This window comes from Typha latifolia, chromosome 11 (assembly GCF_019914945.1).
Source record: "Typha latifolia isolate L0001 chromosome 11, TyphaL0001v2, whole genome shotgun sequence".
Classification (NCBI taxonomy): Eukaryota; Viridiplantae; Streptophyta; class Magnoliopsida; order Poales; family Typhaceae; genus Typha; species Typha latifolia.
In genome coordinates this window covers 3,540,595-3,612,683 of record NC_133096.1, presented here as the reverse complement: position 1 = coordinate 3,612,683, position 72,089 = coordinate 3,540,595, and the positions used below count along the sequence as shown (strand labels likewise).

The 72,089-nt window shown below is 39.2% G+C and overlaps 2 protein-coding genes across 2 annotated transcripts; one reads left to right on the top strand and one right to left on the bottom strand.

The window, feature by feature from the left end:
- The first annotated feature begins 17,655 nt into the window (after positions 1-17,655).
- Positions 17,656-64,609, top strand: LOC140797645 (adenylyltransferase and sulfurtransferase MOCS3-2). The gene is made up of 11 exons (XM_073151253.1): positions 17,656-18,170; positions 21,726-21,818; positions 22,025-22,080; positions 26,395-26,459; positions 26,603-26,677; positions 26,778-26,856; positions 29,623-29,661; positions 29,741-29,849; positions 45,176-45,294; positions 49,693-49,812; positions 63,933-64,609. Exons 1-11 carry the CDS (start codon positions 17,894-17,896, stop codon positions 64,311-64,313), a joined length of 1,413 nt encoding a protein of 470 aa, XP_073007354.1. The 5' UTR covers positions 17,656-17,893; the 3' UTR covers positions 64,314-64,609.
- A 5,574-nt stretch (positions 64,610-70,183) lies between these two features.
- Positions 70,184-71,795, bottom strand: LOC140797721 (uncharacterized). The gene is made up of 4 exons (XM_073151358.1): positions 71,472-71,795; positions 71,032-71,257; positions 70,517-70,881; positions 70,184-70,435 (listed from the first exon to the last, which is right to left on the bottom strand). Exons 1-4 carry the CDS (start codon positions 71,793-71,795, stop codon positions 70,184-70,186), a joined length of 1,167 nt encoding a protein of 388 aa, XP_073007459.1.
- Between the last annotated feature and the right edge of the window lie 294 nt (positions 71,796-72,089).

The window sequence follows — 72,089 nt, the reverse complement described above, 5'->3', positions numbered from 1 at the left end:
TCCTCTATGAGTTGAAACCTAACGCAGTTAGAATCTCATTGATCGGACAAGTAGATTGAAAGTTACATATAAAATAATGATTGAAGGTCAGGAGGTAGCTAGATGAACGTGGAATATGTGGTTGGGGTTATGGGAAATGATTATGGGTATGTGGATAGATTTGTGCTTCGAACTAGATGAAGTGGGAGAAGGGAGCTTCCAAATATGGCTGGTCGCTAGAGGGAGGAGGGAGGAAGGAGAAGTGACGAAGGATTAGCCTCGGTCGAAGACGAGAACTTGGGATAGATTGTGAGCGGGAGAAAGGAGAAGGGAAAAGAAGACTCAAGCCTAGATGACAACCAATTCCAATGTTTAATAATCCAAAGAGGCTGCTTTTCCACATGTTTGGAGGCTAGCTAAATATTCACAAACCCTAAACAAATCCTATTACAACTCTACTTACCCGTTGTGCATTCGAACGCATCCCGATCACATTTGAACGCCCAAAACACATTCACCATATATGCGAACGCGAGATTAGGCATTCAAACGGCTAAAATGAGTTCTCTGTTTATGTGAACGCGAGATCAGGCATTTGAATGGCCAAAATGCATTCTCTATATGTGTGAACGTGAATCAGGCGTTTGAACGCCATCTATTTACGTTCGAACGCACCTGCCATAATATATTTTATTTTCCTAAAATATGAATAGAAACTGATACAAATTGAAGCGGTTTAATCATGTTTCACTATGCATCTAAATCAAGAACTGCAACAGCTCACATCTCTTTCGCACTGTAGACTCAGTAGTTGGTGTCGGGCTATTACTCCGACCTTTCTACCCAAAAGCCAGCTCCATTCAATGGGTCCTTCTCTCTTACAGATGTTGTTGTCCGTGAGTTCCCTGATGTCTTCCTGAATGACATTGAATGACTTCCCCTTGATCGTGGAGTCGAGTTAGCCATTACCTTAGTTCCCGACGCATGGCTTGTCTTGAACCGGATGGCACCTTTGGAGATGGCAGAACTTTGAAAGCAGATTGGCGATCTTCTTCATAAGGGATTCATTCACCCTATTGTATCCCCTTGGGGTGCTCCGGTCTTGTTCATTAAGAAGAAGGACGATACCGTATGCCTATGCATCGACTACCGGGAGTTGAACTAGGTAACTATGAAGAATAAATATCCTCTCTCGCGCATCGAGGACCTTTTTTATCAACTTCATGGTGCCCGAGTTTTCTCAAAAATTGACCTGCAGACAAGTTATCACCAGCTCATAATCAAGGAGGAGGATATTCCGAAGATGGCATTTTGCTCGAGGCATGGTCACTATTCGTTCTTAATAATGCCTTTTGGCTTGACCAACGTGTCGTCCATCTTCATGGATCTAATGAATCGAGTTTTTACCCGTTCTTGGATAGGTTTGTGGTGGTGTTCATTGATGACATTTTGGTTTATTCATCTAGTGAGCTGGAGCATGAGCAACATCTCCTATTGGTGTTGCAGACCTTGAGGGAGTAAAGTTTTTTTGCCAAATTCTCAAAATGTGAGTTTTGGTTGGAGGAAGTGGTCTTCCTAGGCCACGTTGTTTTGGGAGATAGTATCTGGCTTGACCAATAGAGGATCTCGGCCATGTTGGAGTGGAAGTGATCGGCTAGTGTGCTTGAAGTTCAGAGTTTCTTTGTCGTCACCTCCGACCACCCGATCCATCACCGGGAAGCCATTGGTGCTCCCTCATCCCCTCCCTTATCCTCTCCCTCTCTCTCTCTCTCTCTCTCTCATTCTCTCACATGGGCTTGGGCTCACCGGAGCCGAGCTGCCAGCGAGGGGCCGGCTGTTGGCTAGCCAGCAGTGGCTAGTACCCTCCCCGCCAACTCGAATCCGACCTCCTTCCCTATGCTTCCCTTCCCTTTTCTCTCCTTCTTTCCTTCTTCTTCTACTTCTTCTGTTCTTTTTCTACTTCCTTTCCTTTCCTCCTCCATTCATTTTTCTCTCTCTGCTAGCTACAGTGCTGGGTTGACCCTAGCACTGTAGCACAGACAGTGCTGGACTCGGCCCAGCACTATGACTAAGAGCTCTTCTTTTTCCTTAATGGTTTATTTATTAATGTATGTAGAGGAATTAGATAAGTAATTATTATTAAACGATATATATATATATATATACTCATTAACATAGTTATTAGCTAAGTATAATTAGTATAATAATTGATTAATTATAATTATCTATATAAATATAGTTATAGCTTATACATTGTTATTAGATTAATATATATATATATATATTGATAATAATCTGATATTCATGTTTATATTATATATAACTATTTTAGCATTTTATTATTATATACTATTTTGTATAAAATGAAATACTAAGATAGGATAATTATTTTTATATAAATAGATAATAATTATTTTATGTATATCAGTGACTAGTTAAGTAAGTGTAGTAATTGTAAAATAATTGAATTATACTTAGTTTTTGTTTGTACATGTATTTTTAATTATATTATTGTACATGTGATTCTTTTATAATTTTTTTATCAAAAGAGGTTAATTATTATATGCCTATTATATAATTAGAATAAGGATATCATGTAGTTTCTATTAGCTAGTTGGGTACCCGGGTCTAGATGATGATGATACCCTTAACAGTTGGTAGGGCATGATTATATGATTGAGATATGCTTAACGGTTGGCGGGGTATACTTTGAGCCTTTAGGCTGGATTTTGAGACTGGGTACCGGATGTAGGAGACGTGCAATGTATAAATAATGGATAAAATAACTGTAGTCTTGTCGAACCATGCTTGCCATTTCATGACATGTACAGTTCAATTTATGTTATATATACACTTGCATAGTACACTTTCCATTATCTTATTTTAAGCCGGGTATATTATTATTCATTATGATTAACTAGTGATAGTGTCACTTGCTGAGCGTTGGGCTCATTTCGTATTGATATTGGTCATAGATTGACTTGTACCCTAGCAGGATGCCTGATAGTGGTTAGCTAGTAGGGCGATACACCTTTTACTTTCATGCTTTATTTTGAACTCATGTTAAGGGATTTATGTCTCCTTCTTGTAGCTACTCTGAGCATGTACTTTTGTAAGGGATGTTTACCCCTTTTATTATATTATAGATGGATTTGTTGCGGCCTATAAGCCCCTTTTTTTGCTTTTCGCTTAATTTGTTTAGAGTTCCTTATTTTGGTGGCATGTTGTTGAGCTCCTAAACCCCCGCTCAAGTCTCGTGAGAGTCACGTGGCAAGGTTTGGTTATTATATATAGAGTATCCTGTTGTTCAACTAATTAATATAAATGGTGAACTTGGTAAATTTCTAAACCAATTCGTAGTTATATAACAACATTCAGAAATATAATAACAACTTGTCTTCAAACGACTAGTTATAATAACAGATTTTGTAAATATAATAATAACTTTTGCGAATATATAAACAATTTTACTTGTATAACAACGTTTGCAAATATAATAACAACTTTCATAACTATATTAATAATTTTTTAAATTATATTAACAACTATTAGAAATATTCACTACAGAATTCGTAAACTTCACTATTACAATTTTGATATGAACCAAGCATCCTTTCTCGATCAAGCTCGGATGCATAGAAGTAGCCCGTGCAGTTAGAGGAGAATATTCTCAAAATATTCTCCCATAATTAGAAAATTATGAAATTAGTGGAGATTGTTTTGTATCTTCTTGATCTACGTTTTTTATATTCACGCCCTTCATAGATTTTGACTGCACCTAGTGAAAAAAATAAGCAATATTGCGGTGGAGGTGGAGATGATGGGTGATGGTGATGATGGTGATAAGGGTGGTGATAATGGTGATAGATTTGGTGGCAAGAGGTGCTGAAGGGATAAGGATGAGGGAATAAAAATTGGTCGAGATCCCAAGGAAGAGGGAGGACCCGACAGTCAAGGGGAATTACGGGTAACTGGCGTCGAGATGACACACAATTAGGACTTAAGCGAGGAGAGAGAAGAGCTAGGATAGAGGATGAAGAAAACTCAATATTCATTGATTATCCCAATTAGGTTGCCATCCACATTTTAAGATGCTAACTTAACAAACCAAACTAACAAATGATAAACCTAGAAACAATGCATTCTTGCTGATTGATTTGCATCCTCTGTATGTGCGAACGTAAGCAGGCGTTCGAACGAGGGTGTTCAAACGTGACCTCCACGTGTTCGAATGTTCAACTCGCATTCTCTTTATATGCGAACGTATGCAGGCGTTCATACAGGGCGTTCGAACGCGACCTCCCCACGTTCGAATGCGACATCTAGAATTCTTATTTTCTAAAAAAAATAAAAAAAAAACCAAAACAGGAAATAGGGTCCATTGGTTGTATCCATGCATGAGATGACAGTGTGGTCCAAATCACATCACTCCGCCATGCTTCCGCTCACTTTGTCCTTAAAGTGCAAATCCAGGATAATGGTCCATCAATGTTACCTCAAATTCCCATGTGACTTGCTCCTATGTTTGACCGACCTAGTTCACCAACACCTCTGTGACTATTTGTCCCTTACGTCTAACCCTTCTTTATGCTAGGACCTTCTCTAGAGTGAGCTTAATTGCCTCCGACTCGGGCTCGGGTAGTTCTACCACAACCTGCTCAACTGGACCAACCCAGGCTCTCAAACTAGATACATGGAAGACCAGGTGAACTCGGCATGACTCGGGTACGTCCAGCTTATATGCAACTGCTCCCACCTTCCCTAGAATCTGAAATGGACCAAAGAAGCGATGTGCTAACTTTTGGTTCTGAATGGATTGTACCGAGATTTGTCGATATGGTTGGAATCAAACATAGACTCAATCGCCAACTTCATAACTTTTATCCTAGTGTTTGTTTTGTGATCATACACTCGCTTCATTTAGTTTTGTGCCGCTATTAGGTGAAGCTTGAGCCACTTGAGTACTTCATCCCATTCCACTAGCACCTCATCGATGTCGAAATGGTCAAGTGCGCTCAGTCAGTCATAGAATCGCAATGTGGAGGACACGCGTCCATGAACAGCCTCGAAGGGGCTCATCCCAATAGCGGTGTGGTGAGTTGTGTTGTATGAGTGTTCTGCCTAGGGTAGGTAAGCTAGCCATCTCTTTAGTTGCTCCCCGGCGAAGCATCGCAAATATATCTCACGGTAGTGATTAACAACTTCGGATTGCCCGCCAATTTGCAAATGATACACCGAGCTCATTTTTAGTTCAATACCTTGTTGCTTGAAGTACTCCTGCCAAAAGTAACTCATAAAAGATTGGATCACGATCTAAAACGATAGATCTCAGCATTCCATGCAACCGAGCTATTTCCTTCACAAAAATATTTGCTACCTTCTTTACGATGTACCGCTAGAGTTGAAAAGTGCACATCCTCAGGTCTCACTCGAATTTTATGGTAGCCGGCTCGCAAGTCTAACTTGCTGAAGTAAGAGGCCCCCTGAAAGCTCGTCCAAGAGTTCTTCAATGACAAAAATATGATACCTATCCTTTATCGTTATAACAACCTAGCCCTAAAAATAAATAAAAAATAAAACGAAAAAGATAATAGTTGGGCACGACGTGACCGGCCACATTGTGGCTGGCCTCATGCCCAAGTTGAGCCCAGCAAGTTAGAAAATTCTCACCTGTCGTGGCAAGCCTTAGGGCCACCAGCACTGAAGTAGACAGGTTGCACCGAGCCCAGCACTATAGCAAGGGATTGCTCCCTTTTAATTTTTTACATTAATTATATGATTTATTTTCTAAAATTTAGGTAAATTAGTTTATTTAGATGGTAGATTGTTTTGATAATTTACATTCACTAGAGGAGGATGCACCATGAAGGGTTGATGATCCCTCCTTCGGTTTTGATTGACTCGCCATGGTTCTGGATCGTATTGACCCGCCCACGGATCTTGATCTCCAATGTGATCTCCATAGTGGTTCGCTCGTCAGATGGGTTCACCTAAAACTGGGCCTGGTGTAACCATCCTTCCTTGTCTCTGCCCATAGGGTGGCGGCAGCAGCGGCTCTTGTGGTTGCAACGGCTGAACCGGTGGCAGTGGGTTCATGGGTGTAGACTCACGTCGTGGGGTCAATGGTGCATTCCCGTTCGCCATGGCTTCCCTTGTCACCCGTAATTCCCGCATCATCTCCATCATCATCTGGTCGTTGATGGCTATTTGTTCGGATAAAGACCCCAACACGGCTTGAACACTAGGTTCTTCCGTATTCCGATTAGATCGGGTGGTTCCGTGGGTGGAAGTCCCCGCAACCGTTTCCCCCTCCTCTATTGGAAGAATATCTTCTTCATCTTCTCGCCGTGCAACCATGGTTCTGGTGGTCGTCATAGGAAGTGCTTGTCCGAGGAACGGTGGCTCTGATATCAACTTGATACGATCTTCCCTTAGGCTAAGGTTCGATCTCTTCCAATTCTTTAATCTGAACTATATCTGGCACGGAATATTGAAATAAGATCCCGAAATATGCCCTCGTCGGATCGACGTGAAATTTGGATATGTTGTAGAGCCGGAAAAGAATTTCCAAAAAATTAAGTTTCAGGCGAATCGGATGTGGGGATCTTGAGATATAATCTGATTAGTGGACGAACGTCAGGGTGGTCTATTTAGAATCCGTGGACGGAGGCACGAGATCCTAGGAAGATGGTAGTTGGAGGTGGACCGGCATTTGTGGGGTGGCACCGGTGAAAATTGGTGATGGAAACGTTATGGTTGATGGAAGGGTTAGGCAAATGCTGGATAGATTGGAAGAAGGGGAAGGAGAGGCTCGCCCGTAAGGGTCTAGGGTGATTGGCCGGTCAAGGGAGGTTAGAAGCGGCGTCGCCGGAGATTGAGAGAACGAAAGCGAAGAAGACGAAACAGGCAAGGCAAAAAAACTCAATTCTTCAATAATGACTCTCTGATTGCCATCCATATCCCTTTAGAGGCTAATCAAACAACTCAAAATTGACCCTAACCAATATATTTTCGTCGACCGCGTTCGAACGCGATCAGTTCGATCTTCTCTGGATTTGCGAACGCGATGCAGGCATTCGAACGCGCGACCGAACGCGCCTGTTTTCCACTTCTCTAGATTTGCGAACGCGATGCAAACATTCACAGTGTGTTCGAACGAAGCGTTCGAACGCACAATGCACACTCCCACAACCACGTTCACAACCGCGTTCGAACGGACTCCACACGCGTTCGAACGCAACTTATAGAAAACTTATTTTCTTGGAAATTAAACATTAAAATAAGAAACAAACACTCCTAAAGTGAATCAATGCTCGAGACGACATCGGTGAAGTCTGAATCGTATCATCCTTCTAAATGATAAATCATATGCATATATTCAGTACGATAATAAGTCACTACATAACAAGAATTTAGGTGGAATAGGAATCAAGAGAAAAATGATATAATGTAGTCTCCAACAATGTAGTTAATACATGCATACTCATGCTACAGATCAATTGGACATAACCTTACAACAGTATAATCATCTCTCATCATCTCTATTTATCATCATCATACTTATATCCAAGATTAGTCTAATTATATGCATGATAAAAATATGCTCGATTGTAATCATCTTTAAATGAAGTCATATAATCATGCTGGAGACCAAAACATGCATGTACATAATATATAATATAACATAATTTGAGAAAAGCGTCTATGGAATAAGACTACTCACAGTCTGATCAGAAGATATGAACTACGCATCTCTTACGTCCGTTAGTCAACTCATCGTTAGGGTCCACGGGGTCTCACATAAGGGGATTTGAGATCTAGAAATATTTAAGTAATATGATGTTAGCCGTTTATCCCATTTAAAATTCATTGGTGTAAAATATAATAAATTATTTGATTTTATTAAATAACTTGATATACATTACATATATATAATTATGATAACCTTATTCTAATTATATATTAGGCCTATAATAATTAATCTCTTTAATCATAAAAGAATCAGATATACAATAATATAATTAAAATATATGTACATAAAATAGCTAACTATAATTCAATTATTTGGCAATTACTACTTTTACTTAACTAGTTACTAATCATATATATAATAATAATTATCCATAAATATAAAAATAATTATCTGAGCTTAGCATTTTATTGCATAGAAAATAATATATAATAATAATAAGGTGCTACAAACATATTGTATATTCAAATATATTAAATATATGCATGTATGAGCATACATAAACATTAATAGAAACTTATACAATTTAATTATTTTTAGTAAAACTAACTATATAAAATATAAGATTATTATCAATATGATTACATGTATTAATCTAATAAACAATGGCTAAACTATATATAATCATATGCAAGTATTTATAATTATAATTAATAAATTATTATACTAATATCCTCACTAGCCTCTCATCTAGAAAGTTATATGTACTCCCCGAATCGATGAGGATGTGCACACAATGTTTTCTAACGAGTTCGTCTACTCATAACGTCCTCGGCGTAGAAGTACCCGAATATACATTCATCGATATTTCAGCTTAGATATCTTCCTCCACGCCCTCCTCAATAGTCTCCTCATGGACCTCCTCTGGACACTCTTCATCATCAACAACCTCATCATCCTCCTCAATACCGTCGATAAGCATCACACTCCCGATCGGTTTAGAACACCGATGATCGGGGGTGAAACACTCATCACATCGAAAGCAAAGGCCTTTCGCTCTTCGCTCTTCGCTCCTCCACCTGGGCAAGTGTGAGAGTTTGAACAGGGGGTCTTGTACCTCCTCTAACATCGGAAGGTCTCAAAGGTGGTTATGGTCTAGTACTCGTAGTCGCTGTTTTTAAAATCGCAAAATTTTCAGCCGGCATTCTAGGTGCAAACCGCCCATCTCGGTTGTAACAACCCAACCTTAAAAACAAAAAAAATTGGGCACGATTGTGGCCGACCTCGTGCCCATGCAGCTTGATGCTGCATGGGGGCGCCATGTGTCAATTGCCCGGCTAGCTGCCCGCGGCGGCTACCACGGCTGCCGTCGCCACCGCAACCCCCCATCACCGTCTCTTTCTATAGCTTTCTCTCTAACTCGCTCGTCCTCTCTCTAACTCGCTCATTCCCTCTCTCACTCCCTCTTACCCTCCTCTCTTTCTCTCTCTCTAGCACCTCTCTTTTTCTCTCCTTTTTGCCGATGGCTTCTCGCCATCGCCGTCGTCACCGTCACACCCCTCACCGCCTTCTCTCTCTTTTGTGCTCTCACGCTAACTCTCTCATTCTCTCTCTCTCTCTCTCTCAATCACCTCTCTCTCTCTCTCTCGAGCTCTCTTTCCCTTCTCTAACCGATGCCAGCCTATCGTTGTCGCCATCACCGCCACCACCGCCGCAGCCTAGGTGAGCCTCCCTTCCGTTCCCTTCTCTTCTTCTTCTTCTTCTTTCTTTTTCTTTTTCCTTTCTTCTTCTTCTTCTTCCTCGGCTTCTTCTCCTTCTCTTTCTGCATAGTGTTGGGCTCGGCCCAGCACTGTAGCAGGCAGTGCTGGGCCGAGCCCAGCACTAATGGCAGTGATTTATTATTTTATTTATGTTATTTATTTAGGTATTTTCTCTTAATTAATGGAAATAGATTATTTAGACATTAACTATTTTAATAATATTATATATTCTTCAATATAATTATTATTAATTATAATTTGTATAATTAATGATTAATTAGGTATAAATATAGGTAATACTTATATTTATTATTTATATCTCAATTAGATTAATATATAGATTTGTAAATTATAATTATCAAATTTATATACTAATATTCTTATGAGATACATTTTAATAATTCTAATAATTTATTATACATTATTATTTTGTAACAAATAAAATACTAGGCTTATCTATATATTTATTATTTTATAAGGTAATGATTACATAGTCTCTAATTAATCAAGATATAATTATAATTAGATTTTTATCTTTATTTTTATTTTTATTTTTATTTTTATTTATAATTAAAAATTGAGGTAGTTATAAAGATAAGTAGAAATTCTAAAACCTACTAAATCATCTTATATTATATGAACGAATTTTAATTAGATAAACGGCTAACTTCATGCTACTTAAATATTTTCAGATCCCGAACCCCTTATTTGAGACCCCGTGGACCTTGCTAACGATGAGTATCACTCGGTTGATTGGCGGATGTAAGGGATACGTGGCTTGTGTCTTCTGATTAGTGTGAGTAGTCTTATCCCCTAGATGCCTTTCTCAAATTAGGTTATATTATATATTATGTACATGCATGTTTTAGCCTCTAGCATGACTATATGATTTTATCTAGAGATGATTATAGTCGAGCATATTTTATCATACATTTGATTATGCTGATCTGGGATATGAGTACATTGGTAATATATATAGAGATGATTGGAGATGATTCTGCTATTATGATTGTATACCGAGTTGATCTGTAGCATGATTTTATATGTGTTGACTACATAGTGGAGAGTACATTGTATCATTTTTCTCTTGATTTCTATTTCACCTAAATTCTTATTATATAGTTACTTGTTATTGTATTAGATATATGCATATGATCTATCATTTAGAAGGAAAGCATAAAATATGATTGATAGGATAGTTAATAGAAAGCGTGAGGATACCCGAGTGGGCGTGAGGGTTAAGATGCGCTTGGTGGATGATTGATCGCTCGACATAGTCGCGATCCTATTGGCCTTATGTTCGAGGTCGTTAGTCTGTGTGCGTAGCAAACATTCGGGCACATGCCGTTCGCGAGGACATATGTGGCGAGTTATCCTCACCAGGTTTCTATCAGCTAGAAAGGGTGCTCGGTCTAGATGAATGTTGATACCCTAGTGGGTGGCGGGGTATGATTATATTTAAGATACTCTTGCAGGTGGTGGAGCATGCTCTGAGCCTTCAAAAATGATGCTAAGACTGGGTACTGAGTGTTGAATGTGCATAGTGGTCTAGTATGATGATATTATACCAAGATATCGGTGATGATCGTGATGTTGAGAAATGCATATGATTTCATTATCATCTATTATACCTGATTATCGAATGGTTAATATGCATCATAGGTGATTGCATTTGATACCATAGCATGATCATGATCAGCATGTATCGTATGTGTTATATTTGAGAGAGAGTTATGATGATGTATGACATGGAGATTTATTTATACATTGTCAAGGATTATATATTTTATCAGTTATGACATGATGTCATCTATTTTTCATTTATGTATTATTGAGGAACATTCATATACTCATTCATGATATGATGCTCTTTTTAATTCATATTATCCAATACATGATTTACTTGTTTGGCATCACTAATAAGGTCTATTCACTGAGCCTTTTGCTCATGACTCTCTTATTTTTTTCTAACCTCTCAGATATGTGATACGTGATAGCGACTTGAAATATCTTGAGGAGATATTTTAGAGTGAGAATGAGGTGAGCTATAAACGTGACATGGTATAGAAGATAGTTTAACCAGATATTGAGTTGCACAATTATTTAATATTTATACTTTGTTGTATCAGACGGTGATTTGTATAATACATGTCAGATTATAGTGTACTCGTGTATCAGTTGTTTAGTTATATTTTGATGGTTTGTTGTGGCCCGTGTGGGTCCTGCCAGATTATATAGTGGTCTAGTGTATATTATTGTAGACTTAGATATTCATATATTAACAAGTTTATTTGGTTAATAGTATGATTTATTTGGTGTTAGATTATGTGAGCATGGATATGTTAGCAGGTAGTATTTGATGATGTCATGATATATGTGCACAGGAGTGTATTTGTGCGTGACGGGCCCCGCCCGTCCTATCGCGTGCACCGCGCGTGCCGTGTGGGCGCGTGGGTGTGCACATGCCTATGCTGGGCGGGGGCATTACATCGGTTGCCCCAATTTGTTTTCACTACCATCTTTAGAGCCCTATGCTTTTGTTCCATCCTCATAGCCTTCTCAAAAGCCTCCTAAAGAGTAGTAGGACATAGAGCACGAACATCCGCTTGTATCTCACCCCGCAGCCCTGAAATAAATGTACTCATCAATGTTCGTTCGCGCCAAGGTGGCTCACAACGACTACTAACTCTCTCAAACTCAACTTGGTACTCCAATACAGTCATCCTTTGAACCATCTTGCTTAATGTGGCAGCAAAATCTTTATATGCCGTAGTCCCAAATCTACGTGTAATACTCCTACAAAAATCAGCACATCCGATAAATCCACCACCATGAAGAATCGATCTAAACCAATGTAATGCCGTTCCTTGGAGGTGAAAGATTGCCATATGGACCTTTGCATCTTCCGTTGTACCTTGACAATCAAAATATTGTTCAACTTGAAACACTCAATCTGTTTGATCACCACCTTAGAATTTTGAAAAGTCCAAGCATGTGGTTCTCCCCCGAATAGCATTATCAGGTTCACGAAAGATCCTTGGTTCTAGTCTAAACCGTTGTGTAAGTTGATCACTTTCTCTAAATCCTCGAGCACGTCCACCACCATCTCCATCGAGATCAACCACATCCTCAAAATGCCAATTCTCCTCATCGACGAAGCGCGTCGGTGCTGCATGCCTCTCGGGTTCCACCATCACTGGTCTTTGGTTTTGCAACAAAGGTGGGGAATGATGTGTGGGCATAGGTAAGAGGGGATCATTGACGCTCGCATGACGCACCTGGACCTGTAGGGTATCAGTTTGATGGGGTCCCACCACTGGTCCTTCTTGGAACTCCGATCGTCTTCGAGGAGATAAACACTATGCATCAATGTATGGAGCATGGTCCGTTCTCTCCTCTCTACCCTTTCTTTCTCTCTCTCTCCTCCCCGTCGGCCCAGGTTCGCACCCTCCTCCCTTCTCCTTCTCTTCTCTTCTCTTCTTCTTCTTCTTCTTCTTCTTCTTCTTCTCCTTCTTCTTCTTCTTCTTCTTCTTCTTCTTCTTCTTCTTCTTCTTCTTCTTCTTCTTCTCCTTCTTCTTCTTCTTCTTCTTCTTCTTCTTCTTTTGTTCTTTCTTTCTTCTCCCTATTTCTTCTTCTTCTTCTTCTTCTTCCTTAGCTCTTCCCCCTTCTGCAACAGTGCTAGGCTCGGCCCAGCACTGTAGCAAAGGGGTTGCTCCCTTTTAATTTTTTACATTAATTATATAATTTATTTTCTAAAATTTAAGTATATTAGTTTATTTAGATGGTAGATTATTTTGATAATTTACAATCACTATTATAAGTATTAGATAAGTATTTAAGTATAATAATTTATTAATTATAATTATAAATGTAACAACCTAGAACTTAAAAAAATTATTACCCATGCAAAAGGGGAGCTGCCTAGGGGTGCCATGCTCCACTAGCGTCGCCGCAGCCATCCGGGTTGTGGCCAGTTGGCCGTGGCAAGCCCTAGTGCTGCCGCAGCTGCCGCCTACCCCCACCGCCTCTCTCTCTCTCTCTCTCTCTCTCTCTCTCTCTCTCTCTCCCCCTACCGACGTCAGCTTGGAGCCGCCGCCGCCTCCACTAAAGCGGTGAGCCGCCTCCTTCCTCTCCTCTCCTCTCTCTCTCTCTCTCTCTCTCTCTCTCTTTCTCTCCCACTCGCTTGCACTCTTGGGCTCAGGCTCGCTAGAGCCGAGCCGCCGACAAGAGGCCGACTGCGGGCTGGCCACCAGCGGGCTGGCCACCAACGGGCTAGCCACCAGCGATCGGTGCCCTTCCCACCGGTGCTAAGTCCTCCTCCTCCCTTCCTTTCTTCCTCTCCTCTTCTTATTCCTTCTTCTTCTATCTCTTTCTTCTTTTTCTTTCTTTTTTCTTCTTCCATTCTACTTGTCTCTTAACTCCTACTTCTGCAACAATGCTGGGCTCGGCCCAACACTGTAGCAAGCAGTGCTGGGCCGGGCCCAACACCGGTGACATTGCTTTTATTATCTACTTTATTTTATGTTTGTTTATTTATTTAATTAGGTATTACTTTCCTAATTCATGCAGATAAATTATTTAGACATTAATTATTTTAATAATAATGTATATTCTTCAACATGATGATTATTAATTATAATTAGTATAATTAATGATTAACTAGGTTATAAACTATTATGCATAAATATAGGTAATACTTATTTTTATTTAATTATATATTTATATTTCTATTAAATTAATAGATAGTGTTGTAAATTATAATTATTAGATTTATGTAACGATATTCATAATATATGCATTTTAAGTAATCTTAACAATTTAGTATATACTATCGTGTGTAGAATAAGATACTAGTCTTATTAATTAATTAATTAATTAATTTGCATAATTAAGTAAATACTATATAACTTCTAATTAATCAAAATAGACTAAGAATTATAAATTTATTATAAATAGATCTTATCTATACTTATATCTCATTCATAATTATTTAGCTTTTACTTTATAATTATATATTTAGAATATTATAAGTAAAAAGAAACAAACCTTTCTCCTTATGTTATAACTAGCATTTTATGATAATAATATAATTATAATATTTGAATCATATCTATAATATAGACCTAGTTATGTAATAAAAAATAAAAAAGAAGTGATTCTAAACCTAATAAACAGTTATATTTTACTTGAATTAATTCTAATTAGATAAATGAGTAACTTCATGGTACTTAAATATTTTCAGACCCCGAACCCCCTTATGTGAGACCCCGTAGACCATGACGATGAGTTGATATTTGACTGACGGACTTGACAAATGCATAGTTCGTGTCTTCTAATTAGACTATGAGTAGTCTTATTCCCTATATGCTTTTCTCAAATTAGGTTATATTATATATTATGTACATGCATATTTTGGCCTCCAACATTATTATATGATTTTATCTAGAGATAATTATAGTCGAGCATACATTTGATTAGGCTGAACTGGGATATGAGTATATTGGTGATATATAGAGATGATGAGAGATTATTATACTGTTATAATGTTATATCTAGTTGATCTGTAGCATGAGTATGCATGTAATAGATTAGCATGAGTATGCATGTGTTGACTACATGGTTGGAGACCATATTGCATCATTTTTCTCTTGATTCCTATTTCACCTAAATTTCTATTATGCATTGACATGTTATCGTACTGGATATATACATATGATCTGTCATTTAGAAGGAAAGTGATATGATCTCCCCTTTTGGCCAAGGTTCGATCTCTTCCAATTATCAGATCTAGACTGATTCTGGCACAGCACTTTGTAAATAGTTCTCGAAAGATACCGCTATTGGATCAATGTGAAATTTTGATATATTGTAGCCCCAAAAAAGAGCTTCCCAACAAATTAAATTTCAAGTGGATCGGATGTGGGGATCTCAAGATATCATTCTATTAGTGGACAAACATTAGAGGGTCTAACCAGGATCCGTGGATGAAGGCATGGGATCCTAAATGATGGTGGTTGGTGGTGGATCGACGTTAATGGGGTGGCACCGGTGAAAAGTGGTGGTGGAAGGGTTAGGGCAAGTGTTGGGTAGATTGGAAGTAGGGGGAGGAGAGGGCCACCCCTAACGGACTAGGGTGATTGGCCGATCGAGGGAGGTTAGAAGCGGCATCGCTAAGGATTGAGAGAACGAGAGCAAAGAAGACGAAGGAGGCAAGGCAAAACTCAATTCTTCAATGGTTGCCATCCACATCCTTTAGAGGCTAACCAAACAATTCAAAATTAACCCTAAACAGTATATTATCGCCGACCACGTTCGAATGCGCCTGCTTGCGTTCGAACGCACCTGCTTGCGTTCGAACGCACCTAGTTCGCTCTTCTCTGGATTTGCGAACGCAATGCAGGCATTCGAACGCGCGATTGAACGCACTTGTTTCCCACTTCTCTGGATTTGCGAACGCGATGCAGGCATTCACAGCGCGTTTGAACACGGCGTTCGAACGCACAATTTACACTCTTTGGACGTGATGTAGGCGTTCACAACTGCGTTCGAATGCACTCCACCTGCGTTCGAACGCGACTTATAGAAAACTTATTTTCCTAGGAATTAAATATTAAAACAAGAAACAAAGACACCCCCTAAAGTGTATTCGTGCTCGAGACGACATTGGTGAAGTCTGTATCATATTAGAAAGCATGAAATGCGATTGATATGATAGTTGATAGAAAGTGTGACGATACCCGATGGGCACGAGGGTTAGGATGCGCTTGGTGGATGATTGATTGCTTGACGCGCTTGGTGGACGCGCTTGGTGGATGATTGGAGGTGCGTGGCACCTCTACGGCATGCTGGGCACGAGGCCGACCAAAGCGTGGCCGGTCGTGTCATGCCTACCTAGCTAATACTCTTTTTTTTAGTACCAGGATTGAAGTGTCTATTTACAAAAGGAACGTCGTACCATTCCTCAATTCCTTTTTTATCTTTCGGATTATTCATGTCGAAGACTACCTTTTTACCATTTAAATATAATCCAAGATTTATGACAATTTCCACTGTCATCAATAGAAGCTTAAATTTCTCAAAAATAAATGTTCATCCACTCCTCCATCTCTTAATTACCTCTCGAAGGAGTGGTGTGTCCTGTGCGATATGAAGAAAGTTAAATAAATACTTGAAATGTGTTTTGGTGGTGATTGAGTGAGGCCTGTTGAATGAATAGGTAGGTTATGGTTAGAGAGTTTTAGTTGTTTATATATGAACGAGTAAACTGATATTCAATTTTTGAATCTAAATTTGACTAAACTATATAAAACCATATCCGAATTCGAATCTAATTTTTTCCCAAATCTCTATCCGTATCCAGATCCAGATTTAGGATGCCGTAGAAAATTTGCACCCATATTCGATTCGATCCGAATACACTTTTGGGTCGGGTCGAATTTAGTATGACATGTGAAATTCACCACTACATGCATATGTTATAATTTTGACATAATTCGTTATAGAAGGACTACTTATTTCTTAGAGTTACAAATAGGGGTGAAAATGGGTCGGATTAACTCCGACCCGACCCACTATCCGACCCGATTCGAAAAAAAAATTTCTATCTGATTTCTATCTGATTCGGATACGGATTCAGATACAGATAGAATTTTTAAAAAAAATTCAGATACGGATTCGGATACGAGTCAGATATATTTTTCGAATTCGAATACGAATATCAGATATCTGTTTACCCGCATATTTTTTTAAATGATTTACAATTTTTAGTTTGCTTATTTAAATAGTAAATATTAATATTGTTATAGAAATTTGACATACAAAAAAATTATTTGTCATAAAATTCTTAATAATTTTGTGTTAATTATATCTAAATAAAATATTATAATTATTTTAAATTTAATCAATATCCGTTTAAGATCCGATACTCTACCCGAAAATTATCCGTATCCATTTAGTTAGGATATGGTTTTAAATTTTGTTATTCGTCCAATATCCATATCCGAATCCGTATCCGGACTAAAAATATAGATCCAGATATGAATTAAACACTATCTGATCGGTATCCTATCCGTTTTCACCCCTAGTTACTACGGCTTGTAAAAAAAGTGAGGGAGTTGAAAGTGATAAGATTAGTAGTTTAATGGGTGAAAGTATAATTACATAATTATCTAATTTTAAAGTGAACTAGACGTGTACAAGGGCAGACTTAAAATAGTCAAAATTTGATCTCGATGGGAAAGGATTAGCACCTATTCCATCCGAATTAAGGCAAGGGAGCACCGACGCCGAGGACGGCGGCGCCATCTATTCAGGGCTCCTAGGTCCGGTTCCTCCTCCTCTCTTTGGCGGCTCGAGGATTTATCCGACTGTTGGACGAAGCTCGAGTATAGCAATCAACGCGCAAAACCCTCCGACCTCGTACGCCACCTTGTTCCTCACCTCTCCAAACCCTCGACTGGTTCAAATGGAGCCAAGCAGGGTCAGTGGAGCCTCAGCGGATTCCACTCTCGAAGAAATCAAAAGGCTGAAGGCTCAGAAAGAGGAGCTGGAGAACCACATCAATCTGCTCGAGGCCCAGCTCAAGAGCTCTGCTGCCATAGCGGAACCCGAGGAGAATACGAGCTCTTCGTGTCCCACTACGTTCGGTTCTTTGGTCAATGGGGCGTTAAGTAATGGCTTGACTCAGGAAATGGTCTATAGATACAGCCGCCATCTCCTGCTCCCAGATTTTGGGGTCGAAGGTCTGACTCTTGTTGACTTGTTTCTTTCCTAATTTCTTGATGTATATATGTTTGATTTGGAATGGAATTCCAAATAAAACAAAAAATAATGAGAGACTAGTATAGTTGGCTCATCCCTGATCAATAGAAGCGTGCAATTATTTGTTTAGGAAGAAACTAGGACTGGCATGCAGATTTTTCCTTGTTGGATGAAGATGTTGTACGTGTTCAGGGGCCATTTAACTCAGGTTAACTGAAATACAATGACCACTCATAGCATGCGTTTGAAAAATAGACAGGCATGAACATTTTATAAAAGCTGAAACGGAGGACTGTAGCATTGTAATGGGACGAGATTTGATCAAAGAAATGATACTTGTGATTTATTAATTGTAAGGTTGACACCTTGTGTAGGGATGCCATGGTTAGTTGGTTACTGAAATATGTTTATTGTTGGACCTTAGCAGATTTTGAGGATAATTTTGATGTGGCACAATATTCTTAAGCTGCAAAATTGTGTTTTTGAAAGACAATCATATTATCCTTGTCAAAAGCTCATCTACCTCTCAATTGAATATAGCAAAACAACATATAATGATATCTGGAAATGAGCTGGTTGGTGTAAATCAAAGTGATGTTTTGAGATTGCTAGTCTACTATACTGTTAGTTGTTAATTGATACTATGTAATTTAACCTAGTAAGTAAGATAATAATCAGCCAATGGAAGTGTTTCTGTTCCTCTGAATAAAGATTATGGGGTCTTGTTTCTTTTCTGTTTTATATATATAAAACATCTAGGAGTTAGACAGGACTACCGACCATATAGGTGATTTGTAATATAGTTTGTCTACTTGGAATTAACTCTTGAAAGAGAAAGCCTCAACATTATCTATGTAATTCATAGATATACTTGATTGTGCATTAGGGACAAAATCTAAAAACTAGAGTTTTTTTTTTTTTAATCTTTTCAGTTTCCACTACATATTTTTTCATTTCTACTTATCTCCAAGACTTCCTTATATATAGAGGGAGTAGCTTGTACAATCTTTTAAGAAGCTAAAGAATAATGTATTCTTTCGTTAGCCCTCATCAGTTTATACTTATGAAGATAAGATCCATGTATTGAAAGCTAAAACAAATTGGCCATGTGAGATTTTGTCTCCAACTTTGAGAAGAGCTCCAATCGAGATGGTTTTCGGTCTAATACGGCAAACCCAAGAGCCATGATATTTCACTGCCTTCTTTAATTTTGGTCAACAATACCAAAGCTAAATATTCTATCTTGATCTCTGACTTTCAGGTAAAATTTCAAACTGTGTATATTCTTTCATCACTTGTTGGTTGTAAAGTTTGCTAAAAGAAGAGCAACCCTGTTGATGAATAGAGTTGTTTTAAACTTCTTTTTGCTGCTGTAACGAATTCATTTTGCAAAGCAGGTGCTTTATAACTATTGCTGGTACTTGTGATGCAAAACGTTGTCCGCATCAACTTGTCTTCTCTTTTTCATTTACATTGTCTTTAATCTTTAGTGGATGTTCTGTGTTAAGTTGGCCTGTGCCATGCCATTCTGACACATGAAAGGATTGCTGTAGTAGGGTGATGCTGACTGTTATGAAGGTTGGCATAGCGTGTGACATGTTTTTCTTTTTTGTTAGAGAAAAGCCTATTGCCACTCATAGAAGTTTGGAAGTATTTGAGTATTAGATACAACAAAGAATATCAAAGCTTGATACAAGAGAAAGAAGAGGTAGAGATATGGTCCCTGATGAAGCCCCCTAATCCCAAACAGATTCGAACAATAAAAACATGTATTAAGCCCATAAATGGTCAGAAAAATGAAAAATCAGAAGTAAGATATTACCCATTAAATAATATAGGCTCGAAACATTGTGGCATTGGTGGTTGTTGTGTTGGAGTGGGATAGGAAAGTAGAAAACCCTCCCTGCACCATTCCTTGCCTTTGGCAGGCTAGCTTAGTTAGGGAGGAGGGATAATAAGAGAGAAAAGGAGATCTTGTGACAAGAACAAAGCTGTACGATAAACTTGTTACTGTACTTATGTGACATAGCATATAAATGAAGCTCTATTCCATGTACTTCATAGCTTATACTGTTAACCAAGACCCAAGTGTCTAAGCAATTGCAATAAACATGGATTGATTTGACAAGCACTATGCAGTCGACCATCAAGATGACTAGTGCTACTTGTCGCTTCTTGATTTTATAAACCCATTTATAGCTAACATATTCGATGCCACTTGGTAGAGAAAAAAACAATCCCATATCTGAGTGTGTGTAAAAGTCTGAAACTCTTCATTCATAGTATGCTGCTACTCAGAATGGACTACAATCTCCTGACAAGAACTAGGCTCATGATCTGCGTGAAGAATTATCAGAAAGGTGTGAACATTAGAAGAATAACATGTAATATCAGAAAGGTGCTCTATATGTGTTTGTAGAAAATAAGAGAGGTTGAGGACTAGTTTGCCAGAGAAGAAGATTTGATCAAGAAGATGAGAGCGGGTGAACTAGAGTAGTGGGGTTGAGATTGTTGAGGATCTCCACTAATTTGATAGTTAGCTAAGTGAGCTTTGCTGGAGATCACGTAGGAGGAAGCAAGCTCCTCAACTGTCTCTGTTGTCTTCATCGTTGTCGACCTCGATAGCTTGATCTAAAGGCCACGGGGCAACTTATCGTGCTCAAGAAGATACTACTCTAAAAATGGACGAGGATGGAATCCCACCATGGACTCTAACACCATGAAACGAGAGGACAAACTCTAGGCCTCTCTCGTTAAGAATAAGTATAAATACATGTATATGTGTTAGGTAGGTTATCCAATCAGGTGTTATATAGGAGTATATATACATTAAAAATATAAATTCATATTCTTGCCCTTTTATAGTAGTCTTTTTTCACGTATTGACTTCTCTTTTGAAAATTCATAATCATGCTTTTCTAAATTTATGCTTCTTTTTCCAACAATTGGGACCCTGTTGACCTAATGATCTACTGTGACATTATATGTATATGCAATTATGCATTATTTCTCAATCTGATTAGGACCATTAGAACCAAGTCACCAACTACCTTGCGACAGAATTATATGGAAGCAATCCTTGAAAGAGTTTAGAACTTTAGATCTTGTATATTGCCGACTCCTAAACAATCATCCAATTTGCAATTCATCATAGTTAGAAATTTCTTTTTGCATCCTCGTGGTTGTCAATGTAATGATGTTGCTATGCTAAAGGTTATTTAAGAAGCTCATAATCCATCAGTACCTCAAATAAGCATGCTACTCGTGTAGTCTATATCTCGAGTTATTCTGAGACATAAAAAGAACTTACTTTCTATCCAAGGGCCCTCCTCTTTAGAATTTCTGTCATTAGATGTGTCAGATAAAAGTGTGCACATCTATATTTCCTGAATGCTCATCAGTATCGTCTTGGTTCATCAAGATACTAGTCTCAGTTTTGCAAGAATTTTATTTGCATTATGAGTAGGTACATCATAGCAATGTAGCCTCTTTCGCTTCATGTAGAAAGCTAATTTTTATTATTCTTTACCATGTAGGGCAACTAAAACTCTCACGGTCCTCAATCTTGGTGGTTGGAGCTGGAGGTCTTGGGTCACCTGTAGCGATGTATCTTGCTTCTTGTGGTGTTGGTATTGTTTTTCCTCTCAATTAGAAATCAATTCTGTAAGTCAGTCAGTTTCTATCCTTGAAAAATGATCTGTTTGCAATATCTATTTGCCCGTATCTTGGAATTAACTAAGTCTTGAAAATTGTTATTTTGCATTGGTTGACACTTTGTATTTCACTTAACCAATGAAGTGTGTGTGAATATTTGTTTTGGCCTTCCTTGTTATAGGTTGCTTAGGCATTGTTGATAACGATGTTGTTGAGCTCAATAACCTACATCGACAGGTATAAATATGCTGTACTTTCTTTACCACTCTGAATGCATTCATTCCTCCTTGTTCTTTCTACTTATGAACTAAACATAACTATTTCCATGTTGATTGTTCATTTCTATTAAAACACAAGCTTGATAATAATCACAATAAACCAGGAATGATGCAATTCCTTATGTTAGTTTCCATTTGAGCCATTAGACTCTATTCCAAGTTAATACTGTTATTTTGGAGGAATGAGATATGATTTTATTTCGTTAAGATAGATATGGTGCTCTTATTGTCTTATGATACATCTTGTTAGAGTCTTTTTCTATTGCATTAGTTGTTTATTTTCATTAAAATAAAATTCCTATAGGTCGTGTTCGAACGCGGAAGGGGTCGCGTTCGAACGTCCTTGCGAACGCCTGCATCAGGTTCGCAAAAACAGAGAACGCAAAATGCGCGTTCGAACACGGTCGGGCGTGTTCGAACGCCTGCATCGCGTTCGCATCGACATAGAACGTTTTTTGTGCATTCGAACGCGATCGGGCGCGTTCGAACGCGATCGACGGGATTCCACTAGGATTAGGGTTAATTATTGCATCAGGTTCGCAAAAACAGAGAACCCAAAATGCGCGTTCGAACACGGTCGGGCGTGTTCGAACGCCTGCATCGCGTTCGCATCGATATAGAACGCTTTTTGTGCATTCGAACGCGATTGGGCGCGTTCGAACGCGATCGACGGGATTCCACTAGGATTAGGGTTAATTATTGTTATTAGAGCTTGTTGGTTAGCCTCTATAAAAGTGTGGATGGCAGCCAAAATTATTATGCTATTAGATTGTTGGTTTCCTGCTTCCTATCTTCTCTCTATTCTCTCTACCCTAATCTCCCTCCCTCTTCACCAACCTACCACTTCTACCATCGGCAAGGTCTCTCATAACTTCTAATCTCTCTCGCTTGTCGAGTCCTCCCTATTTTTTTGGGATCTCGACCACTTCTTCCCCTTCGTCTTTATCCCTTAAACAACATCACCCATCCACCCTCATCTCTATTATCATCCATAACCCTAACTTTCACTTCACCTGACACCACCACCTTCATCCGCATCATATCGTATTTTCGTCCCAGTTGCAGTTCGAATCTGCGAAGGGCGTAAATATGAAGAACGTAGATCAGAGAGTTACAGATCGATTCCACTCAGTTTCATAATTTTTTGACTACGGGAGAATAGTTGGTGAATATTTTTCTTCGGTTGCGCGGACCGCTTCCTGCAATAAATTCAGATCTTAAAGGAATTGTTCCGTGACCTATCATCTTTTTTCTTATATGCTAGCTGCTTTACATAATTTACATCATACTTGTCTTTTGTAATGGTGCTTTTCTCAGTCTAATAATGATAACATGTATTCTTTTGCATCAAAGATTAGTTTAGGTAGCTTATATAGAGTCTCAAGATGATCAACTTCATGAAATCAACGGTTGGGATTGCTATAGATGAAGATGGCAACATTATTAATTCCTCCTGGGTTATAGCTGTTATTCAAGTGTTAATTTGGTATATCCTTTATGATAATCATGTAACACTTGATTCTTAATCAGTGTTTTTTATGGCGGCCAAGTCAGCTGCCTTGGCGACCTGCAAATGGTGGGCAGGTTGCCATTTGTCTTTTGGCAGGCCGCCTTATCGTTTGGCGGCCTGCAGAGCCCGCTTAATTGTTATAGCAGGTTGGGCAATATGGTATTGGGTTGGACTATCCAATAGATAGTGAGTTAGTGAGTGACTTAATATATAAAAAAAATTGCACTTTGCCCTAACCCAATCAAGCTCTCTTCCTCTTCTCCCTCCTCTCTTGAGCAATGGCAATAAGCTGTATTGGCAGCGGCGACGACGACGAACTCGAACAACACCGCTCAAAGAAGAATGATATGAAGTACTACATTTGTTTGTGGGCTGGAAAGGGGAGGGGGAAGGGGGAAGGGAAAAGGAAAGGAGAAGCGGTGTAGGAAAAGGGGATGGCAACTAGTTTTCGTAGGCCAGGATGATAGCTGGTTTAGGCAAAGGAGATGGCAGCTGATTTAGGAGAAAGGTGATGTAGATCATAGAGTGATTGATGTGAAGTGATTAGTGGCAGCTGGCCTAAGCACTAGCTTTGTCCTAGTACACCTATTTTTAGGAGAAAATGTCCTCATCTTTTTACTAATTAACTGAGCTTGCCTTATACTGCAAATTTCTCTATATAAGTGACAAATAGTGTGAATTTAAAAGCATAATTTAATCTGATTAATATTAGTTAGTCTAATAAAATTTACATACAATATATATTATATCATATCTAATTATTTTTAATTTTTTAATATAAAAATGCTAAACCGCCTTGTCACTTGCCTTGTCGCTCGCCTTCTGCCTTGGCGCTAGGCAGTGGGGTGACTTCCTGCCACCTGCGGCCGCCTCTCAAAACATTGTTCTCAATAAACATGTAGACCATCAAGATTTAACACGATTGTTGTAGGAGTGATATAATATAATCAGCTTTTTAGGTTATGATATTTTCCTTTTTTTCTAAAAGATCTTTTGTGTACATTCTTTTTGTGCTGACCAATTTTTATCTCATTAAAATTGGTCAGTACCATAATGGGTTCATAAGTCAGAAATCAATCTCTTAGTTCAAACCATGGTTCTGAGTTTCAGCCAGTTGGGATTGGCCAAAGCCAGTAACTAGGTTGGTTTTTGAGCAGGGATTGACCATTTCAGCTAAACTTGTGTGTATGGACTGCAGTTTCAGCCAAAACTCGGTTTTAAGCAATCAGGTCCAATCTGGTATTTTCAAATCGGATCTGAAACCCTAATTGATGTCCCGTACGGTTTTACCTTTCTCCCACGCTCTCTTCTCTCCTATGATCTCTCCCCGGACACGTCCACTCTCTCTTGATCTAGCGACAACGACCTTCGGCAAGGGGATGCTTGGCGATCTCGACCTCCAGCAAGTAGTTTTAGGCAAGTTGAGGCCTTTTTCCTCTCTTTATCTTCTTTGGTTAGTTCTTTTTCTTCTCTCTCTCTCTCTCTCTCTCTCTCTCTCTCCTTTCTGCTGTTGCAGCCCTTCATGCCCTTCTCTCCCTCTCTCCTTGTTGCAGACCTCCATGCCCTTCTCTCCCACTCTCCTTGCTGCTGCAGCAGCCTCTATCTTTTCTGCAGCAGCAGCAAGGAGAGAATAGGAGGAATCCAGCAGCCCTATATCACTGTCATAATTCATAGTTCTTCAGTAATTTGCATATTTCTATCACTTAAAATTTTTAGGATTTTTCTGCATTTTATGAAAGGTTTTAGGATTTTACATAATTAAAAAAATTTATTTGGTGAGGGAATGGCTGATTCAACTGGTGATACAATTGATAAGGCTGATATTTATCATTTTTCAGGGCGGCTGAACTTAGAACCATGGTTCAGACAATATTATAGGCAATGTATTAAGTTTAACATGCTGAAAGATATTCAGCTGGTGCCTGATTTATTGCACAAATCACTTAGATAGTGGCCATTCCTGGACAGTTAACATTTTCAATGTCCCGTAGTGCAGGGTCCACTGATTATCAAAATGTAATATCTAGCTTCGAGAATGTTTTATCTATATTGCTTTTATCCCTTTTGACTATATATTCAACATAAAGATTCTTGTCCTTTATGATGTCAAACTTTTATCCGTTTTGAACTGTGCAACTGTGATTTTAGAACAGTTGCATTTCTTGTTGCTGTCAACTTGTCTTGGCTGTCACAGAGTAAGAATTATTTGAAGAAAAATATTGTAATGGTGCCATTTTTCCAGTAATTTAAGATTGCAATTGCTTATTAAACCTAAAGCGCTGGTTGTTGATTGCCAATTCGTAACTTAGTAATTATTATTGAAGTTTCTTATGACATTCAAAATGAAGGCAATTTCAAATGATGAGGAGCTAATTAATTAGGCAATGTTTGCACTTTGCAGAAGGTTGGATCTTTGCATGGTCAACCCACATCTTAGTATATATCTATCAAATTCAAATCAGTCTATTCTTTGTTGGTTAATCTCTGTCATTAAATGATTTAACATTAGACAAGTTTAATTGCAATTTGATTTTGATTTTTGAATGTCCCTGTTTCACATTTGGATTTATAGGTCAATATCCTATTTTTGCTTTATCTCTTAGTAACTTTAGAAGATCAATATTTTCCACTGATTATCCTTTCCATTAATGTAATTAATTTGGGAATTAATCCTTCTTGGAAACATCCAGCAGTAATCTAGACATTCTTGACATACTCTAAGAAAGTAATAACAACTCAATTCTACTTTTTCTTCTGATTTAGATCATCCACACAGAGGCATATGTTGGCCAGTCAAAAGTGAAGTCTGCAGCTGCTTCTTGTCGTGCGTAAGTAATTCTGTTTTAACACAATGTAGAGCTTCTTATGAATATAAGTGGCCTGTGGTACTCTTATCTGTCATTTAGAAAAATACTTTGATTCATTAATAACACTTGCTGTGGATTCTCGCTAACATATTTATTAACCTCAGGATTAATTCCTCTATTAATGTGGTGGAGCACCAAGAAGCTTTGCAGGCAATGAATGCCTTGGATATTGTTAGAAGGTATCCTTGGAGAAACATGTGTTTCTAACCAGTGACATGTTTGAAATGCTTGTGCTCTTTCCATAGATACAGTTTTCCAATACTACTGAAATGACAAAAGATATGACATAGTTGTTGATGCAACCGACAATCTCCCTAGCCGATACATGATCAATGATTGCTGCGTCTTGCTTGACAAGGTGAAATAATTTGGCCTTTTATCTTTGGTATGAACCTACAAGAGGTGAAACTACATTATCGGAATATGTGACTTTAATATATGCTGTCTCTTTTGGATTTAAATAAATAAATTAACTGAATCTACTTTTTTCTCATTATTAGAATATAAAGAATTGAAATGACTTTTATCTGTAAGCTAAACACTTAGAGTTATTGAAGAGTTAAATATGGTATCAGAGCAAGAAGTCCTAAGCTCGAAACCTGCTAGGCCTCTCTGTTTTTAATATATTAGATGTTGAAAACTCCACCCATTTTATGCAAAATCCACGTGATACATTTAGTTAAGATCTTTTATTATTGCATTAGTTATTTATTTTCATTAAAATAAAATTCCTGTAAGTCGCGTTCGAACCCAGGTGGGGTCGCGTTCGAACGCCTTTGCGAACGTCTGCATCAGATTCGCAAATACAAAGAACGCATGGCGTTCGAACGCGGTCGGGCGAGTTCGAACTCCCGTGTTCGAATGCCTACAGAGCACGTGCACTCTCTTCTCTCAACCCCTTTTTTTTCGGTTCTTACATCAGCTAGACATGGATGCCAGATAATAACAGTTGGAAGAGTAGTAAATTAGTTAAAGCCAAACAACTCTTTCCAATATACCTTTAGGTAATGCTTGTAAAGACTACTTAGATAGATCATAACAAACAATTAAACTAATCATCAAGTGAAACTTGTAGTTTTTGAGAAGATCATACTTGAGAAGATCCAATGGCGTGAGGTGACGACGGCGTGAGGAGCTGGGGTGTCCGGCGGTGTGAGGAGACCCGACGGCATGAGTGAGAGGGAGATCCAACAGGCGATCGACATGAGGAGATCTGACGGCGTGAGGAGCTCGGGTGGCGTGAGGGGGAGATCTGACGGGCGATCGGCGTGAGGAGATCCGGTGGGCGATCGACGTGAGGAGAATCGGCGGCTTGAGGAGCTCGGGCGGCGTGAGGAGTGAGGAGTGAGGAGATTGGCAGTGTGAGGAGTGAGGAGAAAGGAGAATCCGACAGTCTTACTCGGTGTGAGGAGTGAGGAGGGAAGGCGCGACGGCAAAGTATGATAGGGCTGCGGGCATGGGTAAGGGAAGGGGTAAGGGAAGGGGCGACGTCGCTTTTTCTCACTTGACTTTAGGGTATTAGGGTTAGGTTAGAAATTAGAATATATATATATATATATATATGTGTGTGTGTGTGTGTGTGTGTGTGTGTGTGTGTGTGCGTGTGCGCACGCGCGTGTGTGCGTGCACGTGCATGTGCGCATGTGCGTGTGTGTCGGGTTGACCCGACTGATTTACTTAAACTGGTTAAATAGGTCAAATGGGTCATAGGTATAAACCCGAACACGACTCGATTAATAATCGAGTTAGGCAGGCTGACCCATTTATGACCCGAACCTGATTAGACTAAATCCAAACCCGATTAAAAGCTAGGTTATTGTGTCGGGTTATCGAGTAGGGTCAAGATTTGCCACCCCTAGTGAATGTTGGTATGAATAAGAATGTCAAGAAGGTTTATGTCGAATTGTTGACAGTGGACAAAGGAACTAGTGAAGTATAGGTGATATCTTGTATGTAGTACAATTTTATACCCATATAAGGCATATGTTTGCTCTCAAGCATAGTCTATGTCTGGATCAATTTTATCTATATACAATATACTTTCTGGTCCAAAACTTTAAATGACTTGGGTAGAAGTATGTTTACTTGTTAATTAGAACAATGCCAGCATAGAAAAACTCCAATTACATGGGAAGACAAATTAATGGAGGAATTAGTAGATGTAGGAAATCTATTGCTCATGTTTGAGGCAATGTTATACCATGTCTTCTTAATTTAGAAAGCATTTGGGCTGACAAGGAAAGAAATAAGAGAAAGAAGGAGAGATGATATAATTAAAAGAACATGCAAAAATATTTGAGAGAGAGATTTAGACATTCTAGAAGTTGGCAGCAGAAAACCACTGATTACAAATTTTATGGTTAAATGACATTTCTAATGATTTGGAAGCCATCATGTGCCTACTTGATGGTCTTGATTTTTGTTGAGGTCTGAGCATTCATCAGAAATAGGGTTGTGGGATCATTAAGGTTAATTTCGGGCTCATTTGATTGACCTAATAAAAATTCTCTTACAGCTACAAATTTGCATAAAGTTACTCTGAGTTCATGTGCCAACTTAATGAAGGAAAATGATGGTAAAGATTTAACTATTTAAGGATGCTTTGGCAAAAGAATAGCCCCTTTTTATCTAGTTAAAGACAGGCTGGGAGAGGGGGAGCAAGAGAGTGTGTCTCATGCTAGTTCCTTTTTATAAGCAGGTTGGATTATGTCACTTGAAAACATGCATTACTGCTAGATAATTGGCTGCTACTTGGCCATAATCAGCTAGAAATGTATATGCAGGCGCCTCAGCCTAAGTGGACTGCAGAAGAAACAAATATGTGCTTGATGTACTTATCTGGGTAGCATAAGATATGGGGCAAGCTAGGTTTGCTACTTCCTATCCGCTCCATTCTCCTACAAGGTTGTATTAAATGCCTGTAGATGTTGGACTTTGTATTACAAGTTAAGCTGGTCGGTCTTCTCAATTTCTTATCTGAATATATCATCGATTTAATACTTATGATGGTATGCAAATGTGATTTTTACTTTATAAGATCTTACATTCATTCATATTCTGTCTATTGATTTAGTTGACATTAAAACAGTTAGCTGATTGACCAGAATAATTTTTATTCTTGCAGCCTCTTATATCTGGTGCAGCATTAGGCTTTGAAGGACAGGTGCATTTCCTGTTAAATAAAGGTCATGAAAGACTTTAACTTAGTTACTCTGGTAAGTTTCTTCTTAATCTTTTTGCAGTTGACTGTCTATCATCACAACGGAAGTCCATGTTATCGATGCCTTTTTGCAACCCCACCTCCAACAACAGCTTGTCAGAGATGTTCTGATGCTGGTGTTCTTGGGGTAGGTAAGTAATTTATTGTAAGCTATTATATAATTACTTCTTCAAGGGATTTTGACTTCTATGTGCAGGAGATGAATGAATCCTTTTTTGAGAACTAATTATTTTTATCTCCAAACATTTAAAGTACAGCAGAACCTCTAGTGTTCACCTTTTGCACGAAATCAACAAAGTAAATGGGCCATCCAGTTTTCCACTAATTGTTTAGATGACAATGAAAAAATCCCTAGACACACGTATGTATCTAAACACTAGGCAATAATCTCGCTCGTTTGCTTAAGTAAAAATTGGAAGAAATATTAAAAACGAAAGCAGAGATGAACGCCAAGATTTTAACGTGGAAAAACCCAAACGGGAAAAAACTACGGATCCAAACTCGGATCAAAATCAATCACTAGAATAGTAGCAGTTACAAGACTGACTCACAAAACAACCCGTCGATCCAAACGACTTTGTTCCTCTCAGTCTTGGTCGCTAGAACCCACGATTCACTGCTTCTTGTGATTGAAGTCCAATCTCAGTAGCCCTCGAGATTGATCTTTCGTCTAGATAGCCCTTAAGACGAAAGATTAAATTCTTGTAGATGAATGGAACCTTGTTCGTTGAAGAACTGATGTAGCCTCAAGAAGTCTCCTTCAATAATGCTTCTTCAACCACCCTAGAGATAGGGCATCACAATCCTTATATATGATCTCCAAGATAGAGCCAAATCCAAGTCTTATTCGTACTCATGAAAGTATAAGATAGAGCCAAATCCAAATCTTATCCGTACTCACGAAAGTACAAGATAGAGCCAAATCCAAATCTTATCCGTACTCACGAAATTACAAGATAGAGCCAAATCCAAATCTTATCCGCACTCATGAAAGTACAAGATAGAACTAAATCCTAATCTTATTCGTACTCACGAAAGTACAAGATAGAGCCAAATCTGAGTCTTATCCGTACTCATGATCTTCAAGATAGAGCCAAATCTGAGTCTTATCCGTACTCACGAAAGTCCAATATTCTTAAACTTTGTTGGTGCGTTCGAACGGGCTCGAGTTCGTTCGAACGCGACAGCTTGAATTTTTCAGGTTGCGTTCGAACGCGTTTGTGAACGCAGCTCTCGGTCTATGTGAACGCAATACCCGCGTTCGAACGCGTTTGTGAACGCGGCTCTCTGTCTATGTGAACGCAGTACCCGCGTTCGAACGCAGTACCCGCGTTCGAACGCGTTTGTGAACGCAGCTCTCTGTCTGTGTGAACGCAGTACCCGCGTTCGAACGCGTTTGTGAACGCGGCTCTCTGTCTGTGTGAACGCAGTACCCGCGTTCGAACGCGTTTGTGAACGCGGTGTGAACTCGACGGCTTTTCTTCAATAATCTTGCAATTCTTCAAACCAGAGATATTCTAGATTTGTGTAAAGTTCATATACATGAAAAAATACACTTAGAATATTTTGTACACAATTGCCAACAAATAAAAACCTAACAGACAAAGACACCCTAAATTGGATTAACTCCACCTTGAAGTTGAGAAGATGGTTGTTAGAGTCTAGGTGCTCTATCGTGCTCTAAGTATTTATAATTAAGCTTCCTTAGCTCTTTGGCTTTCTTCTACCTTAGAAATGCTGACAAATTTCTTAATCAAATAGTGTCATACTTCCATGTTTAGAGGAGTTTCAAAAATGGTTGCTCTAGGCTTGGTTGAGCGAAACTGCAAGTAAGATGGTAGATTTCTTTACCCACCAACTAGCCTTGCAGATTTGTGGTTTGGCTTCTCTATTGTCTGGCTGTTACTTAAGAATTTAGCAATTGGCAACTTATACTAGCCGGTTGATCCTAAGTTGACAATCGGTCCTAAAATCTGTAAACATTTTTGGAGGAGTCTCCTCATCTTTGGACTACGGTATATGACTGGTAGTATATTGTCGGGAAAAGACTTAGATGCTGATAGATGATGATGGCTACTGCTTAATTTGATCTTCACAAGCAGTTTATTTAGAACCACATTAATGGCCCATGTGACAAGTCTAAGTAATATTTCTAAATTATCTTGCTTATGAAATAACTATAAAGATCACTAGAGGACCTTATCTTTCTAATTGCAGCTAGTTGTGCAATAATACTATTTATATTTGGCTCACTAACTTTCTCCTCAATAGGACACAACAGTGATATTCAAAATGTTCGTATGATTAAGTGGACTAGCTCAACTAAGTCTTGTTTCCTCTCAGGACAAATGGTTTGTTCTTATAGGTACTTTATCAATCTCATCAAGATGAAATAGTTCTGCACTTCTGGTAATTAAGGAGCGCTAGCTACCAGAAATTGGGTAGTTCCAGAAGTATAATCAGATTTTTCATATTTACATTTAATCATGGAAGTAAGATAATTTTCTCTTTATACCTTATATTTTGCTTGAGCTTGGGAGGAAGCAAAAGCTTGTTTGATATTGATCTTTTGTTTTACTTGATTCGAGGTTGATTTTCTTTTTTCATGTCTTCTCAACTTTATTCAGACAAGCTAATTTTAGAAATTAGTGTAAAACACGTGCAAGGTGAAGAGTTTAAACCTATCTCCATAGGAGAGAAAAACAATCTTATAATGATTAAGATCGAGTTTTTCTCACTTTAGATAGAGTCCTGATATTAGAATCCAGATACAATTAAGTTGTTGAAATAAAAAGAGGAGTAAGTTGCTATATAGAAGTATTTTTGACCAATATAGGTTTGCTCACCAAATATTATACCCAAATAAATGAGTTATAAACTTTAAACTTATTTTTGAAGTAGGTGACTTTTAGTTTACATGGATGCCATGTAGATATATCAAAGAGAATCACTTTTTGAAATAATAGTCTTGATCAATAAAAATCGCCAACTGAGTAAGGGACTATTGGTATGCATAACCACAAACATTAATAGGGATGCAATATAAAGCGATTTCTTTTTGTGTTACGAATCAAATCTAGATTGATCCGGATGTAAAAAAATTATGAAAATTTAGATGGTGGTAGCCTCATGAGTTAGAGTTCTAATGACTCTAGTTTCACCTAAATCGGAGGTAAGGATGAAAAGTTAAAAATAAAACAGTAGAGATAGGTCAGAATAGGGCAGAACGGTAAATATCCAACACTGCGGCAGTCGTCGGAGAGTGGCGGACGGCCAAGGGTGGTGGTGGACGGCCGTACGGTAGGGTGGCTACTGGAGAAAGGTGGTGGCTAGGGTTTGGAAGCTTTGGAGATTCTACGGTTATGATCTACTCCTAAAAAGGTAAATACGATCTAACGGCTACTATAAAACGGTAAATACGGTAATAAGAAAATAACTAAACTCAATTAATTCTCAATGCTTGGATACTTGGATTCTTAACAAAGGAGCCCAAACCCTTTATATATAGAGGTCGGTTACAATGAGTCTCGCTAAGACTAGCCCTAAAGGGTGACATGACTCGAATTAGGACTTATCTTAAAGGCTTACATGACTTAATTGGACTTGCCTTTAAAGTTTACTTAACTTAACTAGACTTGTCTGAAGAGTTGTCGTGACTTATTTAGATTTGCCTTATGGGCTGTCATGACTTATTTTGATTTGTCTTAATGACTCATATTACTAGACTTGCCTAAAAGACTTACATCATGAAATAATTAAAAGATAATAGACTCGACTCGATTTAACCCACGTGGTTGGATTGTAACATTTTATTAATAGTTCTCCTTAATACAAGTACACATTTTACATGGCATCCATATGAACCAAAACTGCACTAGTGAGGTAAATAAGATTGGGAATCATGTGTCTAGGTATATTGTTTCATGTGCAGACCTACATCTTTCAAAAACTCGCTATATAGCATGGATTGCCGAGCATACTGCGGAGGGAGTATCTCAATACTCTCTCTAATGGTCATCCATGTCGATGCATGTCATTAGATATTTAACATATTTAAAACCAACCTAAAAAAGGTTTAAAAATTGCTTTGTTGATATGACAAGACTATTTAGTGTGCCAATTGTCAATACGCTTGTTGATATGACTCGAAATCGAAATAATGACCGGCCATGTTCCTCAATATGCTTGAAATACATGAAGCCTTACTAATACCTCCTAAGTGTACAATAGCAAGAATAAATAAAAGAAGAGAATTTGCTTTATTTGATTTAAACTAATTGCAATAAAAATAAAACAATGCTATTATTATTGTGTTTCTAAATGAAATTAAACTAACAAATAATCTAAAATATAAGACCAAAAGAATGGAAAAATAAACGGGTAAATCCTAAGTGGAGGTAGGGTTCCGGTGCATCTCGCTCAGTCGCCACGCTGACTATTACCTAAAATATTAGAAGAGAAAAAAAAATCTATAAGCCAACAACTATAACTCAGTGAATGGAATCCACTCGAAAACCAAATAATTCAAAAATTTTATAGTGTTAAATAAAATCCAAGTTCAGCAATATAAAATGACAATTTCTAATAAGCATGCTCTTAAAATAACGATAATAATAACAATAAAGAATCATAACTTGTAACCTTGCTCAGTTTTAATAGATTAAAATCTTCTCAAAAATAATAATGTCATTTGTCTCAATGGGTCTATACCCTGTGGATCCACATCAACTAGAAGTCAGCTCAAGATGACGCTAGGGTCTTTTACTCATAGTTGATCCGGTTAGGGTCATCACGAGGTGTCACTATGTGATCAGCACACCTTATTTTTTTCATTAATCGTTGAGAGAGGTTAGAGTCATCTCATAAAGTTTTTTGATTTATCCTGAGACTGTTCCCTAACCCCGCCAGAATCACCTAAGAAATTTATCGCAGTGATTTGAAATAAGACTTTCCGTAGACTTCTAGTTAGACTTGAGTTATCACGGAAAGTCGCAAGCGGTGTATATCGGGACTGTAATCTAAGTCATACCAATACTAGTTATATTATTCCCCACTAAAATTTTGGAATTTGCATACAAAAAATATAATAATGAATTTGCACACAGAAAATGTAATCATAATTTGCATACAAAAAAATGTACTAACAATATACACAGAGAAATACATGGTCTGATCAAAGATATGAAATATAATATAAGTAAATATGTGAGCGAACCCATTCACCTGAGTCTAGGTAAGACAATTGAAATCTCTAGTCTCTAGTCCACATGCTAAAAATCACCATCTTTAAATAATAAAGAAATAACATAAATTTTAATTTAACCCTAATAAAGTTTCTAAATATTTAAAACAAAAATAAATGGCTACAATGGGTTGAATAAAACCCATTGGATTGGGCTAGGCTGCAGCTGGCCCGCAGCCCACCTCACCTCTTACTAATTGGGCTGGGCTAAGGCCCAACCCAAAGTCAACAAGGAACTGGGCTGCAGGTCGGCCTGCAGCCCATGACTTATTAGTAAAGGGTCGGGTCAGGTCCGCAACCGAAACCCAAATCTAAGAGAAGAAAAGGATTGGCTCGGGTTGAACTCGAGCCCAACTTTTTCTTCCCTAATGAGATCAGTGAGGGAGAAAGAAGAAAAAGGGAGAAAGAGGAGGGAGAGAGAGAAAATTGCCGGCAGCTTGCCGACCTCGCCGAAGCCCTCCTCGCGACCACGTCGACTCTATGAGGAAGAGGAGAAGCTAGAGGCAACCAATGGCCTAATTCCTTGGCCAGTGGCGATCCGAGCCACGGGAGCTCTCCCAGAAGGCAACCATGGGACGAGGCCATTGTCGTGGAGCTCCAGTGCAGAAGCGGCAGCGACCCGAGGCCGTCGATAGACCCAATTAGCTGACGAAGTCACGATCCTCTAATTTAGGCATTTCTATTTTAATCTATTAAACTTAATTTTGAGGGGGAGAGGACTTATCAAGGAGTCACGTGGTGGTCTCCGATTGCTCCGGTGACACTCTAGTAGTTTGATTCTACGGCGACGATTCCGACGGTAAGGAAAGAAGGAGAGCATAGAGAAAGAAGGGGGAGATGGGGGATAAGGTGGGTTAATAAGATAGGATTAGGATTTTTAATTTATAGGTTAGGTTCTAATCCTAATCCTTAATCAGATTTTGATTCGGAGTGGCCGGAAATCATGTAGCCACTCCAGATGCGTGATTGAGGAGGAGGGGGGTTGCACTTGCAACGCACGTGTGCCCTCATCTTCCTTAATAATATTTTTTTTTTCAGTTCTTACACCAATGACATACTAGCTCGGCACGGCACAAATCATTGGTGCCGTGCCTGAGCCAAGATCGACTCCCCATACCTCTGGCACCATAAACCTTGCTATGTAGATTAAAAAAATTAAACAACAACAGCCCAACAATTTTGATGTCTCTGATTTAGTCGCTTTCGAATCAACAAATCAAGGAAAAAAGATCACTAGTTTGAGAAGTTCCCTATGCTTTTATGAAGATTTTTTTTCATGATCATCATGCAAGTTACCTTTTTGAGCAATTCTGCTGATAATATGTGATTTTTGAGATAAGAAAAAGTCTTCTTAAGTTCACAAGATTCAATAAAATAGTTCAAATAACATTAGCTTATTAACTTGCTAGCACATTCATTGGTGTTGCCGTCAGTGCCATCATCATCATTATCAATCATAATGATTTCTCATCTCTTCGGCATTGTCTAAGAATATCTGATGTTTTAACTTTTAAAGAACAATTTAGTTTAAAAGATTCCTTAAGAAATTGCAGATATTTTAAAGTGGCTTTCCACTAGATACAATCCATTGAGTATCCCTTTGGCCATAGCAAAATCAGGATAATGAAGAATGTGCCATGATGGAGCTGATTGGCCTGTAGAAATGGTTGTGATTCTAGTTACTCTTCCTCTTGTGCAATCCAGAAGTCATGGCTTTAACTTTTCTCAACATTGAAGATAATCCATATGAAGGAGAAAGCTGACACATTGATTTGAGAATTTGTCTCTATCTCGGAGATAGTCAAACAGTCAAAATACAATAATATCTCAACAAATACCTAGTCAACTACATAACCAAGAACTACCTTCAATATGAAGAAAAGATCAGACACAGATTTGTTACTAGCAAGCTGGTAAATGGTCATCATGGGATGCAAGTATACCTTCCTGATATTTGATTCTCCATAATATAATTGACATACAAGATTTTGCTAGACATTACTAGTGATACTATTCAAGTTTGAATTATTTTGAGTCCCTAAATTTTAGGAATTTACAGTGTGCGCAATTCCGAAAGAATAATTAGAAAATATTCATACGATGCCCGAAAATTATGAAACCAAAAGGATTAGATCGGTGACATCATGATCTACGTTTTTCATATTAGACTTTCTTTAGATTCAGACTCTATGTGGGGTGGAACGATATTACAATCCAAGGGAGATATGTTGACTAGTTTAGATAAGTTTAATTGTTTATTTTTTATTCGGTTTCAGAACTTGTTGTTTTAATTCCTATAAATAGAGCCTTATGCCTTGTCTCTTAGGCATGCTTTGAATTGAATGAATCTTTTCTTCCAAATCCTCTCTGTAACCTTGCTGACCTCTCCTTTTACTAGCTTTCTTTTTTAATCGCGATGGTCCTCTTTCTAGATGTGCGCAACCATATCAGAATCATTACCTATGTTTCACCATTATCCACATTAACCCTAGCCTAATCCATCTACCATATCCACTGTACTGAAAAGTGGCCATGGTGGGGCGGCACACTGGCCGCCCCACCAACAGGAATGGCGGCCGGACCGCCTAGGTGAACTTAACGGGCCACCAGGTCGCGTAGCGGGCCAAGGATTACCGATTGCCTAATCTTCTCCTCCTCCTCTGCTTCCTCCTCCTCCGCTTTCTCCTCCGCTTCCTCCTCTTCTTTTTCGTCTTCTTTTCTCTCTCTGGCATAAAACCACCCACTATTAATGCATTTCAAACCACCAACCAATGCATTTAATTTCAGATCATGGTAATTTATTATTAAGATGTTAATAAAATATGTATACATATTTGTGAATTATAAATTTATAATCTATTATTTTTATGGTTGTGAATTGCACTATTAAAATTTTATAAATACTATATTAATATATATATATATATATATATTATATCATATATAATTGTTCTTATTTTTTATATATTAAATTGCTAAACCGCCTTGGCGTCCGTCTTACGCCTAGGCGCTAGGCGGTAGGGTGACTGCCCGCAATCCTTGGCCGTCTTTCAATACACTGACCATATCTAAACCTTAGATCGTCTCATCACTTAGCTACTCCTTTCCACGACCTTCTTTTAAGTCCAAACCTTTGAAGCATGGATACGAATACAGATATGGAGATATGAAGATATGGATACGGAGATATGATAAATTTTTAAAAATATAGTACGGATACGTCATTGACACACCAATAAATAAATAAATAATATATTTTTAATTTGTTGTCAACCAATATAATATATGGTAAAAAATAATTATCCTAGAAATGATAAGATAAAAGAAAGTTATAGATTTAGTATCTGCATATCTAAAACTTTAGAATAATATTGTAAGAAACTTCCTAGAAATGATAAGATAAAAGAAAGTTATTGATTTAGTATCTGCATATCTAAAACTTTAGAATAATATTGTAAGAAATTGATATGAAACTCAAAATATTAGTGAAACAATGAAACCTAATTCAACTATTAATCTACAATTAATTTGGATCTATAAATGGCTTTCAAGTTATATGTTTAATTCATTATCAAATAAACAAAGTCTTAAAGTATCATGAAGAATTAGATAATCGCATATATATATAAAGTGTATATATTTTTTATCTATCTTTTAGCACAAAAAGAAAAAAGAAAAAGAATTGGATGATCAAGAAATGTATTAGAGCCGTATCCTACCGTATTGAAGTTGTATCCTATGGTATCGAAGTTGTATCGGCACCATATCAGAAAATTTAAATTTTTTCTTTTTGATTTGGATACTCCTCCAATCTTATGTGATATGTATTAAGCCGTATTAGTGCTGTATCAGTATTCGATACGTATCAGGTTGTATTGGTATTAGATATGTATCAGATACCAGTATGGAGGGACAAACGAAGTATCTGTGCTTCATAAGTCCAAACACTACCACACATTCGTAGAAATCCCACAAAAAGTCCCATCTACAACTGTCCACCAGATCAACCCCATCGAGCTCACCACTTTGCATCAGTGTGCACCCAAGAAACCTTGTGCATCGCTTCTAGAAACTCCCAAGCACCAATCGATGCACACCACATCCAAACAAACAACAAGAAATCTCCTTTGTTGTCTAAGGCAACTTTGATTGCGATCCTTAATGGGGTAGTATCAATTTATTATCAAAGCTAGTTGAATTGTATCAATTGGTATCAGAGCTAGTTGGATCGTAACAATTCGGAATCAAAGCCAACATTCCTCGGCAAGCCACTACCAGAGCCATGTCCGAGAGGAGGAAGACGATGACTCTGAGTTCCTCAATACCATATGTCAACCCAGCCATCTTGTCGATGGTATACTCATCCCTTATTGAGACAAGGATGACCCTTCATGAGATAAGAGGCAACGACGGATCTAAAAAACTACCATTGGATCATCGGATAGAGCTACAACGACCATGCCTATCCGTAGCTCTATTTTACCACATCCATCACTGTCCAGGCATGATGATATGCCTTCTCCAATCCCTAGACAACTGCTACAAGCACCATTGTTGCCTACACTGGAGCTCTGAGCAACCGGCACAACCTTGGGCGGTTACAGTGCACTTGCGGTCAGACTTGTGCAACTTTGCACACGATTCAAGGGCTGATTGCATGACCCATGGCAGCCATATTAGAGGCCAGCAGAGGAGCCTTATCATGGTCAAGGAGAGTTGTAATGCGAAGACACTCGTGAATCACCGATCCAAGGTTGTATTGTGGGGAGGACGATGAAATCACCGATCAAAGTTGCTGCAACCACATGTGACTCAGCATTATGACATCTCTAGAGTCGTACAAGCATGAAGTTATGGCCATTGCACCCATGGGAGCACCATCTCAACCTAATGCCTTGCTGGCTGTTGCCAATTTCAGCTCTCAGTTGATGCACGCACTTAGGGTTGTCAAAATAATTGAGCTAGCTCGAGCTTGGCTTGTTAAGGTTAGACCAAGCTCAGCTCAAAAGTGAGCCGATTCAAACTTGATATGCAAAACAGGCTCAAAATTATTTTTGAGCCGAGTTTGATCATGAGTCGACTCGATCACTAAGCTCGGTAAGGCTCAAAAACAATAATATAATATTTAATATTATATAACAAATAATACATATGATCAAAATGAACATTTAGATCAAGAATTACAGGCTCACTATATTACTATATTAGCTTTTATATCTTTCTCATTGAATTAGGTCTTATTTCAAGGTTAATTCAAGCCCGAATCAAGCTTGACCAGGCTCGATTTAGGCTTGAATTTCTTCGGGGTTGAATTTTTTTATAAATTGGCTCGACCTGAAATAATTTCAATTCAAGCTTGGTAAGAGCTTAGCTCGATTACACCCTACATGCACCTACCAACTAGCCGGGTTCACCCCTTGCTTCCGAGCCTAAACCTCCATACTTGAGTTGAGCCGTGACCAAAACCAGCCTAGGGTCTCTGACATTTTGGTCAGCCATATACTCATCTCGAATGTGCCTCCACAAGCCATGGATGAACCTGTGGTCCAGCCAACCTAGCTCAAGCCGCACATGCGCCCGCCTACCAACCAGGCTCTCCTTTCGCATCCAGGCCTTGCTCAGCTTGAGATAAGAGCTGGGAGTTGGTCTAACCCTTCATAGGTTCTTCCCCATCTGGGTCAGTCACTTCATCACGTCGAATGCGCCATAGCTCTAGTCAGTCTAGCTTAGCTTGCACGCGTGTGAGTAGGCTAAATCGATGAGAAGAATGAGAGGAACTTGCTAGTGGTGATGGTTTAGGCAAAGGATGTGGTTTGATAGATGATAACTCTAAGGAAAAGTTACGTGGTAACTATGGCAGATTGTGAAGATAACTTATAGGTGATGATAACTTGATAAAATGAAAGACGGGAGGAAGGAATAATTGGATTGTTCCTTAGGGACAAGGGGGGCGATTAGTCGAGGAGGAAGGAAGCAATGATGTCTCTAGATCAAGCTAGATTGGCCAAAAATTGAAGTTAGTTGAATGAGAAAGAAAGAGAGCGAGAGAGATGAAGATAGAGATCAATATTCTCAAAATAATTAATGCATAAGCAAAAGGGGTTATCTCAACATCTATTTTCAAGCTAAACCATGTCCTAGAGTCATTAAAGAGTCCTAATGCAAGAAAAACATTTAAAGAAAATAAGCTCGAAAAGGAGTCATCATCGTGTTCGGACAGAGCCAAGGGCCTTCGAATGCCTAAGAGGCCTTTCTGCTCTTGGGCTGGGGCGTTCGAATGCCCTACCTAGGCATTTGAATGCCTAGACCTGAGAGTGATGGGTTGGCTCATATCACTCGAGGGTTAATAGTAGCATCCGATCTTGGTCTATCAGCATAACTGGGCTGAGCCCTAGTCCAACCTCTGCCAAGCCTTTCCACTTCTAGGTCAGCCTATTCGTTGCTAAAGACACCTTCTTCCGGCTGAGACGCACCAAGGCTCAGCCCAAGCATGACCACAGTCGATTCAGATTCCATTCAAGCCTCACCTAAGATCAAGCCCGAGTCAAGCCCTAATCCAACCTTTACTAGGGTCCTTACAACAGAAGATTCACTTTTAGATCTGGACTTGCCCATTTCGGGCCAAGACACGCCAAGGCTCCAGTCGATCAGCTTGCGTGACCTTGGTTTGTAGTTTGGTCTAGCCTTGCCCACCCTTCTCCAAGCTCTTCATATACTAGGGCTTTATTAGGCTAAGTCTTAGCATCCTCCAAGAGTCGTGCTCCCATCGTAGACATCATCTACATCCAGATCGAGCGTGCCCATAACCTGTCGAGTTCGATAGTGGTGCTCGCACTTTGCGCATCATATCCCTTAAGTCGAGTGTTGCTCCAGCCCTTCCTAGAGTTGCGTCCACCCATGGGAAAACTGCCTTATTCCCCATTGTTGCCCACACATTATCAAAGAGGAAACTACGTACTCGTCGAAAGACACCACCCAAATCTTTCATCCATCGAGAGAATCGGCTGTTTTCGAGCCCTGTTCGTCATCTTTTCTTAGTTGAGCTCTTCTACAACCCCTTCTCAGGTTGTCCTTATCACAGGCAACTATCTGCAACCTTGGGATGCAGATTTATAGACCAAGTCATGGCCACTAATCGGATTAGCCTAGCCGGTGTGCAACTGACACCCTTGCTGCGCATCGCTTCATCCTATCTCTTAGCTACACCTTTCCACAACCTTCCCTCGAGTCCAAACACCAGCACACGAGCTCTTGCAATCCCTAGAAGTCCCACCAAAAGTTCAATCTGCAATAGGCCACCAAATTAGCCTCACTGAGCTAACCACCTTGCGTTGGTGCACACCCAAGAAATCTAGTGCTAAGGTTTGAAAAATCGGGACCGGAATCGGTCTTCCCAGAAAATGATACATATTGACTAGATTGGCCGTATCGGTCACCTAGATCGGATCTTAGATTGGGTCGGACTTTATTTAATTACGTAAATTCTAAATATTATTTAAAAATATAGAAAATTTCTAAAAATTTAGAAAAAAAGTATAAAAATAAGAAAATAATAAAAAAGAAAAACTATGGTGCAATGAAAACTAAAAAGAAGAAGAGATTAGAGAGAGAGCGACTCGAGGAAAACTAAACAAAAGAAAGAAAAACTATGGTGTAGTGAAGAAGAAGAAACGAGAAGAAATGGAGGTAGAGGGTGGAAGAAATGAAAAAAATTAAGAGAGAAATAAAAAAATAAAATTAAAAAATTACATATATTGAGTTTGTCGAAATTAAATTTGCAACACCGGAGTTCGCCGGAGTTTGCTAGAGCTAGATATCTCTGTAAGAAAAACAATGACTATATGGTAATGATAGAAAGAGAGAGAGAGAGAGAGAGAGAGAGAGAGAGAGAGAGAGAGAGAGAGAGAGAGAGAGAGAGAGAGATTCGGATCGGGCCTGGATCGGCCAATCTGGATTGGGATCGGTTGATCCTGCGAACCATGCCCACTGCGCACCACTTCTTGGAACCTGCATGCACCAATTGGCTAGCCTGAACTCAATGCACACTTGTCTTGCTCGGTGCACACTACATCTAGACAAACAAAAATGAATCTCCTTTCTTGTTTAATGCAACTTCAATTGCGATTCTTTGTGTGGTCACATCAATTTGATGTTATAACTAGTTGGGTTGCAACAACAAGGTGTTTTTTCACTCTTAAATAGGTTTCTAGATGTTGAAAATTACAAAAAATTACAAAAAATGATCCAAACCATTGGTATTAATCACAAGCATTCACAATCTATGCTATCTCTTTTACTAACTTACAATTATTATCTATATATTTGTATAGGATTTTCTGTTTACATCTATTGCCTTAAAATATCCATTATCAAGAAGTAAGTTTTAATATTTTTTTTATATCAGCTATTAATTTTTCATTTTCAGTATTCTTGATGATTTGTCGGTGACTAGGCATCACATAATGGATGTGGTATGAGGGTTTATAAGTGGGCACCTATTTGGTCTACCAATATAGTTTTAAAAGTATTACTTGTATAATCTAAATGCATCATACATTCATTATTTTATTAGTAATAGACGAAGAAATAGATGAGAATAACTATATAATATATGGAGAATTATATTCATTGTATTTTTTCTACAAACATGTTTATATTTGATCTGATCCGGGTCTGGTCGGATCAATTCATGGGGACATTGAGCTCGATTGATTGAGTCTATTTATTTTTTAATTATTTTATGATGTAAGACTTTTAGGCAAGTCTAATTTAGTCATGTGATCTATTAAGGTAAGTTGAAATAAGTCATGATAGCCCTTAAGGTAAGTCTAATTAAGACAAGTTCAAATAAGTCACGACAGCCTTTAAGACAAGTCTAATTAAGTCAAGTAAGCTTTTAAGGCAAGTCTAATTAAGTCATGTAAGCCTTTAAGGCAAGTCCTAATTCGAGTCGTGTCACCCTCTAGGGCTAGTCCTAGTGGGACTCGTTATAACCGACCTCTATATATAGAGGAGTTAGGCTCTTTTGTTAAGTATCCAAGCATTGAGAAAATATTCTAGCTTTGAGTTTATCTTAGGAGTAAGAGTAAGATAACATAGGAGTAGAAGTAAATTAATTTCCTTTCATCACCGCCATCGCTGCCCATCATCTTCCTCACCATCACCACCACCATCACCCTCTCCATCTACCATCATTCACCCTAATCAAGCATACACTCCCTTGTTGCAGATCATCTATAGTCGGTCCGTAATAATATTATAACCATATGTATAGTCAACTAAAATAAATAAATAATTCTAGCTAATCTGACTAGTCGAATACTAAACGCCAATAAACTAGATAGATATTTATCAAAACTGCAACTTAGTCATCGTATGCGTACGGGACATACATATGCGGTGCATATGCAACTATGAGTTCAGCTCATTGGTGGTTCAGTGGCATACAAGGATGACGTAATGCATATGCGGGATGGTCCAACCATTGCCAATGCCTATGCAGCTGCATAGGTGATCTATTGCGCTCGTGCCCACATTATATAACAATTTTGTTTCACTTCTGATTATTTTCTCTTTACTATTTTCAAATGATTTATTATACTTTTGTATGCAAAGATGCATGTGAAAAAACATTTATACATGAATTTATAAATACAAAATAGTGTCAAAGTAGAATCTAAGAGATTGCGGCAAAGGGTTGTGGAAAATCAATTTTTATTATCCAAGTCAACATTTCTAAAGTAATCTACAACATTAAAAGGTGTATTGACCATAAATCACCTGATTTCTTGTACATTTGCATCATTTGAAGTATTAAACTCATAATATATGGCAGCAATATTGTTATGCTAAAAGGGATACACCTAGTAAAAGTAATATCCAGCACATTTATCATAATTCATAATTTCATGTCTTACAAATAAATGTATAGATCAAAATTCACTTGTTTGGATGTCTCTAACATGTTGGTCTTCTAGCACAAAAAAATAAAAACTTGTTAAATACTTAAATCTATACAATACTTTCTTTATCTTGATTGCTAATCTAGGAAACCTGCAAATCCATGAATTTAGGTTTCCACTTTGTAGAAATTTTGGTTTAAAGTTTTAAACTCTAATGCGGATCATTTTCTATAAGAAAAGGTTTGCCTAAACATTGTTTATGAGTCTGCATTACTTCAGTCCTAGACATAACTAATTTTCTTTTTATGCTTAGTTCCTGGAGTGATTGGTTGTCTACAAGCTTTGGAGGCTATAAAAGTTGCTAGTGGGGTTGGTGATTCCCTTTGTGGTAGAATGCTTCTCTTTGACGCACTGTCTTCTCGTATTCGGATTGTATGTTCCTCGACCATATACAATTCTTGATATTCCTATCTATAATTGATGGTTGAAATCTTTCAATATTCTTCCCTCATTTGATTTATCAAATTCATCATTTTTTGTACATAACTACATATATTATTGGAACATGAAGGAAAATTAGGCAGGTTGTCGTATTTATGCTTATTTCATCTTACAGACATGGACTTGCTGAGTATTAATATTTAAATCCTGCATACATCATGAAAAGTAAAAGTGCTCTTCTTAACATTGTCTACTCCCTTGAATTGGATAAAAAAATAAGAAGCTGAACACTGACTTTAAAGTTTCACAGAACTGATTTGATCCATGGATTAAATGTGATAATGAGAGCATAGATTCCTGTTGTTATGACTCGAAAACGGAATTATGACCGGCCATGCACCTCAATACGCTTGAGATATACGAAGCCTTACTAATACTTTGTAAGTGTACAATGGTAAGAATAAATAAAAGAAGATAATTTGTTTTATTTGATTTAAACTAATTGCCATGAAAATAAAGCAATGTCATTATTACTGTATCTCTAAACTAAATTAAATTAACAAATAATCTAAAATATAAGAAGAAATAGGTAGGTCCTAAGTGGAGGTTGGATTCCGGTGCATCTCGCTCAATCGCCACACTGACCATTACATAAAATAATAGAAGAAATAAAAAAAGAAATCATGAGCCAACAACTATAGCTCAATGAGTGGAATCCACTTGAAAACCAAATAATTCTAAAATTTTATAGTGTTAAATAAAACTCAAGTTCAACAATATAAATGACAATTTTTTATAAGCATGCTTTTAAATAATGACAATAATAATAATAGAGAGTCATAACTTGTAACCTTGCTCAGTTTCAACATATTAACATCTTTCTCAAAAATAATAATATCATTTGTCTCAATGGATCTATACCCTGTGGATCCACAGTAACTAGAAGTCAGCTCGAGATGACGCTTAGGTTTTTTCCTCATAGCTGATCCGGTTATGGTTATCAAGAAGTGTCACTATGTGATCAACACACCTTATCTTTTCCACTAATTGTTGAGAGAGGTTAGAATCACCTTAGAAAGTTTTTGATCTATCATGGAACTGTTCCCTAACCCCCGCCAGAGTCACCTAAAAAAAGTCACCGCAGTGATCTGAAATATGACTTTCCCCTGAACTTCCAATTAGACTTAAGTCACTACGAAAAGCCGCAAGCAATCTATACTGGGACTGTTTATCTAAGTCATACCAATACTAGTTTTTTTTCCCACTAAAATTTGTAATTTGTATAAAGTATGGTAATGCACTGAGTATAATAATTAAATGTACACAGAAAATGTAATAAATAAATTTGCACATAGAATATGTAATAAATAAATTTGCACACAATAAATTACATAGTCCGATAAAGATACGAAATATAATATAAATAAATATATGAGGGAACCCACTCACCTGAGTCTAGGTAAGACAATTGAAAAAATCATCACCTTTAAACAATACATAAATAACATAAATTTTAATTTATCCCTAATAAAGTTTCTGAATTGTTAAAACTAAAATAATGGCTACAATGGGTTGAATAAAACCCATTGGATTGGGCTGGGCTGCAGCTGGCTCGCAGCCCAACCTTCTCACCTTTTGCTAATTGAGCTGGGCCAAGGCCTAACCCAAAGTCAACAAAGAATTGGGATGCAGGTCGGCCTGCAGCCCATGACTTATTATTAAAGGGTCAGGTCAGGTCTATAACCTAGATTTGAAGGTTTTTAAGATAGGATAGGATTAGGGTTTTTAATAAGATAGGATTAGGGTTAATAAGATAGGATTAGGGTTTTTAATTTATAGGTTAGGTTTTAATCCCAATCTCTAATCGAATTTTGATTCGTCGCATGACTGAGAAGGAGAGGGAGGGGGTTGCACGTGCTCCCTCTTCTCTCTCAAATTTCTTTTTTTCAGTTCTCACAACTGTGAGGACTAGCACAGATCGATATGTATTGTGCTAATAAATTATCAGCAGTGAACTAGGAGAGTATCTCAATACTCCATTATGGCCATCCATGTCGATCTGTGCCATTAGAAAGTTTTGATAAAAATGCCAGGTAAGTGTCAAGAATTTGTCTCCCTATAATACAACTTTACATTCTCTAAATTGTGGCAAAAGTTTGATATATAAAATATGATGATGGCAAAACCTTTACTATGAAAGAGATATAATTAAATGAATCTGATTTCCAGATAAAAAAGAATCACACTAATACTGTACACAAATTAAAAGATATATATGAAATACCACAAATATCCAGAAACATTTCAGTGTTTGCATTAAAGGGAAAATGTTTTTTATTTTTGAATTGATATTATAAGAAACTTGTTTTGCTATCATCAAAATAAAGTACTAAGCACATTATTTGTATTATCAAAATCAAATACCAAACTATTGAAGCCTTAGGGCTGACACAGCCTTATTCTCATTTCTAAAGAGACTATTTCCAAGGCTTGAACCTATGATCTCTTAAGATGCATGGTGCAAGTCTTACTGTCACACCATATACCTTCTTTGCATACCTTGAGTGGCCAAAGCTTTTGCCTCTCCAGATGTTCGGTCCAATTTTGATGATGGCATGTAGATTAGGTTGTAAAATTACCAGGGGAATCTAGGAAAGTAATAGTATAACAATGAGGTCATGGCATCATCATCATCAGAGCTCAGTTTCTGCATCATAATTCTGTTTCAAGCTCTAGTGTGATGAGTCATGATGATCTTCTATTTAAGTTATTCTAATATTCTAATATTGGTAAGATCAGCAATCTAGTCTCACTAGTAGCACAAAATCAATTTATTGATAAATTATATTACTTAGTCAACTTTGGTCATCTAACATAGACACTAAATTATCCAGAATTTCAAGGTTGGGATATAGATGCAACACTCTAGTACGAAATAAAAAGTTGCAAGAATGAAAAAGGAAACAGGAAGCAAGTTAGATTTATATAACTATGATAACTAGCTTTGGAGATCTGGATTTTCTGCATAAATTGGAATCTGAGCATGTCTTTCTTTTTGACTAAATTTTTTTCCTCCTATTCCCATTGGTCAGAAGCATCCAGCAGTGCCTTGCAGTAGGAGTAAAGCTGCTAATCTAAGTGTTGGGAACTTGTTATGGAGTTCACTTTTTAAATATAAATAAACAATATTTCCTTGTTTAGATCATAATTAGAGCATGATTTTTATGTAATTTTGTATTACTTTATCAGGATTGGCTGTGTAAATTTCATTCTTTTGTTCAGATACACCTTGCTCTACCTCATATTCTCCTGTGTTGATTTATTCGACGAAAGCCAAAAGTAAGGGAAATAGGAATCTTATTTAAATTTCCACTTTTATGCTCATATAGTCTCCTGCAGGCCATATATCTTTACCACTGTAGAGTACTCACCTTGTTAAGTTTAGTTCAATCTAGAACTAGGTAGTGATGGCATACCATTATGTAGCTTCATGATATTTTTGGTTTTCCTTTGCATTTATTGACAACTTCACTTAGGAATTTCTCACTAATTCAGTTCATGATATTTTTGGTTTTCCTTTGCATTTATTGACAACTTCACTTAGGAATGTTAGTCTTCCATAGTATGGTCTCTGACGAAAATACCAAACTATCCCAACAAAAAAGAAAAAGAGATGGTGGCATAAGACATCAAGATTGTGGCCAGGGATGTTTCACATTTGGCATTTTAATTTTCTTTATTGTGCCCGATGCAAGCTTAGTCACAAGCCATCTACTTTGCACTACAGTGTTAGCATCTACATCTCCTACTTGCTAATTAGAATGAGAATGACCTTGCATCATTCAGATATTTTGGTTGATATGTATCATTGCTTACTGTTATTTTGGCATATATTCCTTTGGAAGATATTTCCAGACTGGTGGGATTTACATTGAGATCTGAAATTACTAAATGACTTGCTCCAATAGGGTCTAAATGTTACATTTGGTGATATGCTTTCTGACACAATTTTGGTGATGCGTTAACACTCACAATCAGGCAAAAGGTTTCTATTTGACCCATACAAATCATTCAGACCTGTGAAACTTTTTAGCCTGTAGGTGTTTACAAGGTTTCTATCTACAATTATTTACTGCAGATATAGCTTTATCATTATGAGGTAGATCAGAGTTTAGGCCATCAATAAAAGAATATTAAGATCCCTTTTTAATATTTGAAATATGTTTTCCCAAGGAAACTGGAAGTCTAAAATTTTGATTTGTTAGTTAAACCTTAAATTTAGAAAATTAGAATGTCATTTAAATGTTCTACTGTTTGCTTTTATGATTCTACATTTTAAAGCATCTAATAATGCTCTTGTTGAGTCTCACCTACTATGGAACTTCACAGGTCAAGATTCGAGGAAGATCATTGTTTTGCACTGTTTGTGCAGAACATTCAAGCTTTACAGAACAAGAGTTCCAAAGATTTGATTATGAGAAGTTTACTCAATCACCGATGTCAGATAAGGTAGTTATTTTTGTCTCCTGACCTCATAGTTACTCTTGCTATCATTCTACTTGATCTGTTGTTAACTCGAGTTACTTCGGCTTTTGATTTCCTATATAATGATTCTGGAAAATTTATAAAATCACACTACCTTAACCTCGTAATTTTTCTTAGCCATGCATTTTGTTTTTATTGCCTTGAAAACACCTCGTTAAATTTAACCTAACAGTTTATGATGAAATAAAGAATATTCTACTATTTTCATAAATAAAAATAAAATTCCTCTCGACAAAGTTGTCATCTATCTCCATCCTATCAAAGAGATGAGTGCGATAGGTTAACTTAACTCATCTATATAATAACTATTACGGACCAGATTTGGACTGACCTAAATGTAAGAAATTATAAAAATTTGTATGGTGGTAGCTTTAGAAGTTAGAGTTCTAATGGTTTTAATTTTACATAAATTGGAGGTTGGGATGAAAAGATATAAATAAAATAGTGGATGAAGGTGAGAACGTGACAGATTGGTAAATATCTGATGTTGTGGCGGTCGTCGGAGAGTGGCGGACAGTCAAGAGTGGTGATGAACGGCCATATAATAGGGTGGCTCGTGGTGGAGGATAGTGGCTAGGGTTTGGGTGTTTGGAAGGGTTCTACGGTTACAATCTATTCCTATGAAGATAAAAACGATCTAATAGTTACAATAAAATGGTAAATACGATAATAAGAAAATAACGAAACTTAATTAATTTTCAATACTTGAATACTTGTATGCTTAACAAAGAAGCCCAGCATCTCTATATATAAATGTTGGGTACAATGAGTCATACTCGGATAGACTTATACGACTCAATCTAGAACTTGGCTTATATGATTTAATTTGATTTACCTTAATGACTTACATGATTTAACTAGATTTACTCCAAGGGCTTACATAAGCATGATCAATTAAAAGATAAATAGGCTTGATCTATTGAGCTCAATATCCATGATGCGATCCGATCTGATTTGATCCGGTTCATATCAATAACTATCGGTTAAGTGTACTAATATTAATGTGTTTTTGAAATAATAAATGAAAAATTGTAGGTGTCAAATGATAAATATCCATATGATAGGGTGTTAATAAGAAAAGAAAAAGTAGTATGTGTTTTTTCAGAATTCTCAATAATTTTTGTATTAAGGCTGCAAATAATTCACTGTCATTTTTAGAGCTTGTGTTTTTAAAAAGGGTGCTCTGAAGTTTTGGTTGAAATCAATCTGCTTTGAAATTAGTTCTGGAACTAGGAATGCATCTGGTTTGCCTACACAATTTTTGCCGTATTGGGCTAAACCTGGACCCATTTTCAGTTGGTTTTGGGCAAAAGAGAATCAACTAGAGCGGAGAAAGGACACAACAGTGATAGCCTGCCTACCATGTAGCAACAAAGCACATGCTCTGGCACCATTGTCAAGCTAGCAGAGAGACCATAGAGAAAACACTAGGGAAGCAGATGAGAACATCTCCAGCTGGGGACGATGGGTTAGGTAGTGTGCATCAGTGTTGAAGGAGGTGCCAAGGAAATCTAGTGGAGGCGATGATTTGGGTTAGGTTAGAAGATGAGGAAAGATGAGGGGGCTTATCTGGCATTTAGAATCTACGATAACTAGTAGCAAATCACTTTCTTTTAAGTTCTCTTAGAATGAATATCAAAGAAGAGAATTCATTTTGGTTCTCAGAAAAATGGAACTCCATTAGTTATGTTGATCAAATAAATAAGTTTTATTACTGATCGTCGACATATTATCAGCTCATCAGTTTTATTACTGATCGAACATATTAGTATTTTAATTAAGTTCATTTAGGAAGGAGCTCCATTAATCACATTATCATTTTACACACCAAGGAAGCAAATCAGTCGAGATGATTGTCTACTACTAAAATTGCTGCAGTCGGGAGACTTGACAACCCCTTATTGGTCGTCTTATCAAGTGATGTTTTAAACTTCTCTTACCTGCAACACTTAATTTGATATCCAATAAGAGTCTGCAAATGGTTGACTGCAGGAAATTACTGCAGTGATGGTTGTTGATAATTTGCTCTTATTCAGAAAGGCATATTGGATTACAGGATTACGGCCACCTGCATATGTGTGCAACTAAACTGTATGGTCCTTTAAAGGTTAAGGCTAACTAATCTACGCAAGCCCCACTGGTCAATAGTAGTTGTCACCACTTGCACCAAATGAATGAAATAACTTATAAGACTTCATTTGGTTTCAACCTTAAGTCCATTCTTGGATAAGTTTATTTAGGTGTTCTATGATGCAATAGTATTTAACTATGAGGTTTTGCCCATTTTGTTGTTGAGTTTTAAAATATGGATAAAAGTGATGTGAAACAATAGGATCGTTAGGATTCTAGGAACGATGATGGTGAAAGAAAAAGGAATGAGATTTTAAACCTCTATTCTTAACTAGGATTTCACACCCAAAATTCACGTTGGAGATAAATCTCAAGAAATTTCATTTCTTCATTAATCCCGATTAAGTAAAAAGCTAGTTTATATATAGACCTTACAAATGAAAATAAACAAAATAACATTCTAAACAATTACAAATATAACACTAAACACCATAAATAACAAATATATAAGAAAAATAATTGTCTTAAAACTAATTTTCTAAAGAAAAACTACAGTGATACATGTGTTCGTGTAATATGTCACTGATATCCACATTATTTTTCTGGAGTGGAAGAGAACTCGACTTTATCGAGTGTGTCCTCTATAGCATTCATATTGTTTTAGTCCTATAGTTTTCTGACATTCAAAATCATTTCATTCAAGCCAAATATCATTAGGTTCATAGATAGGTTTTGCACCTCCACGCTCAAGCAAGGGTTTCACACCAAGTTTTCCTAATGAGGTCTAGCCTTGTTGGGCTCGACAGTTCCAAGTCACTTTAGTCAAGATAAGTATCATCATGCTTAGGGCTAGGTTTCAGACCTGCACCCTCAACCTATGGTTTCACACCCTAATGTTCTTGATTGTCTAATACTTGTCTTTAGTTTCAGAATGGGCACTAATCATGGGGATGAGAAAAAGAGTTGATGAGGATGTGACAGTGGTGGATGAGGGTTGGCGGCTACCAGCAGGTGACGATAAGTGGAGTTAAGAGAAAATGTAGTGGGGACACCACTTTTTGTCACGTTTATTCTCGTAAGTACAAAAGGGCTGCACCCGTGGCCCTTTGGCTTAACGAGGGTTGTGACTAGTCACCTTATAGGGCTATTTTTTTCATCTTATCTTTTAGTCACCTTCTAGGGCTATTTTCTTCTTTTAACTTTTACTTTATTTGGCATATATAAAGGCTTGTAATTATCTTTTATGGGTTAATGAATATTTTGAGAGCTTTTGCCTATTGAGTGTTTGTTAGTGGATTCCAATGTCGGTGGATTCCGACACCCCGATTGGTGGATTCCTCGGGTTTGATTATTTCTCCCTACTTTTTCTTCTCAACTCTACAATCAAGACGTTGTTCTGCATCAGCTTTGGTATCAGAGCAGATCGTTTCCTAGTTTATGGACACTCCATCGCCTGGATTCTACGCAGCACCTCATCTTTTCTTCGTCAGATCAATTGCTCCACGAACACCAGATCGCTACGAGATCCGTCGCCCGATAACATTAGGATCCGGATCCGAGTTACGCGAGGAGATCACTCTCCAGAAGAAAAACAATAAACCATTACCATCACAAGGAGATAATCACAAGTAAGCTTTATTCAATAGATTTTCTTTCCCCGTTTTAGATTAAAAAAAAAAAGAAAGAGCTCTCTAACAAAAAAAAAAGAGAAGAGAAAAAAAAAAGAAAGAGCTCTCTGAAAAAAAAAGAGAAAAAAAATTCGAAATTCAGTTTGTTTGTTTCATCTTTATCTTTAACTTTAGATTTCGAAATTAATTTTAGAAGATACTTTTTTCTTCTTTTCTTATTTACCTTTCCTTAATTTTAGGAAATTAGTTTCTATAATTTTGGAATTAATTTCCAAAATTTTAGGGATTAGTTTCCATAATTTTAGGGATTAGTTTCTAAAATTTTAGGGATTAGTTTCCATAATTTTAGGGATTAGTTTCCATAATTTTTGAAAATTAGTTCCCTAATATTAAGATAAATACCTATCTTATCTACTTCCTTAACTTAATCCCAACCAACCCAATCCAAACCCATCGTCATCTTCCTCCTCTTTAGCCCCAGCCATCACTCACATCCATCATCCCATCTTCCTCTGTTCGTCGACGCTGCCGCCGACCTCCACGGACGACGCTACCGCCGATTTCCACGACCCTTGCTCTGCCATGCCACCATCTTCACCATCTACTACTGTCGTCGCTGCAACCCCTGCGCGGGCCTGCCACTGCTTCATCGCAGTCGTTGCTGCCATTCTTGCAGCTCCCTACCATCGCAGCCGCCGCCGCTGTCCCTACCACTGCAGCCATCGCCACAGTCGCTGTTATTGGATTCCGGCCACCGTTATCACGATCACCATCTACAGTGGACGTGCGACATTCGGTAACATCCATCCTTTCTTTACTATTATTTGTTAGTCTTAAAATAGCAACTGTCTTTCTGTTGGTGTGGATCATAAACATATTAAGCCTGTTATTGCCTGCTATTGCCTACCTATTTACATTGCTAAATTCATTTGTTTTATTTTAACAAGCGCTTGAGTCTGATATTGCCTACCTACTTTTTGTTTGTTACAAAAAAAAAATAATTAATATTAATGGTAGAACTAGCTAGATTAGAGGGAAAGTCTTGACATAGCTGCAGTCCCCGTCTCGATCTCGAGAGCTTGTACTATTGGTTTGCAATTTTTCTACTGAGTTTGATTAGCTCTTATTGAAAACTTCATAAGTGGCTGTAGGTTATTCTGGTTATTACTCCCTTATTGTTCGCTGTGATCTCTTAGCTTGCATATCATCATTCATTTATTGCATTTATTTTTTTAGTGTTAGAGACACTTTATATGAACCTTCGTAGTGGTAGGAGAGTATCTCACCCTTCATCCCAGTCTGTTATGGAACCCAATACCATAGAAGATTTTCGTCGATTTTTACAAGAGTCTATTGAAACCATTACTACTAGAGGATGACTTCAATGCTCGTCTTGAAGCTATTGAGATGGGTCGTGACCAACATGAGACTAGGAGTGACGTCGGTGCGTCCAACACGGGTGCCACGCGTGCCGCTCCTAATGTCGAGACCCATCGACAGGTTCCATACTACCCTCACCATGAGAGAGGTCCTGAGAGAGAACCCCATAGGCAAAATTATCGTGAAAATACATTTGATTTTCAAAATAATAGGGGGTTTAGAGGCAATGCCGCCTTTAGAGAATCTCAAAACTATGATAATCAAATCATGAAAAATATTAAGGTGGATGCCCCAACTTTTGACGGTCGCTTAGATCCTGCTATATTTACTGACTGGCTCCGTGAGATGGACCGTTTCTTTGAGTGGTATGATCTACCAGAAAATCGACGCGTTAGATTTGCCCAAATGAAACTAGTCGACCGGGCCAAACTATTTTGGCAAAGTATAGAACAACTATTAGTGCGATGAAACCAACCTCCCATAATTCATTGGCCTGAAATGAAAGAAAAATTAAAAGAAAAATATTTGCCACATTCTTATCTTGGTGACCTTTTGGATCAATGGAATAATTTTAAACAAGGAAATAGGCTTGTGAGCGGTTATGTCTTCCAATTTGAGGAATATATGCTGAGGTGTAATATTGTGGAGGATGAGAGGATGATATTGAGTCGTTGGATCAAGCTTACACTCTTGCGTTGAACTATGAGATGGTTAATAGGCAACAATTGCCTAGGCGACCAATTGGGCGCACACCTCCCAATTACGCACCTACTGGCGTAAAAGCTCCACCACCATTGGTACCTATCAGAACTACCCAAACTGCCACACCTGCCCAACCTGACAAAGGGAAGGGCCCCTCAATGAAACTGCACCTTTTAATAACCCCCGTCGATGTTACAAATACCGACAAATTGGTCATGTAGCCTCAAACTGTCCTCGAAAGACCTTTTATCTTGGGGAACAGGATGACATTATCGGAGAAAATGAGCTCAATGAATAAGTTTATGAACTTGACCCTGATGATGTCCAAGATAGTGATGAAGATCGTAATTATGGAGACCATACTGTTGGTGTTGTTCGTTGCACTTTGACGCAACCCCGGGAGATCGATGATTGGCGAAGGAATGCAATATTCCACACCTACATTAAATGTGGGACTAAAGATTGCAAAGCCATCATCCACAATGGGAGTTGTATTAACGTCATCTCTTCTAATGTTATATCTCGCCTGGCGTTAAAGTCTACACCTCATCCGAATCCTTATAAGGTATCTTGGGTAAATGATTCTTTCATTGCTATAAATGAGAGATGCCTCGTTCCTATCACTTTCCTTTCTTATAAGGAAGATGTGTGGTGCGACATTGTGCCGATAGATGTAGGGCATATTATTTTAGGCTGCCCTTGGTTATTTGATCATGATGTAACTATTTTTGGGTGTTCCAACTCGTGCTCTTTCAATTTTGAAGGCAAAAAAATAACGATAAATCCTATGCGCCCTAAAATAATTCCTCGGGTTTGATTATTTCTCCCTACTTTAAAACCATGAACAACTTCAAATGGGCTCATACCAATAGACCTATTAATAGAGTTATTATATGCAAATTGGGCTATAGGAAGAATGACATCCCAGTTTTTGTTATGATTACCCACGAGACAGCGCAAAAGATTTCCAAGACTACAATTAACAACCTCGGTTTGACCATCGGTTTGAGGATGATAGGCAGTAGAAAATTTTAATTTTGTGCCAATCATGTGCCATAAAGTTTTCCAAAAATAGCTCATAAAGCAAACATCCCGGTCGGAAACAATAGTTTTTAGAAGACCATATAACTTGACGATATGGGCAAAGTACAATTTGGCCACTTGTGACGCATCAGAGGTCTTACTACAAGGAATAAAATGGCCATCTTAGAGAAGCGATCCACAACCACGAGAATTGAATCATGTTTTCTAAATGTGCGAGGCAAGCCCAGGACAAAATCCATACTAACGTCCTGCCACGGGTGATCAGCCATAGGTAACGGAGTGTAAAGTCCAGTGTTTTGTTTTCTGTGCTTTGCTAACTGACAAGTCCTACATTGACTAACTAATTTTGCGACGTCACGTTTGAGACTTGGCCAATAGAATTGGCGCTCCACTTCCTCAATGGTCTTATCACATCCAAAATGACCCAATAGACCGCCGGCATGGATCTCCCAAACAAGGAAGTCATGCACGGACGTACGGGGAACACAAAGCTTGTTAGCCTTAAACAAGTAACCGTCTTGGAGGGAATAACTGTCCAAAGCTAAGTTCAGATCAGTCAGCAAAGTGAGAATGATTTCGCCAAAGTCCAGACAAGTTGTATAATCTTCCTTCATTTTATCAAACCCAGTGACTTTGATGCTAATGGCAGACAAAAGGTAAACCCTTCGGCTAAGCGCATCAGCCGTCTTATTCTCAACCCGAGCTCTATGTTTGAGTACAAAAGTATACTCCTATAAGAACTCGATCCAACGAGCATGTCTCGAATTTAGTTTCTTCTGAGAATTTAGGAATCGAAGAGCTTCGTGGTCGGAATAAAGCACGAATTCATGGGGAAGTAAATAATGGCGCCAATAGCGTAAAGCTTGAATAACAGCATAAAATTCCTTATCGTAAGTGGAGTACTTTTTCTTAGCCTCATTTAGTTTTTCGCTGAAATAGGCAATAGGATGGCATTTCTGGCTAAGGACACCGTCGATCTCGATGCCTGAGGCATCACATTCCACCTTGAAAGCTTTAGAAAAATCAGGAAGACGCATTACAGGCACTATTGTCATTTTCTTCTTAATCTCTTCAAAAGCTTTATCTACTGCCTTACTCCAATGAAAATCTCCTTTCTTCAAGCAAGCAGTGATCGGCGACATGATAGTACTAAACCCTCGAATGAAGCGGCGATAAAAGTAGCAAGGCCATGAAAGCTATGCACATCATGAATATTTCGTGGTTTCGGCCAATCAACAATTGCCTTGACCTTCTCAGGGTCAGCGCGGACTCCTTCTGAAGTAACCACAAATCCTAAGAAGATGACTTGATCGACAAGAAAAAAACACTTCTTTCTATTGCCATAGAGTTTAGCAGCACGTAGCGCTAGACAGATTTGATGCAAATGGTCCAAATGAAACTCTTTTAATTGACTATAAATCAAAATGTCATCAAAATACACCACAAGAAATTTGCCCATGAATGGGCGAAGCACTTGTGTCATAACACGCATGAAAGTGTTTGGGGCATTTGATAAACCGAAAGGCATTACCAACCATTCATACAACCCGTCTTTCGTCTTAAAAGCAGTTTTCCATTCATCGCCTGGGCGAATTCGGATTTGGTGATAACCACTTTTAAGATCGATCTTAAAGAAAATTGAAGCTCCCGCCATTATATTTGACTGTTATTTTATTGACTGTTATTTTATTTGACTGTTATTTTATTGATGGCTCGACTATCGACACACATACGCCAGGACCCATCCTTCTTTGGCATGAGCAAGGCAGGCACAGCACAAGGGCTTAGGCTCTCGCGGATGAAACCTTTCATAAGAAGTTCATTTACCTGATGTTGTAGTTCAGCATGTTCGTTGGGGCTCATTCGATAGTGTGGCATGTTTGGGAGGGACGCTCCGGGGACAAAGTCAATTGCATGTTGGATATCGCGTAAAGGAGGCAATTGGTCCGGCAGATCATCCGAAAACACATCTTGAAACTCATTTAGTATAGAAGCAGATTCGTCGGATGATGGAGTGAGGGTAGTGCTCCCAACTTCACGAGCCACCAAGGCAAACACAATAGAACCTTGGTTTGCTTCCTTTTCAAATTCTTTAGAATTTATTATGTGCAAACCCTTTTTACTTGGAGCATTTTTCTTGTTCTCTTTATTAATTATTTTAGGGCGCATAGGATTTATCGTAATCTTTTTGCCTTCAAAATTGAAAGAGTAGGAGTTTGAACGCCCAAAAATAGTTACATCATAATCAAATAACCAAGGGCGGCCTAAAATAATATGCCCTACATCCATCGGCACAATGTCGCACCACGCATCTTCTTTATAAGAAAGGAAAGTGATAGGAACGAGGCATCTCTCATTTATAGCAATGAAAGAATCATTTACCCAAGATACCTTATAAGGATTCGGATGAGGTGTAAACTTTAACGCCAGGCGAGATATAACGTTAGAAGAGACGGCGTTAATACAACTTCCACTGTCGATGATGACTTTGCAATCTTTAGTCCCACATTTAATGTAGGTGTGGAATATTGCATTCCTTCGCCAATCATCGATCTCCCGGGGTTGCGTCAAAGTGCAACGAACAACACCAACAGTATGGTCTCCATAATTACGATCTTCATCACTATCTTGGACATCATCAGGGTCAAGTTCATAAACTTATTCATTGAGCTCATTTTCTCCGATAATGTCATCCTGTTCCCCAAGATAAAAGGTCTTTCGAGGACAGTTTGAGGCTACATGACCAATTTGTCGGTATTTGTAACATCGACGGGGGTTATTAAAAGGTGCAGTTTCATTGAGGGACCCTTCCCTTTGTCAGGTTGGGCAGGTGTGGCAGTTTGGGTAGTTCTGATAGGTACCAATGGTGGTGGAGCTTTTACGCCAGTAGGTGCGTAATTGGGAGGGGTGCGCCCAATTGGTCGCCTAGGCAATTGTTGCCTATTAACCATCACGTAGTTCAACGCAAGAGTGTAAGCTTGGTCCAAGTAGGTAACCTCCCGGAACACTAACTCTATTCGAATGTCGTCGTTAAGGCCACGCCTAAAACGACTCAGTGTCATCCTCTCATCCTCCACAACATTATACCTCAGCATATATTCCTCAAATTGGGAGACATAATCGCTCATAGGCCTATTTCCTTATTTAAAATTATTCCATTGATCCAAAAGGTCACCAAGATAAGAATGTGGCAAATATTTTTCTTTTAATTTTTTTTTTTCATTTCAGGCCAATGAATTATGGGAGGTTGGTTTCGTCGTACTAATAGTTGTTCTATACTTTGCCAAAACAATTTGGCCCGACCGACTAGTTTTATTTGGGCAAATCTAACGCGTCGGTTTTCTGGTGGATCATACCACTCAAAGAAATTGTCCATCTCATGGAGCCAGTTAGTAAATATAGCAGGATCTAAGCGACCGTCAAAAGTTAGGGCATCCATCTTAATATTTTTTATAATTTGATTGTCATGGTTTTGAGATTCTTTAAAGGCAACATTGCCTCTAAACCCCCTATTATTTTGAAAATCAAATGTATCTTCACGATAATTTTGCCTATGGGGTTCTCTCTCAGGACCTCTCTCATGGTGAGGGTAGTATGGAACCTGTCGATGGGTCTCGACATTAGGAGCGGCACGCGTGGCACCCGTGTTGGACGCACCGACGTCACTCCTAGTCTCATGTTGGTCACGACCCATCTCAATAGCTTCAAGACGAGCATTGAAGTCGTCCAATCTAGTAGTAATGGTTTCAATAGACTCTTGTAAAAATCGTCGAAAATCTTCCATGGTATTGGGTTCCATAACAGACTGGGATGAAGGGTGAGATACTCTCCTACCACTACGAAGGTTCATATAAAGTGTCTCTAACACTAAAGAAATAAATGCAATAAATGAATGATGGTATGAAAGCTAAGAGATCACAGCGAACAATAAGGGAGTAATAACCAGAATAACCTACAGCCACTTATGAAGTTTTCAGTAAGATCCAGTCAGACTCAGTAGAAAAATTGCAAACTAGTAGTACAAGCTCCTGAGATCGAGACGGGGACTGCAGCTATGTCAAGACTTTCCCTCTAACCTAGCTAGTTCTACCGTTAATATTAATTGTGTTTTTTTTTGTAACAAACAAAAAGAAGTAGATAGGCAATATAAGGCTCAAGCACTTGTTGAAATAAAACAAATGAATTAAGCAATGTAAATAGGTAGGCAATAACAGGCTTAATATGTTTATGATCCACACCAACAGAAAGACGGTTGCTATTTTAAAACTAACAAATAACAGTAAAGAAAGGATGGATGTTACCGAATGTCGCACATCCACTGTAGATGGTGGTCGTGATAACGGTGGCCGGAATCCAATAACAGCAATTGTGGCGACGGCTGCGGTGGTAGGGACAACGGCGGCGGCTGCGATGGCAGGGAGCTGCAAGAATGGCAGCGACGACTGCGATGAAGCAGTGGCAGGCCCGCGCAGGAGCTGCAGCGACGACAGTAGTAGATGGTGGCACGGCAGAGCAAGGGTCGTGGAAATCGGCGGTGGCGTCGTCCGTGGAGGTTGGCGGCAGCGTCAGCGAACAAAGGAAGATGGGATGATGGATGTGAGTGACGGCTGGGGCTAAAGAGGATGAAGATGGGTTTGGATTGGGTTGGTTGGGATTAAGTTAGGGAAGTAGATAAGATAGGTATTTATCTTAAAATTAGGGAACTAATTTTCAAAAATTATGAAAACTAATCCTTAAAATTTTGGAAACTAATTCCTAAAATTTTGGAAACTAATCCCTAAAATTATGGAAAAGGTAAATAAGAAAAAATATCTTCTAAAATTAATTCCGAAATCTAAAATTAAAGATAAAGATGAAACAAATAAACTGAATTTCAGATTTTTTTTCTCTCTTTTTTTTTTTGAGAGAGCTCTTTCTTTGTTTTGTTTTTTTAATCTAAAATGGGGAAAGAAAATCTATTGAATAAAGCTTACTTATGATTATCTCCTTGTGATGGTAATGGTTTATTGTTTTTCTCCTTGAGAGTGATCTACTCGCGTAACCCGGATCCGGATCCTAATGTTATCGAGCGACGGATCTCGTAGCGATCTGGTGTTCGTGGAGCGATTGATCTGACAAAGAAAAGATGAGACGCTGCGTAGAATCCAGGCGGTGGAGCGTCCATAAACTAGGAAACGATCCGCTCTGATACTAAAGCTGATGCAGAACAACGTCTCGATTGTAGAGTTGAGAAGAAAAAGTAGGGAGAAATAATCAAACTCGAGGAATCTACCAATCGGGGTGTCGAAATCCACCGACGTTGGAATCCACCAACAAACACTCAATAGGCAAAAGCTCTCAAAATATTCATTAACCCATAAAAGATGATTACAAGCCTTTATATAGGTCAAATAAAGTAAAAAATAAAAGACGAAAATAACCCTAGAAGGTGACTAAAAGACAAGATGAAAAATAGCCCTAGAAGGTGACTAGTCACAACCCTCGTTAAGCCAAAGGGCCACGGGTGTAGCCCTTTTGTGCTTACGAGAATAAACGTGACAAAAAGTGGTGTCCCCACTTGAAGGACAAGTATAGCGGCACAGAATCCAAAGGGCGAGTTTATACCTACTCGGTGGAAACGTTGATAAAGGTTGGGGAAGATGGAGCACGGATAAATTAATGGGCGATAGAGATAGAAAAGGTTGTTTAGAGAAGATTTGAATCCTAAAAACTCATTGCTCTGATACCGAAATAATATGAAACAATAAGATCGTTAGGATTCTAGGAACGATAATAGTGATAAAAAAGAAATTGAGTTTCACACTTTTTTGAACTAGGGCTTCACACCCAAAACTCATATTGGAGATAAATCTCAACAAATTTTATTTCTTCATTAATCCCGATTAAGTAAAAAAACTGGTCTATATATAGACTTTACAAATAAAAATAAGTAAATAACACCCTAAACAATTACAAAAAACAAATTACCCTAAACACCATAAATAGCAAATATATAATAAAAACAAGTGACTTAATACTAATTTCTTAAAGGAGAAACTGTATTGATACATCTGCCCGTGTAATATATCACTAATCTGAATTAAAAAGTGTAATCCTTATCTTGGCAGTGGGTAAGGAGGGTGTGCAAAGATATAGAATGTGAGAGTGAGGAGGTCTAGCAAAGAGAGGGAGAGACGGAGGAGGATGGTGGAGGTGGCAGTTGGTGAGGAAGGTGGGAGTCGAGGTGGTGCAGCATAGAACGAGTGAGAGAAGCAGAGAGAAATGCATGTTTAAGAGAGAGATTCTTGTCTCGTTGTTGAGTTGCCAACATCACCATCTGTCCATTGGTAAGCACAAGAGAGTTGGTGAATGCAAGTGGCGACCCAACTGCCAACCACTTAAGGCCGCTTCCACCTATGCTGCCTACCATAACCTCGCTATGCTGTCCAGCTGTCCTTTTTTGCCACATAAGGCCTATGCAGGATGGCTATGAACTACTGTCCCTTTGGCGGCTGCATACCTGGCTTCCAAGAACACTTTTTAATACCATGATTGAGGATATGTAAAGTGGGATGACCAAAGTAATAATTATAGAATGCCTGTATCCTCCACCAATCTGCTGTTTTGGAAAAACATCACACTTGGAAAATGTGTGCAATGTATGAAACTATCTAAGCAATTGGATATTTTAAACTCCCCATGGTTTTTAGCTTACAATATTGAACCTAGTCAGGTTGGCTACCAGTTTCATTGCATATAGATGAGTACACAATTTCGATAAGGCATGACCAATTGTAGCATGGATAGATAAAACTTTGATTGGTTACTGTTAGTCTGTGCTCCAATGGATTAGTAAATGGAAAGAACATGCAAATTTATTTGTTTTCTTGTGATTATATTCAATCAGTCACTAAAGTCGTGCAGCTTGTTGTGATTGTCAAAGAGACTTCCTATTGCTGCAAATCGATTTTTTATTCTACATATCATATAAATTGTTCTTGCTCTACTTTCAAACTGATAATCTGTGATATCAAAATGTGTTCTTCTGGCATCATCAGTTATGACTTATGGCCACATCTTTTCAGAATTCTGTACATTGGGAAACTATGCATTCATTTTCAGTTCTAGCTGCATGATCTGTTCATCTTTTGAACAGTACTAGCATAGGTTATGCAACTGGTTCAGTGTGTATTAGTCGATATAATAGAAAACAGCAACAAAGTGAGCTATCATTGATATGATATCAGTACTTTATTCATCATATATTTCAATCCAATGCAGTCAAACCAGAAGCTGAGCCTTCTCCCAGAGAATGCCCGAGTTACAAGTACAAAGTACAAAGAAGTAGTTGATAGTGGTGAATCACATATATTGTTGGATGTGCGGCCTGCGCATCACTTTAAAATAGTATCGATTCCTCAGTCTGTGAATATTCCACTTTCCATTTTGGAGGATAAGCTCTCAGCAATTGATTCATATTTGAAAGATGCGGAAGACGGTTCACGTAAACTTTCTTCACTATATGTGGTTTGTCGAAGAGGCAATGATTCCCAGAGAGCTGTTCAGCTTCTCCACAAGAATGGTTTCCTTTCAGCCAAAGATATCATTGGTGGCTTGGAGTCTTGGGCACAAGATGTGGATCCGAAATTTCCTGCTTATTAAGGAGCTTCTATTAAGTGCTACTGTAAAAGTAATTTTATTCTAATTTGCATTCTCTTTGCAGCCATATAAGATCCACTCATCGAGGATGAAACCAGCAATTATTGAACCCTTTTCAACTTGATTAGTTCTTATCTTCTATCCATAATTTCTTGCAGATGTCATTGATGTATTATTGTGGATAAAGACCTAAAGTCCATATAAAGGGCCGCATTTTTGCTTCAGCTTATATGGGAAGTCTAAAGTTGTCATAAAAATCTGATTATTTCACTATAAATGTATTTTATGTTCTAACATTATGCAATCTGAGTAGTATCTTTTTCTTGGTTCTTTTATTATAATTGCAGGTAAAATTTATTCTTTCCTGGAACATGCAAATGAACAAGATCTATTTGCATGAAAGGGTTGGTCTATTTGTAGCTTTCTTTTCAATCTCCACGTAGAAAGCTGTAATGGTCAAAACTGAGAATTTGAAGATTCAATTGTTTCTCCTTCCATGCCTTACACCAGATCACCGCAAGTAGCCCTCCAAAAGGACAGCGGAACCAAAGTGTCTTCTTCATTCTCGTTAGTTATTCCATAATTTAAGCCAGTTGTTGATGTTGAGTCTTTGAAACACCTAAACCTCTAAATACACGTGTAAACCGCGTGGGTAAATCTCCCCACGCGGTGCATCACATGACCTGTCAGTACAAGGATTTCACAAGGCACACAACAGCACAATTTCATCATAAATAAACTCAATTATAAGAGTCCGGATACAAGTCCATAGGCCACAACAAGCCTTCCAAATATACATCCAAAATACAATGCTAAAGTCCAAAATACAACATCGTCATCACGCCCTCGCAGGGGCTTAATACAACTAACAAACCTACTAGAAAGGAAAAGCAGCTACTCCTCGCTATCCGCACCTTCATCCCTTAGCTCTGAAAATAATACCACCACGAGGTGGTGAGCTTAAGAATCCATACAATCTAAAAAAATAATGAAAACACATGTGTATATCCAATATATGCCTATATTTGCTAATGATAACGACATGCTTACTGAAAAGACTTACCACAATTTACTGAATCAATGCAATCGATAAAGATTACCAGCCACTATCTTGGAACATGCTAGTTCATAAACGTATCATGATAAGTTCACACAGATATATAGCTTGATACAATCTCTTATTTGTACACATCTCAATCATAGGTTTTACATGTTATGTATAGCAATAAAATAGCAGTTTAGTTATCTCAGGCCTACCAAAGCATTAATCATACTTATCATCACTCACCGAGTTATTCATCACACAGGGTAAATACTCTAAAGAAACAATCATCCATCATATAATCATCCTTCGAGGGGGGATATATACACATCTAGCGGTAATGTCACCTATACGTGTATGGCAACACTACATGTGATCGGTTGTCTGTGGCCATCAGACTCAGGACCCCGGTCGTAAGCCCATATCTCACTCTCTCTAAATCATCACCGCCCTCGGCGGGAGAATCGGGAGCCCTCGGCTCATCAACAGATGCCCTAACCCTGCGTCGTCGGGTACCGCTAGAGTTATATCCCTGCCTCGCAATCATGTTCTTCTATCATCATAATCTAGTTCTAACTATGCAGTATAACTACCTGAATGTCACACAGGCTTCCCGACCTCAGGTGTAGGCCGCTAATAGTATAGTCATATAAGATACACTCTACCCTTAACCCTGGGCTGAGTGAGTAAGGGTACTGCCTAGTCAAAATTCGACTACTAATGATAGGTGGAAGTGGTGCAGTATTTATGAGTGTATAACGCATGTTATAGTCATCATGATCATTATATTCTATATTCACAGTAATCATACATCTATGCAATGGTATACCATACAGGACACATGTAAAGCATTATCACACTAATGTTTATGCTACATTAACCTTCTCATAATATAATGAGGAGCAGGTTATCAATAACTACATATGCAAGAGATATAACATGGTGTACTAACTGCATGCATTAATACTGACATTTTCTACAGTGTCATGACAGGTATAATGACTATAATTATGTTATTCTAGATTTGTATAACTCTACTCGCCTGTGTAAGTCAGCTAGCCGGCTCCTCCGGAAGCCCAAAATCCTCCTCACGCGGTGGCAATCCTATTAATTCACGCAAGTAAGCCATACGTAAGATTAGCGAACTAATAGAATTAATTATCTTATTAGCATATTTATGGTTGGCAATTACATGAGTTAAGGGTCTCCTAGGGCGAGTCTTATGTTATCCTAAAATTCACATGATACTAAATTATTATTACGACGGATCAGGCTAATTAAATCAGGTGAAAAAGATAAACAGGGTTATAGGGTCCAAATGGCCCCAAATGGGCTAGGCTAGAGGCAATGGGTAGGCTCAAACCCAACCCAAAAAGCAATAGGGCCTTGGTGGGCTGGGTGCCCAGCCACAGCCCACCAAGGTTGAGATAGTGGGCTGCAGACTGCAACCCACCCAACAATGGGCTAATAGGCTGCAGCCTGCAGCCCACTCGAGTCTAGGTAGGCTACGGCCTGCAGCCCACCCAGACCGAGCTGGTGGGCTGCGGTCTGCAGCCCACCCCAATACCAGATTAGTGGGTTGCAGTGGTCTGCAGCCCACTAAGGAGGAAATGGGTGGGGGTTTTAACCCCCACCCCTCCACCCCATCTCCTCCCGATGGAAGGAGGTCAAGGCGGAGAGAGAGGTCCACGAGGTTGCGGGGCTGCGGCGGCGCGGCACGAGGTCGGCGGCGCAGTGCGAGGCTGGCGGGTAAGTGGAAGGGGAAAAAGAGGAAAGAAAAAGGAAAGGGGGGAGGAGGAGGGCCGACGGCGAGGGGGGGTTATGCTATAGAGTTAATGGCAGGGGGGAGGCTTACCGAAAAAGAGAGGGGTTGGTCGGCAAGCTCGAACGCTCTCGGTCCGGGCTTCGGCGGCTCCGCGGCTGTCGGCAACCACGAGAGAGAGGGAGAGAGGCAATGCGGTGGAGGAGGAGAAATGGGGGATGGAGAATCTAGGTGTCTGCGGTGATGGGAAGGGGATAAGAAGATGAGAGATGGCGTGCACGGCAAGGGAAGGGGAAGAAGAAGAAGAGGAAGGGGAGGGGGAGGGGGCGAGTGGCGGCCACGCACGTGCTTGGCACGTGCGTCAGTCAAAGGGAATTTTTTTTTTTTTAATTTGGGGTTTTACAACTATCCCCAACAACAAGGAATTTCGCCCTCGAAATTACGCACCTGAGTCGATAAATAAATGAGGGTAGGAAGACTGAATCTCTTCCTCAGGCTCCCATGTAGCTTCCTCTACTCCATGATGCCGCCAAAGGACCTTGACCAGAGGTACGACTCTTCTTCGGAGCGTCTTCACGCATCTATCAATGATCCGTACTGGTTGCTCCTCATAGGACAAGTCCTTTCTCAGTTGGATAGGCTCTTCCCTCAAAACATGTGACGGGTCATATAGGTACTTCCTCAACATTAACACATGGAATACATTATGAATTTGTGATAGCTCTGATGGCAAATCCACCCGGTAAGCAACCGGTCCTATCCGTGCCAAGATCTCATAAGGGCCTATATATCGAGGGCTCAGCTTGCCCTTCTTCCCAAACCGAAATACCCCTTTCCACGGCGAGACCTTGAGGAAGACTTTGTCCCTGACTAGAAACTCTAGGTCTCGACGTCGACGGTTAGCATAACTCTTCTGTCGACTCTGGGCAACCTGCAAGTGTTCCCGTACCTTCCGCACCTTGTCCACAGTCTCCTGTATCAGCTCTGAGCTCTCTATCTTCCGTTCTCCCACTTCATCCCAACTGATAGGTGTCCGACATTTCCGTCCATATAAAGCTTCATAGGGGGCATCCCAATTGCTGGAGTGATGACTATTATTATAGGCGAACTCAATTAGAGGAAGGTGTCGGTCCGAAGTCTGCAACTGAGGCACGTAGCATGTCCTCCAAGGTCTGGATCGTCCGCTCTGACTGACCGTCAGTCTGAGGATGATAGGTAGTGCTGAATTGCAATTTGGTAACCAGTGACTTAGCAAAATGATGCCACAGCCTAGAGGTGAACCTGGGGTCACGGTTAGAAGTAATAGAAACTGGTGCCCCATGGCGAGCAAAGATCTCATCCCGGAATAAAGTGGCTCGATGATCCATAGAATCAGTGGTACTGACTGGGAGGAAGTGAGCTGACTTGGTCAATCGATCCATAATCACCCATATAGAGTCCTTTTTCTTCAGGGTCTTCGGCAGACCCACCACAAAGTCCATGGCAATATGCTCCCATTTCCACTCAGGAATAGGTAATGGCTTGAGTGTCCCAGCCGGCCTCTGATGTTCAATTTTGACCTGCTGACAAATCAAGCATCGAGCTACAAACTCTGCAATGCTCTTCTTCAATCCTGGCCACCAAAAGTATCTACGAACATCATGGTACATCTTCGTCTCCCCAGGGTGCACACTGTAAGATGTCTAGTGGGCTTCCTCTAAAATCTCCCGACGGAGTCCGCCCACGTCAGGTACACAGAATCTATCTCCAAACTTCAGGGTTCCCAATCCATCAAGGTAAAAACCCTTTTTACCTGAGTCTCGAACTTGCTGGAGGACTTGCAGTAAATAGGGGTCTTCTGCCTGCACAACTCTGATCCTCTCCGCTAGGGTCGGCCTCACAGTTAACTGGGTCAGCAGTCCAATACCCACATCTTTGGCTATGATGTGCACATCCATCTTCTGCAGATCTCGCAGGATGTCCTGCTACTGAGTAATCAAACTAGCCAAGTTCCCCATTGACTTCCTGCTCAAGGCATACGCCACCACATTTGCCTTCCCAAGGTGGTAGTTAATGGTGCAGTCATAATCATTCACCAGCTCAAGCCACCTGCGCTGTCTCATGTTCAACTCCCTCTGGGTGAACAGGTACTTCAAACTCTTGTGGTCAGTGAAGATCTCGCACTTCTCCCCGTAAAAGTAATGCCTCCAAATCTTCAGGGCGAACACTACCGCTACTAGCTCCAAGTCGTGGGTAGGGTAGTTTCGCTCATGGTTCTTGAGCTGCTTGGATGCATAAGTGACAACTCCGCCCTCCTACATGAGCACACAGCCCAAGCCCGAGTATGAAGCATCACAGTAGACCTGGTAGCCTCCTCCACTGCGAGGAACTACAAGGACGGGTGCAGATGTAAGTCTCCTCTTCAGCTCTTGGAAGCTCTCCTCACAATCAGCTGTCCATTCAAAACACTGATCCTTCCGGGTTAGCTTAGTGAGGGGATTGGCAATTTTCGAAAATCCTCCCACAAAACGTCGGTAATACCCGGCCAAACCCAAGAAACTACGGACCTCCGAGACGGTACTCGGTTGCCTCCAATTGAGAACAGCGGTGATCTTGGATTGATCAACCCGGATGCCCTCTCCTGAGACCACATGCCCAAGAAATACCACTTCCTCCAGCCAAAATTCACACTTGGAGAACTTAGCAAATAACTTTTCTTTCCTTAGCATCTGCAGTACCAACCGAAGGTGCTCTTCATGCTTCTATTATGAGGCAGAGTAAATCAAGATATCATTAATGAATACCACCACGAACCGATCCAAGAAAGGGCGGAAGACTCGGTTCATCAAGTCCATAAAGATAGCTGGTGCATTGGTCAAGCCGAAGCGCATAACCAAAAACTCATACAACCCGTACCGGGTACGAAAAGCGGTTTTTGGGACATCCGCTTCCCTAATCCTCAATTGATGATACCCAGATCTCATATCAATCTTCGAGAAGACGCGTGCTCCATGCAATTGATCAAACAAGTCCTCAATGCGAGGCAATGGATACTTGTTCTTCATAGTCAACTGGTTCAGTTGCCGATAATCAATGCAAAGGCGTACCATCCTTCTTCTTCACAAACAAGACTGGAGCGCCCCAAGGAGATGAGCTAGGCCGGATAAGTCCCCTACATAGAAGGTCATCAATCTGCTCTCTCAGTTCTTCCATCTCCTTCGGAGCCATACGGTAGGGTGCCTTGGAGACTGGTCCCGCCCCCGGGATCAGGTCAATGATGAACTCAACTCCTCTGTCTGGGGGAAGCCCTAGAATGTCCTCAGGAAAAATATCTGGAAACTCCTGCACCACTAGTAAGTCAGTCAGGGTTTGGGTCCCAGCTGACTCAATAGACATGATCGCCACCAACTATGATCGGTCCACCTGTCGATCCTTACACAATCGACACTCAATGCCATCATTAAGCTGTAAGATGACCTCCTTGCTGTAGTAGTTAATACTGGCATGGTAGGTGGCTAACCAATCCATCCCCAGGATTAGGTCAAAATCCTTCATCTCGAGGGGTAGGAGGTCCGCCCTAAAGTCCCACTCGCCAAAAGTCAAGGTGCAAGAACGATAAACATGGCGGACTTTCAGGAAGTCTCCAAGTGGGGTGGCTATGACTAAGGGCTCCACAAGAGGTCCCGGCGCCACATCCGCATTTTCTAGGAAGGATGTAGAAATAAAGGAATGGGTGGCCCCGGGGTCAAATAGAATCCTAGCGGTGTATGCAAATAAAGTCATAGTACCTGTGATTACGTATATAAGCCTTAACTAAAAAACTAGGAAACACATTTCCCACAATATGTAAATTTGCACAAGGTTAGGAAGGAGGATCTAATATTATGTATGAACAGGACATACGTAAAACTTAAAACATGATTAATTTACTCGGTTACCTGTGGCCACGTTATTGGATGCTTCAACATCCCGTAGGGTCATAGCAAAAACCCGACCTGTACGTCCGCCCCGCCCCCTGTTAGGAGGTCCCGATCGTGCGCCCCCACGACCCCTACTCGCGGCAGTACTGGCTCCCGATGCTCCAGATATAGCAGGCGTGGTAGGAGTGGCTGGCGCTCTACCCAACAGGGGACACTGCGTGCGGATATGTCCGAACTCTCCACACTGAAAGTAGGTAACGCGAGCACCGAGGCAGTCATGAGATATGTGACCCCTCTTGCCGCAAGCAAAACAAATCCGACCCTCAAGGGCCGACGGCCGTGCAAAACCACCACTGCCCGCACTGCTTGAGACTGCTGCTGACCTCCCGCCACTAATAGAAGGTCAAGCCCTACTCGGCCCGCCTGAACCCTGAGGGCTGGGTCTACTCGGGTAGCACTAGATCCTGCGCCACCCGCATAGGGGTGACACCTCGGTCGCAGGAAGGTCCCACTAGAATAGCCTCCACGCGGACGCCCATCAAAGCGGCCGGTACGGCCCGCTCCTGATGCTGCGAGCGCTCCTCAAGTAAATCCCTCTCCGCTATCCCTGCACTCTCTAACAGCTCTGCATATGTCAGGTTCTTCACCATGTTCACCTGCTTGCGGATCTCGATTCGGAGGCCCATCTTGAACTGGTCAGCCCTAGTAGTCTCGTCCGGTATAACTCTAGGGCAGAAGCGGGACAAGGCATTGAATCTGTCCTCGTACTGAGCCACTGTCATATCCCCCTACCTCAACTGGGTAAACTCCCTCGCCAGCTCGAAACGCAGGGATGCAGGGAAATATTTCTGGTCGAAGGAGTCCGAAAATGCCCTCCAAGTGATGTACTCCCCAAGCCAGGCGATCCGGCATCAGGCGCTCAGTGGCTCTCCACCACTCTTCCGCCTCCCCACGGAGAAGGAAGGTGGCAAAGGTCACCTGACGACTCTCCGGGCACTCAAAAGCGGTCAGGATCTTCCGTATATCCACCATCCACCTATTAGCCTCCATGGGGTCTGTCGTGCCGCTGAACAAAG

What these genes read in the sequence shown, in the direction of transcription:
- LOC140797645 (XM_073151253.1), top strand. Translation starts at nt 17,894, where the DNA reads ATGGAGCCAAGCAGGGTCAGTGGAGCCTCAGCGGATTCCACTCTCGAA. An exon ending in CCCAGATTTTGGGGTCGAAG is followed by an intron (nt 18,171 to 21,725) that starts GTCTGACTCTTG and finishes TTTACCATGTAG; the next exon opens with GGCAACTAAAACTCTCACGG. An exon ending in TCTTGCTTCTTGTGGTGTTG is followed by an intron (nt 21,819 to 22,024) that starts GTATTGTTTTTC and finishes TCCTTGTTATAG; the next exon opens with GTTGCTTAGGCATTGTTGAT.
- LOC140797721 (XM_073151358.1), bottom strand. Translation starts at nt 71,795, where the DNA reads ATGACAGTGGCTCAGTACGAGGACAGATTCAATGCCTTGTCCCGCTTC. An exon ending in TGCGGGTGGCGCAGGATCTA is followed by an intron (nt 71,258 to 71,471) that starts GTGCTACCCGAG and finishes ACCTACTTTCAG; the next exon opens with TGTGGAGAGTTCGGACATAT. An exon ending in ATCCAATAACGTGGCCACAG is followed by an intron (nt 70,882 to 71,031) that starts GTAACCGAGTAA and finishes ACGTAATCACAG; the next exon opens with GTACTATGACTTTATTTGCA.